A 72,089-nucleotide genomic window follows, 5' to 3' on the forward strand; every position below is an offset into this window, starting at 1 on the left:
CAAGCACCGCAGAGGTGGTCCTTGAGGAATTTGACTGATTCGATGCCAATGACATGCTTCTTCTTCGCCAGCCTGTGAAAATTTCTCATGCCTGCATGACCAAGTCTTCGATGCCATAGCCAGCCTTGTGAGGTTTTTGCTAGTAAGCATGTGGCTGGTTGAGGACTTGTGGAAAAATCAACAATTTACAAATCTGTTAGAAATATGCCCTAGAGGCAATAATAAAATGGTTATTATCATATTTCCTTGTTCATGATAATCGTCTATTGTTCATGCTATAATTGTATTAACAGGAAACAGTAATACATGTGTGAATAAATAGATCACAATGTGTCCCTAGCAAGCCTCTAGTTGGCTAGCTCGTTAGTCAATAGATGATCATGGTTTCCTGGTCATGGGCATTAGATGTCACTGATAACGGGATCACATCACTGGGAGAATGATGTGATGGACAAGACCCAATCCTAAGCATAGCACTAGATCGTATTGTTCGTATGCTAAAGCTTTTCTAATGTCAAGTGTCTTTTCCTTCGACCGTGAGATTGTGCAACTCCCGGATACCATAGGAGTGCTTTGGGTGTATCAAACGTCACAACGTAACTGGGTGACTATAAAGGTGCACTACGGGTACCTCCGAAAGTGTGTGTTGGGTTGGTACGAATCGAGATCGGGATTTGTCACTCCGCGTGACGGAGAGGTATCTCTGGGCCCACTCGGTAGAACATCATCATGAGATCAATGTGACTAAGGAGTTAGTCACACGATGACGTGCTACAGAACGAGTAAAGAGACTTACCGGTAACGAGATTGAACAAGGTATAGGTATACCAACGATCGAATCTCGGGCAAGTTCTATACCGACAGACAAAGGGAATTGTATACGGGATTGATTGAATCCTTGACATCGTGGTTCATCCGATGAGATCATCGTGGAGCAAGTGGGAGCCACCATGGGTATCCAGACCCCGATGATGGTTATTGTCCGGAGAGGTGTCTCGGTCATGTCTGCCTGTCTCCCGAACCCGTAGGGTCTACACACTTAAGGTTCGATAACGCTAGAGTTATAGGGAATAGTTATACGAGGTTACCGAAAGTTGTTCGGAGTCCCGGATGAGATTCCGTACGTCACGGGGAGCTACGGAATGGTCCGGAGGTAAAGATTGATATATAGGATGGATGGTTTTGGACACCGGAAATGTTTCGGGCGTCACCGGTAATGTACCGGGACCACCGGAAATGGTCCCAGGGGTCCACCGGGAGGGGCCACCAGCCCCAAGAGGTAACATGGGCCAAAAGAGGGAGGGCAACCAGCCCAAAGTGGGCTGCTGCACCTCCCACAAGGAGGCCCAAGGCGCACGAGGTGGAGAGGGGGGAAACCCTAGGCGCTGGTGGGCCTAAGGCCCACCTAGGGGTGCGCCAACCCCTCCCCCTGCCCTGGCCGCCGCACCTCCCATCTGGGGGGGCTGCCGCACCACCTAGGGTGGGAACCCTAGGGGTGGCACCCCCCCTCCCCTCCTCCTATATGGGCTGTTTTACACACAGTTTTCCCTCTTCCTCGGCGCAGCCCTGCCCCCCTCCTTCCTCCTCTCCCACGGTGCTTGGCGAAGCCCTGTCGGGAGACCTCGTCTCTCCATCGACACCACGCCGTCGTGCTGCTGGAGATCTTCCCCAACCTCTCCCTCCTCCTTGCTGGATCAAGGTGCGGGAGACGTCACCGGGCTGCACGTGTGTTGAACGCGGAGGTGCCGTGGTTCGGCACTAGATCGGAATCACACCGCGATCGGAATCGCCGCGAGTACGACTCCATCAACCGCGTTCTAGCAACGCTTCTACTTAGCGATCTTCAAAGGTATGAAGATGCACTCACCCTTCTCTCGTTGCTGGTCTCTCCATAGGAAGATCTGAATATGCATAGGAAATTTTTTGAATTTATGCTACGTTACCCAACAGTGGCATCCGAGCCAGGTTTTCTATGCGTAGATTCTATGCACGAGTAGAACACAAAAGGTTGTGGGCGATGATTTGTCAATTGCTTGCCGCTACTAGTCTTATTCTTTTCCGGCGGCACTGTGGTATGAAGCGGCCCAGACCGACCTTACACGTACGCTTACGTGAGACTGGTTCCACCGACAGACATGCACACCGTGCATAAAGGTGGCTAGCGGGTGTCTGTCTCTCCTACTCTAGTCGGATTGGATTTTATGAAAAGGGTCCTTGTGAAGGGTAAATAGCTTTGGCATATCATCGTTGTGGCTGTCACGTAGGTAAGAAAGCGTTCTTGCTAGAAACCCAAATCATCCACGTAAAACTTGCAACAACAACTAGAGGACGTCTAACTTGTTTTTGCAGGGTTTGACATGTGATGTGATATGGCCAAAGTCGTGATGTTGCATGTATGATGTATGAGATGATCATGTTATTGTAATAGGTTTCACGACTTGCATGTCGATGAGTATGACAACCGGCAGGAGCCATAGGAGTTGTCTTAATTTATTGTATGAGATGCAACGCCATGTGCTTACTACTTTTACTTCATTGCTAACGGTTAGCTATAGTAGTAGTGATAGTAGTAGTTTGCGTGACCACTTCACGGAGACACGATGATGGAGATCATGATGATGTAGATTGGTGTCATGCCGGTGACAATGATGATCATGCGATCCCTGAAGATGGAGATCAAAAGAGAAAGATGATAATGGCCATATCATGTCACTATATGATTGCATTGTGATGTTTATCATGTTTTTCATCTTATTGCTTAGAACGACGGGAGCATAATAAGATGATCCCTCTTAAAATTTCGAGAATGTATTCCCCTAAGAGTGCACCATTGCGAAGGATCGTTTTCTCGAAGCACCACATGATGATCGGGTGTGATAGATTCTAACGTTCGCATACAACGGGTGTAAGCCAGATTTACACACGCGAAACACCTAGGTTGACTCGACGAGCTTAGCATGTATAGACATGACCTCGAATACAAGAGACCGAAAGGTCGAACATGAGTCGTATGATTGAACACGATCAGCATGAAGTTGCTCACCATGATGACTAGTCCGTCTCACGTGATGATCGGACACGGGTTAGTCAACATGGATCATGTATCACTTAGATGACTGGAGGGATGTCGATTTAAGTGGGAGTTCATACTTAATTTGATTAAATGAACTTAATTGTCATGAACTTAGTCTAAAAGTTGTCTTTATAAATATTGTAGATGGCCAACGTCAACCTCAATTTCAACGCATTCCTAGAGAAAAACAAGCTGAAAGATGATGGTAGCAACTATGCAGACTGGGTTCGCAACTTGAAGCTCATCCTTGAAGCAGCTAAAAAGGCTTATGTCCTTGATGCGCCGCTAGTGACCCTCTCGCTCCCGCAGCAGCCCAGGACATTCTAAACGTCTGGCAAACGCGGAGTGATGACTACTCTCTGGTTAGGTGTGGCATGTTATACAGTTTGGAAACGGGGCTCCAAAGGCGTTTTGAGCAACACGGTGCATATGAGATGTTCCAAGAGTTGAAACTAGTTTTTCAAGCTCATGCCCGTTTCGAGAGATATGAAGTCTCCGACAAGTTCTTTAGCTGTAAGATGGAGGAGAACAGTTCTGTCAGTGAGCACATACTCAAAATGTCTGGGTTACACGGTCGTCTGACTTCACTTGGAGTCGAACTTCCGGATGATGCTATAATTGACAGAATCCTCCAGTCTCTCCCACCAAGCTACAAAGGTTTTGTGCTGAACTACAACATGCAAGGGATGGAGAAGACCATTCCCGAGTTGTACTCGATGCTCAAGTCTGCAGAAGTAGAAATCAAGAAAGAGCATCAAGTGTTGATGGTCAACAAGACCACTAGTTTCAAGAAGGGCAAGGGTAAGAAGAACTTCAAGAAAGACGACAAAGCCGTTGCCGCGCCCGGTAAGCCAGATGCCGGGAAGAAGAAAAAGAATGGACCCAAGCCTGAGACTAAGTGCTTCTATTGCAAGGGAAAGGGTCACTGGAAGAGGAACTGCCCCAAATACTTAGCGGACAAGAAGGCCGACAACGTTAAAGGTATATGTGATATACATGTTATTGATGTGTACCTTACCAGCGCTTGTAGTAGCTCCTGGGTATTTGATACCGGTGTTGTTGCTCACATTTGCAACTCAAAGCAGGAACTCCGAAATAAGCGGAGACTGGCAAAGGACGAGGTGACGATGCGCGTAGGGAATGGCTCCAAGGTCGATGTGATCGCCGTCGGCACGCTGCCTCCACATCTACCGCCGGAATTAGTTTTAAACCTTAATAATTGTTATTTAGTACCATCTTTGAGCATGAATATTGTATCAGGGTCTTGCTTAATGCGAGACGGCTACTCATTTAAGTCAGAGAATAATGGTTGTTCTATTTATATGAGTGATATGTTTTATGGTCATGCTCCGCTGGTGAATGGATTATTCTTGATGAATCTTGATCGCGATGTTACACATATTCATAGTGTCAATACCAAAATATGCAAAGTTGACAATGATAGTCCCACATACTTGTGGCACTGCCGCCTTGGTCATATCGGTGTTAAGCGCATGAAGAAGCTCCATACTGATGGACTATTAGAGTCTCTTGACTTTGAATCATTTGACACATGCAAACCGTGCCTCGTGGGCAAGATGCTAAGACTCCATTCTCAGGAATAATGGAGAGAGCGACCGACTTATTGGAAATAATACATACTGATGTGTGTGGTTCAATGAACGTTGAAGCTCGCGGTGGCTATCGTTATGTTCTCACTCTCACCGATGATTTGACTAGGTATGGGTATATCTACTTAATGAAGCACAAATCTGAGACGTTTGAAAAGTTCAAGGAATTTCAGAGTGAGGTCGAGAATCAACGTGACAGAAAAATTAAGTGTCTACGATCTGATCGTGGAGGAGAATATTTGAGTCACGAGTTTGGCACACACCTAAGGAAGTGTGGAATCGTTTCACAACTGACGCTGCCTGGGACACCACAACGCAATGGAGTGTCTGAACGTCGTAATCGCACTTTATTAGATATGGTGCGATCTATGATGTCTCTTACCGACTTACCGCTATCATTTTGGGGATACGCATTAGAAACTGCAGCATTCACTTTAAAAGGGGCACCGTCTAAATCCGTTGAGATGACACCGTATGAACTATGGTTTGGCAAGAAACCTAAGTTGTCGTTTCTTAAAGTTTGGGGCTGTGATGCTTATGTGAAGAAACTTCAACCAGAAAAGCTCGAACCCAAAGCGGAGAAATGTGTATTCATAGGATACTCTAAGGAAACTATTGGGTATACCTTCTATCTTAGATCCCAAGGTAAAACCTTTGTTGCCAAGAACGGATCCTTTCTAGAGAAAGAGTTTCTCTCGGAAGAAGTGGGAGGAAGGTAGAACTTGATGAGGTAATTACACCCCCTCTCGAACAGGAAAGTAGCGCAGCGCGGGAAATTGTTCTTGTGGCGCCTGCACCAACTGAAGAGGAAGTTAATGATAATGATCATGAAGCTTCAGATCAAGTTACTACTTAACCATGAAGGTCCACAAGGGCACACTCTGCACCAGAGTGGTACGGCAACCCTGTGATGGAAATCATGTTGTTAGACAACGGTGGACCTTCGAACTATGAAGAAGCGATGGCGGGCCTGGATTCCAACAAATGGCTTGAAGCTATGAAATCCGAGATAGGATCCATGTATGAAAACAAAGTATGGACTTTGGTGGACTTGCCCGATGACCGGCGAGCCATAGAAAATAAATGGATCTTCAAGAAAAAGACTGATGCAAACGGTAATGTAACCGTTTATAAAGCTCGACTTGTCGCAAAGGGTTCTCAACAAATTCAAGGAATTGACTACGAAGAGACTTTCTCTCCCGTAGCGAAGCTGAAATCAGTCCGAATCATGTTAGCAATTGCCACCTTTTATGATTATGAAATTTGGCAAATGTACGTCAAAACAACGTTCCTTAATGGGAACCTCAAGGAAGAGTTGTATATGATGCAACCAGAAGGTTTTGTCGATCCTAAGGGTGCTAACAAAGTGTGCAAGCTCCAGCGCTCCATCTATGGGCTGGTGCAAGCATCTCGGAGTTGGAACATTCACTTTAATGAGGTGATTAAAGCGTTTGGGTTCATACAGGTTTACGGAGAAGCATGTCTGTACAAGAAAGTGAGTGGGAGCTCTGTAGCTTTTCTCATACTGTATGTGGATGGCATATTATTGATGGGGAATAATATAGATATGTTGGAGAACATAAAGGCCTATTTGAACAAGAGTTTTTCAATGAAGGACCTTGGATAAGCTGTATACATATTAGGCATCAAGATCTATAGAGATAGATCGAGACGCCTCATAGGTCTTTCGCAAAGTACATACCTTTACAAGATATTGAAGAAGTTCAATATGGAAAACTCAAAGAAAGGGTTCTTGCCAGTTTTGCAAGGTATGAGATTGAGTAAGACTCAGTCGCCGACCACGACAGCAGATAGAGAGAAGATGAGTATTGTCCCCTACGCTTCAGCCGTAGGCTCTCTTATGTATGCCATGCTGTGTACCAGACCTGATATAAACCTTGCCATAAGTTTGGTAGGGAGATACCAAAGTGATCCTGGTATGGAACACTGGACAGTGGTCAAGAATATCCTGAAGTACCTGAAGAGGACTAAGGAAATGTTTCTCGTTTATGGAGGTGACGAAGAGCTCGTCGTAAATGGTTACGTCGACGCTAGCTTCGACACAGATCCGGATGACTCTAAGTCACAGACCGGATACGTATATGTTTTGAATGGTGGGGCAGTGAGCTGGTGCAGCAGCAAGCAAGAAGTCGTGGCAGCATCTACATGTGAAGCGGAGTACATAGCTTCTTCAGAAGCAACTCATGAAGGAATTTGGATGAAGGAGCTCATCACCGACCTTGGAGTGGTTCCAAGCGCGTCGGGTCCAATGACACTCTTCTGTGATAACACTGGGGCCATTGCCATAGCCAAGGAGCCCAGGTTTCACCGGAAGACGAAGCACATCAAACGCCGCTACAACTCCATCCAGGACCATGTCCAGAGTGGAGTAATAGAGATTTGTAAAGTACATATGGATTTGAATGTTGCAGACCCGTTGACTAAACCTCTTCCACGAGCAAAACATGATCAACACCATAATGCTATGGGTGTTCGATACATCACAATGTAACTAGATTATTGACTCTAGTGCAAGTGGGAGACTGTTGGAAATATGCCCTAGAGGCAATAATAAACTGGTTATTATCATATTTCCTTGTTCATGATAATCATCTATTGTTCATGTTATAATTGTATTAACAGGAAACAGTAATACATGTGTGAATAAATAGATCACAATGTGTCCCTAGCAAGTCTCTAGTTGGCTTGCTCGTTAGTCAATAGATGATCATGGTTTCCTAGTCATGGGCATTAGATGTCATTGATAACGGGATCACATCATTGGGAGAATGATGTGATGGACAATACCCAATCCTAAGCATAGCACTAGATCGTATTGTTCGTATGCTAAAGCTTTTCTAATGTCAAGTGTCTTTTCCTTCGACCGTGAGATTGTGCAACTCCCGGATACCGTAGGAGTGCTTTGGGTGTATCAAATGTCACAACGTAACTGGGTGACTATAAAGGTGCACTACGGGTACCTCCTAAAGTGTCTGTTGGGTTGGTACGAAACGAGATCGGGATTTGTCACTCCGCGTGACGGAGAGGTATCTCTAGGCCCACTCGGTAGAACATCATCATGAGCTCAATGTGACTAAGGAGTTAGTCACACAATGACGTGCTATGGAACGAGTAAAGAGACTTACCGATAACGAGATTGAACAAGGTATAGGTATACCGACGATCGAATCTCGGGCAAGTTCTATACAGACAGACAAAGGGAATTGTATACGGGATTGATTGAATCCTTGACATCGTGGTTCATCCGATGAGATCATCGTGGAGCAAGTGGGATCCACCATGGGTATCCAGACCCCGCTGATGGTTATTGGCCGGAGAGGTGTCTCGGTCATGTCTGCCTGTCTCCCGAACCCGTAGGGTCTATACACTTAAGGTTCAATGACACTAGGGTTATAGGGAATAGTTATACGAGGTTACCGAAAGTTGTTAGGAGTCCCGGATGAGATCCCGGACATCACGAGGAGCTCCAGAATGGTCCGGAGGTAAAGATTGATATATAGGATGGATGGTTTTGGACACCGGAAATGTTTCGGGCGTCACCGGTAATGTACCGAGACCACCGGAAATGGTCCCGTGGGTCCACCGGGAGGGGCCACCAGCCCCAAGAGGTAGCATGGGCCAAAAGAGGGAGGGCAACCAGCCCAAAGTGGGCTGGTGTGCCTCCCACAAGGAGGCCCAAGGTGCAGGAGGTGGAGAGGGGGGAAACCCTAGGCGCTGGTGGGCCTAAGGCCCACCTAGGGGTGCGCCAACCCCTCCCCCTACCCTGGCCGCCACACTTCCCATCTGGGGGGCTGCCGCACCACCTAGGGTGGGAACCCTAGGGGTGGCACCCCCTCCCCTCCTCCTATATATAGTGGGGGTTTTGGGGCTGTTTTACACACATTTTTCCCTCTCCCTCGGCGCAGCCCTGCCCCCCTCCTTCCTCCTCTCCCACGGTGCTTGGCGAAGCCCTGCCGGGAAACCTCGTCTCTCCATCGACACCACGCCGTTGTGCTGCCGGAGATCTTCCCCAACCTCTCCCTCCGCCTTGCTGGATCAAGATGCGGGAGACGTCACCGGGCTGCACGTGTGTTGAACGCGGAGGTGCCATGGTTCGACACTAGATCGGAATCACACCGTGATCTAAATCGCCGCGAGTACGACTCCATCAACCGCATTCTAGCAACGCTTCCGCTTAGCGATCTTCAAATGTATGAAGATGCACTCACCCCTCTCTCGTTGTTGGTCGTTCCATAGGAAGATCTGGATATGCGTAGGAATTTTTTTGAATTTATGCTACGTTACCCAACAAAATATTCTCTCCTAACACCTTCGAAGACTTTGGATCTGTCAGTTTCCATGATGACTACACATCTATTTTTTCCAAAGATAACAACCGTATCAAGATCACAAAGCATTGAGACTGACATGAGGTTAAAACCAAGGGATTCGACAAGCATCACTTTGTCCATGTGCATGTCCTTGGAAATAGCCACTTTGCCAAGTCCCAATACCTTGCTTTTAGCTTTGTCACCATAAGTGATTTGCTTCAATGGTGATGGAGTTAGTGGCATATTCATCAGCAAGCTTTTGTCACCAGTCATGTGGTGTGTGCAGTCACTATCAAGAACCCACTCAGTACTCTTGGGTTTGTCATCCTGCAGATGAATTAGTACAACTTACCATCTCATATGCTTCAGACTTGAAGAATATGATATCAATTTCATCAGATAGGAATTTCATCATAACCAGTAAATTTGAGGACGTGTGAAATGTTATCATTTCATCAATTTTAGCTTGCGTCCAATCAAGCATTTTCCTTAGGTCTCCAGCAAATTCTTCAGATGATGATTTTCATCTGAAGACCAGACTTGCAGAAGTGATTAGTTCAATTTCTTCACCACCCACATCTGAAGGGTGGCAAAGAGTTCATCATCCTGCGAGCACCATATGAGAAAGGGGGCATTGAAGCTAATGCATTTCTCTTCATAGTAGGGGGGGTCAGAGTACTCAAATGAATAGGCAGATAAGTTATTTGAGGGTTTATGAACACAATGATTTGAGGTATAATGCTCATATTCATATCCCTTGTAATTTCCCTGCATATCAGAAGCATTAGCACGAGTACGAGCATAGTTTTGACCAGTTGAGGATTTTGATCCTCTTGAAGACTTTGATACACCTGAGGAATTTGATCTGGGGTTCTGGTTCTTCACCCGTGGTGTCATGAGGACATTCACCTGAAGATTTTCCAAGCAACTTTTGGGGACCCAGATTTTCCTCAGGGGTGGTCCGTTCCTGCAGTTAGTTCCAACATATCGAGGAAATACTTAACCAGATTGATTTTTGAACAATTTATAGTTGGAGTCAAATGACTCATGTGAGGAATAAGATAATTCACATGCAAAACCTGTTAGATTGGATGGATCAACATGAGGTCCTTTAGCAGCAACCCATGAGGTTTTGGGATACTGCTCAGGTTTCTAGTACAATCCATCAACATTCAGTTTCCTCTGAAAGGCAATTCCTTCTTTCCTAGGGTTCCTGTTTAAAATCTGCTTTTTGAGCACATCGCAAAGGGTTTGATGCCCTTTGAGACTTTTGTACATGCCTGTCACATACAATTCCTTCAGACCTGCATTTTCGTCAGCGACATTTGTGGTTTCCTCAAGTGAGGAATTTGTTACCAGAGGAGCAGTTGAAGAATTTGTAGCAATAGAAGCATGATGATTCTGGTGAAGAATTCACAGTTTCACGTTTGATGCATTTGAGACATGGTGGAGTGAATTCAACCTGAGCGACATTAATCTGTTGAGCAAGTAATGAATCATTTTCCATTTGAAGATCATCATGAGACATCCTCAACTTCTCAAGATCAAGTTTCCTTTGAAGAAATTCATAATCTCACATGAAATAATACCTTGCATTCTTTATACGTGATACTCACAATATAACAATGGTGAAACATGATGATGGCATGTGCTAGTTATGAGAGGTCGTGGAATAACCTAGTCACGCGGAACGTGATAGGTTATGGCCTGGTCATGACATGTGCACGATGATGCAGGTAAAACTTGGTTAACTCCAGTATCGACCTAGATCGAGTCTTGTCCGTGTCATGCTTCTATAACGTGCTACCACAGTTGTTGGGGAACGTCGCATGGGAAACAAAAATTTTCCTGCGCGCACGAAGACCTATCATGGTGATGTCCATCTACGAGGGGGGATGAGTGATCTACGTACCCTTGTAGATCGTACAGCAGAAGCGTTAGAGAACGCGGTTGATGTAGTGGAACGTCCTCACGTCCCTCGATCCGCCCCGCGAACAATCCCGCGATCAGTCCCACGATCTAGTACCGAACGGACGGCACCTCCGCGTTCAGCACACGTACAGCTCGACGATGATCTCGGCCTTCTTGATCCAGCAAGAGAGACGGAGAGGTAGAAGAGTTCTCCGGCAGCGTGACGGCGCTCCGGAGGTTGGTGATGATCTCGTCTCAGCAGGGCTCCGCCCGAGCTCCGCAGAAACGCGATCTAGAGGAAAAACTATGGAGGTATGTGGTCGGGCTGCCGTGGCAAAAAGTTGTCTCAAATCAGCCCTAATACCTTAGTATATATAGGATGGAGGGGGAGGGAAGAGGCAGCCTCAAACCCTCAAGGGTTGGCCGAAATTGGAGGTGGAGGAGTCCTACTCCAATCCTACTTGGAGTAGGATTCCACCTTCCCACTTGGAAACTCTTTCCACCTTGTGTTTTTTCCTTCTCAAACCTTATGGGCCTTAGTGGGAACTTATTCCAGCCCACTAGGGGCTGGTTTATCTCTTCCCATAGCCCATGAGACCCCTTGGGGCGTGACACCCCTCCCGATGGTCCCCGGCACCCCTCCCGGCACTCCCGGTACACTACCGATGAGCCCGAAACTTTTCCGGTAATGCACGAAAACCTTCCGGTAACCAAATGAGGTCATCCTATATATCAATCTTCGTTTTCGGACCATTCCGGAAACCCTCGTGACGTCCGTGATCTCATCCGGGACTCCAAACAACATTCGGTAACCAACCATATAACTCAAATACGCATAAAACAACGTCGAACCTTAAGTGTGCAGACCCTGCGGGTTCGAGAACTATGTAGACATGACCCGAGAGACTCCTCGGTCAATATCCAATAGCGGGACCTGGATGCCCATATTGGATCCTACATATTCTACGAAGATCTTATCGTTTGAACCTCAGTGCCAAGGATTCATATAATCCCGTATGTCATTCCCTTTGTCCTTCGGTATGTTACTTGCCCGAGATTCGATCGTCAGTATCCGCATACCTATTTCAATCTCGTTTACCGGCAAGTCTCTTTACTCGTTCCGTAATACAAGATCCCGCAACTTACACTAAGTTACATTGCTTGCAAGGCTTGTGTATGATGTTGTATTACCGAGTGGGCCCCGAGATACCTCTCCGTTCACACGGAGTGACAAATCCCAGTCTTGATCCATACTAACTCAACTAACACCTTCGGAGATACCTGTAGAGCATCTTTATAGTCACCCAGTTACGTTGCGACGTTTGATACACACAAAGCATTCCTCCGGTGTCAGTGAGTTATATGATCTCATGGTCATAGGAATAAATACTTGACACGCAGAAAACAGTAGCAACAAAATGACACGATCAACATGCTACGTCTATTAGTTTGGGTCTAGTCCATCACATGATTCTCCTAATGATGTGATCCCGTTATCAAGTGACAACACTTGCCTATGGCCAGGAAACCTTGACCATCTTTGATTAACGAGCTAGTCAACTAGAGGCTTACTAGGGACAGTGTTTTGTCTATGTATCCACACAAGTATTGTGTTTCCAATCAATACAATTATAGCATGGATAATAAACGATTATCATGAACTAAGAAATATAATAATAACTAATTTATTATTGCCTCTAGGGCATATTTCCAACAGTATCCCACTTGCACTAGAGTCAATAATCTAGTTCACATCACCATGTGATTCCAACGAATCCAACACCCATATAGTTATGGGGTCTGATCATGTCTTGCTTGTGAGAGAGGTTTTAGTCAACGGTTCTGAAACTTTCAGATCCGTGCGTTCTTTACAAATCTTTATGTCATCTTATAGATGCTGCTACTACGTGCTATTCGGAAATGCTCCAAATATCCACTCTACTATATGAATCCGTTTCACTACTCATAGTTATTCAGATTAGTGTCAAAGCTTGCATCGACGTTACCCTTTACGACGAACTCTTTAACCACCTCCATAATCGAGAAAAATTCCTTAGTCCATTTGTTACTAAGGATAAATTTTGACCGCTGCTAGTGATTCAAACATGGATCACTCTCTGTACCTCTCAACATACTTTGAGTCAAGGCACACTTCAGGTGCGGTACACAGCATGGCATACTTTAGATTCTACGGCTAAGGCATAGAAGACGACCTTCATCTATTCTCTTTATTCTGCTGTGGTCGGGTTTTGAGTCTTACTCAAATTCACACCTCACAACGCAACCAAGAACTCCTTCTTTGCTGGTCTATTTTGAACTCTTTCAAAAACTTGTCAAGGCATGCATCTTGTTGAAACTTCTATTAAGCGCTTTCGATCTATCTCCATAGATCTTTGATGCTCAACCTTCAAGTAGCATAATCCAGGTACTCCTTTGAAAACTTCTTTCAAACAACCTTGTATGCTTTACAGAAATTCTACATTACTTCTGATCCACAATATGTCAACCACATATACCTATCAGAAATTCTATAGTGCTCCCACTCACTTCTTTGGAAATACAAGTTTCTCATAAACCTTGTACACACCCAAAATCTTTGATCATCTCATCAAAGTGCTTATTCCAACTCCGAGATGCTTGCACCAGTCCATTGAAGGATCACTGGAGCTTGCATACTTGCTAGTATCTTTAGGATCGACAAAACCTTCTGGTTGTATCACATACAATGTTTGCTCAAGGAAACCGTCGAGGAAACAATGTTTTGACATCCTACGTGCAATATTTCATAAATAATGCAGCAACTACTAACATAATTCTAACAGACCTTTAGCATCGCTACGAGTGAGAAAGACTCATCATAGTCAACTGTTTGATCTTGTCGAAAACATCTTTGCGACAAGTCGAGCTTTTCTTAATAGTGACTTATCACCATCATCGTCTGTCTTCTTTTAAAGATCCATTTTACCCAATAGTCCCATGACCATCAAGTAGTTCTACCAAAGTCTACACTTTGTTTTCACACATGGATCCTCTCTCGGATTTTATGGCTTCCAGCCATTTGTCGGAATCTGGGCCCACCATCGCTTTCTCCATAACTCGTAGGTTCACTGTTGCTCAACAACATGACCTCCAAGACAGGGTTACCGTACTACTCTGCAGCAGTACGCGACCTTGTCGACCTACGAGGTTTGTAGTAACTTGATTCGAAGCTTAATGATCACCATCATCAGCTTCCACTTCAATTGGTGTAGGCGCCACAGGAACCACTTCCTACGCCCTGCTACACACTGGTTGAAGTGATGGTTCAATAACCTCATCAAGTTCTACTACCCTCCCACTCAATTCTTTCGAGAGAAACCTTTTCTCGAGAAAGGATCCGTTTCTAGAAACAAACACTTTGCTTTCGGATCTGAGATAGGAGATGTACCCAACTGTTTTGGATATCCTGTGAAGATGCATTTATCCGCTTTGGGTTCGAGCTTATCAGACTGAAACTTTTTCACATAAGTTTCGAAGCCCCAAACTTTCAAGAAACGACAGTTTAGATTTCTCTAAACCTCAGTCTATACTGTGTCATCTCAACAGAAATACGCGGTGCCCCATTTAAAGTGAATGTGGTTGTCTCTAATGCATAACCCATAAACGATAGTGGTAATTCGATAAGAGACATCCCAGCATGCACCATACTAAATAGTGCGTGGCTATGACGTTCAGACACATCATCACACCATGATGTTCCAGGTGGCATGAACTGTGAAACAATTTCCACATTGTCTTAACTGTGTACCAAAAATTCGTAACTCAGATATTCATTTCTATGATCATATCGTAGACAGTTCATCCTCTTGTTACGACGAACTTCACTCTGAAACAGAATTGAACTTTTCAATATTTCAGACTTGTGATTCATTAAGTAAATACTCCTGTATCTACTCAAGTCGTCAGTGAAGTAAGAACATAATGATATCCACTGCGTGCCTCAACACTCACTGGACTGCATACATCAAAATGTATCACTTCCAACAAGTTACTATCTTGTTTCATCTCAATGAAAACAAGGCCTTGCTCATGTGGTACGATTTGCATGTCACTAGTGATTCGAAATCAGGTGAGTAAAGATCCATCAGCATGGAGCCTCTTCATGCAATTTATACTAACATGACTCAAGCGGCAGTGCCACAAGTAAGTGGTACTATCATCATTTAACTCGTATCTTTTGGCACCAATGTGTAACACTACAATCGAGATTCAATAAACCATTGAAGGTGATTATTCAAGCAAATAGAGTAACCATTATTCCTTTTGAATGAATAATCGTATTGCAATAAACACGATCCAATCATGTTCATGCTTAACGCAAGCACCAAATAACAATTATTTAGGTTCAACACCAATCCCGATGGTAAAGGGGGCGTGTGACGTTTGATCATATCAACCTTGGAAACACTTCCAACACGTATCGTCACCTCGCCTTTAGCTAGTCTCCGTTTATGCCGTAGCTTTCATTTCGCGTTACTAATCACTTAGCAACCGAACCAGTATCCAATACCCTCGTGCTACTAGGAGTACTAGTAAAGTACACATCAACATTATGTATATCAAATATACTTCTCTCGACTTTTGCCAGCCTTCTTATCTACCAAGTATCTAGAGTTGCTCTGCCTCAGTGACTGTTCCCCTTATTACAGAAGCACTTAGTCTCGGGTTTGGGTTTAATCTTGGGTCTCTTCATTAGTGCAGCAACTGTTTTGCCGTTTCACGAAGTATCCCTTGTAGCCCTCGCCTTTCTTGAAACTTAGTGGTTTTTCAAACCATCAACTATTGATGCTCCTTCTTGATTTCTACTTTCGCAGTGTCAAACGTCGCGAATCTCTCAAAGATCATTGTATCTATCCTTGATATGTTATAGTTCATCACGAAGCTCTCAAAGCTTGGTGGCAGTGACTTTTGAAGAACCATCACTATCTCATCTGGAAGATTAGCTCCCACTTGATTCAAGTGATTGTCGTACTCAGACAATCTGAGCACACGCTCAACGATTGAGCTTTTCTCCTTTACTTTGTGGTCAAAGAATTTTGTTGGAGGTCTCGTACCTCTTAACAAGGGCACAAGCATGAAATCATAATTTCATCTCTTTAGAACATCACTTATGTTCCGTGACGTTTAAAACGTTTTCGGTGCCTTGCTTCTAAGCCATTAAGTACTTTGCACTGAACTATCGTGTAGTCATCAGAAACGTGTATGTCGGATGTTCACAGCATCCACAGACGACGCTCGAGGTGCAGCACACCGAGTGGTGCATTAAGGACATAAGCCTTCTGCGCAGCAACGAGGACAATCCTCGGTTTTACAGACTCAGTCTGCAAAGTTTGCTACTATCAATTTTCAACTAAATTTTCTCTAGGAACATAAAAAAACAGTAGAGCTATAGCGCAAGCTACATCGTAATTCGCAAAGACCATTAGACTATGTTCATGACAATTAGTTCAATTAATCATATTACTTAAGAACTCCCACTCAAAAAGTACATCTCTCTAGTCATTTGAGTGGTACATGATCCAAATCCACTATCTCAAGTCCGATCATCACGTGAGTCGAGAATAGTTTCAGTGGTAAGCATCCCTATGCTAATCATATCAACTATACGATTCATGCTCGACCTTTCGGTCTCATGTGTTCCGAGGCCATGTCTGCACATGCTAGGCTCGTCAAGCTTAACCCGAGTGTTCTGCGTGTGCAACTGTTTTGCACCCGTTGTATGTGAACGTTGAGTCTATCACACCCGATCATCACGTGGTGTCTCGAAACGAAGAACTGTCGCAACGGTGCACAGTCGGGGAGAACACAACTTCGTCTTGAAATTTTAGTGAGAGATCACCTCATAATGCTACCGTCGTTCTAAGCAAAATAAGGTGCATAAAAGGATTAACATCACATGCAATTCATAAGTGACATGATATGGCCATCATCACGTGCTTCTTGATCTCCATCACCAAAGCACCGGCATGATCTTCTTGTCACCGGCGCCACACCATGATCATCCATCAACGTGTTGCCATCGGGGTTGTCGTGCTACTTATGCTATTACTACTAAAGCTACATCCTAGCAAAATAGTAAACGCATCTGCAAGCACAAACGTTAGTATAAAGACAACCCTATGGCTCCTGCCGGTTGCCGTACCATCGACGTGCAAGTCGATATTTCTATTACAACATGATCATCTCATACATCCAATATATCACATCACATCGTTGGCCATATCAGATCACAATCATACCCTGCAAAAACAAGTTAGACGTCCTCTAATTTTGTTGTTGCATGTTTTACGTGGTGACCGAGGGTATCTAGTAGGATCGCATCTTACTTACGCAAACACCACAACGGAGATATATGAGTTGCTATTTAACCTCATCCAAGGACCTCCTCGGTCAAATCCGATTCAACTAAAGTTGGAGAAACAGTCACTTGCCAGTCATCTTTGAGCAAAGGGGGTTACTCGTAACGATGAAACCAGTCTCTCGTAAGTGTACGAGTAATGTCGGTCCAAGCCGCTTCAATCCAACAATACCGCGGAATCAAGAAAAGACTAAGGAGGGCAGCAAAACGCACATCACCGCCCACAAAAACTTTTGTGTTCTACTCGAGAAGACATCTACGCATGAACCTAGCTCATGATGCCACTGTTGGGGAACGTCGCATGGGAAACAAAAAATTTCCTGCGCGCACGAAGACCTATCATGGTGATGTCCATCTACGAGGGGGGATGAGTGATCTACGTACCCTTGTAGATCGTACAGCAGAAGCTTTAGAGAACGCGGTTGATGTAGTGGAACGTCCTCACGTCCCTCGATCCGCCCCGCGAACAATCCCGCGATCAGTCCCACGATCTAGTACCGAACGGACGGCACCTCCGCGTTCAGCACACGTACAGCTCGACGATGATCTCGGCCTTCTTGATCCAGCAAGAGAGACGGAGAGGTAGAAGAGTTCTCCGGCAGCGTGACGGCGCTCCGGAGGTTGGTGATGATCTCGTCTCAGCAGGGCTCCGCCCGAGCTCCGCAGAAACGCGATCTAGAGGAAAAACTATGGAGGTATGTGGTCGGGCTGCCGTGGCAAAAAGTTGTCTCAAATCAGCCCTAATACCTTAGTATATATAGGATGGAGGGGGAGGGAAGAGGCAGCCTCAAACCCTCAAGGGTTGGCCGAAATTGGAGGTGGAGGAGTCCTACTCCAATCCTACTTGGAGTAGGATTCCACCTTCCCACTTGGAAACTCTTTCCACCTTGTGTTTTTTCCTTCTCAAACCTTATGGGCCTTAGTGGGAACTTATTCCAGCCCACTAGGGGCTGGTTTATCTCTTCCCATAGCCCATGAGACCCCTTGGGGCGTGACACCCCTCCCGATGGTCCCCGGCACCCCTCCCGGCACTCCCGGTACACTACCGATGAGCCCGAAACTTTTCCGGTAATGCACGAAAACCTTCCGGTAACCAAATGAGGTCATCCTATATATCAATCTTCGTTTCCGGACCATTCCGGAAACCCTCGTGACGTCCGTGATCTCATCCGGGACTCCGAACAACATTCGGTAACCAACCATATAACTCAAATACGCATAAAACAACGTCGAACCTTAAGTGTGCAGACCCTGCGGGTTCGAGAACTATGTAGACATGACCCGAGAGACTCCTCGGTCAATATCCAATAGCGGGACCTGGATGCCCATATTGGATCCTACATATTCTACGAAGATCTTATCGTTTGAACCTCAGTGCCAAGGATTCATATAATCCCGTATGTCATTCCCTTTGTCCTTCGGTATGTTACTTGCCCGAGATTCGATCGTCAGTATCCGCATACCTATTTCAATCTCGTTTACCGGCAAGTCTCTTTACTCGTTCCGTAATACAAGATCCCGCAACTTACACTAAGTTACATTGCTTGCAAGGCTTGTGTATGATGTTGTATTACCGAGTGGGCCCCGAGATACCTCTCCGTTCACACGGAGTGACAAATCCCAGTCTTGATCCATACTAACTCAACTAACACCTTCGGAGATACCTGTAGAGCATCTTTATAGTCACCCAGTTACGTTGCGACGTTTGATACACACAAAGCATTCCTCCGGTGTCAGTGAGTTATATGATCTCATGGTCATAGGAATAAATACTTGACACGCAGAAAACAGTAGCAACAAAATGACACGATCAACATGCTACGTCTATTAGTTTGGGTCTAGTCCATCACATGATTCTCCTAATGATGTGATCCCGTTATCAAGTGACAACACTTGCCTATGGCCAGGAAACCTTGACCATCTTTGATTAACGAGCTAGTCAACTAGAGGCTTACTAGGGACAGTGTTTTGTCTATGTATCCACACAAGTATTGTGTTTCCAATCAATACAATTATAGCATGGATAATAAACGATTATCATGAACTAAGAAATATAATAATAACTAATTTATTATTGCCTCTAGGGCATATTTCCAACAACAGTTTCCTGGATAATGGATTCGGTAAAGTCAGTTGTAGACCTATTATCAGTCACACACCAAGTAGAGGGGCCGGTATGAAGGTATCCATGGCCCTGGAATAAATCCAGTCATCTGGTCAGGGGGGCTTGGGTGTTCCCGGTCTGGGACCGGGAGGGAATGGCCCTTCCCAGTGAGTGCGCGGTATAAATTTTTGATCCCATGCAAGTCGAGGTCGGAGCCTCCCCGTCTTATGGTTTTGCCTTGGCAGCGTAGTCCGGGTGAAGCCGGGCTTCGCGAAGGAAAACCGGTGTGTGCTGATTGTGAGTGTCCGCTTCTAAAATGTCGTACGTGGGATTAGTCTTGTCGACTATCAGAAACCGTGAGCTGTGGGTAAAGAGTACACCCTCTGCAGAGCCAAAACTATTCGAGTAGCCATGTCCCCGGTCAAGGACGTTGTTTGACGAGTCAAGTGTCGGTCGTAGAGTCGGTCTTTGGAGTATAAACGACGATAATAATAATGGATGAGGAAAATCATATGATGATGTGGGACATGATCATATTATGATTAATACTCTGGACTAACCCCTATGATTATGTTGTTGGATATCCCTGGGACGGTTCTACCTCCTGGATATTCAATATTTACTATTATTTCTTATAAGCCCTTTATATGGTGTCGCTTAGACGCCCGATTGTGGCATGTTTATTGTTTCATATAAGTCCTTTATGTGGTGTCGCTCAAACGCCCGACTGTGACATGCTTATTATTTCTTATAAGCCCTTTATGTGGTGTCACTCAGACGCCCGACTGTGGCATGCTTATTATTTCTTATAAGCGCTTTATGTGATGTCGCTCAGACGCCCGACTGCGGCACGCATATTATTACTTATTTCGTATTACCATCCTTGCTGGTTTATAAGACATTGGTGGAAACATTGCATATCTTGATGAATGCATCCATGAATTAAACTCTAATGGCATGATATAATTTTTAGTGGAATTTGCATGCATCTCACCTGCTTAACGTGTTTGTTTTCTTGATGTTTGCGAGTACATTCAAAGTACTCACTGGCTTGTCCCTGGCTATTGTCTTGGCCAGATTGCGTTTGGAAAGGAGCATGATGCCGTCAACCCCGGAACCTAGGAGTCAAGGATAGCAGCCTTGTGAGATAGGAGTTTATCTAGGTCAGCTGTTCCTGTGGGAATGGAGTCCCATGGGCACTGGAGATTCCTCGAGTCGCTTCACCGTCAACCTCAGACTTTTGTTCAACCTAGTAGACGTTCATGGTCTTGTAACCCAGATTTTGTAATTTGCTTGGATATCCTGTATCAAGTAAGAGTCTACCAGCTAACAACACTGGTAAACACAAAGACATGTTTTCTAGAAATTATTTTTTGAAAAACACGTCGCTACACTGACCCACTCGTGGAGGTAGCCGGTCCACTGGTAGACCTCACGCTGCGGCTCCATGAGCTTGGTCTTCGGCGGAGGGGGCACGATGCAGTCACCGGCGGCGGATAGCGCGATGGCCTTCGCAAGCTGCGCCTCGGATGTCGCGTCCTCCTCCTCGGCCTTGTGCTGCTCTTCCTCCTTGTTCTCGCGGAGTGCGGCTGCCAGCGCCGCCTGGTAGGCGGCCTCTGCCTCCTGGTCCTCGTCGCTAACGACAAGCGGGGGCGACGGAGGGCCTCCTGGCTGCATGTTGCGCACACCGCGCCGACGCTGCTCCTCGTTCTCGACCGCGAACCAGACCTCCCAGTGGGGAGAGTCGGCCGTGTACACAGGGTTGAGCCGCTGCTTCGGCGTCAGCAGCCGCCAGCCGCGACTCACCTCCTCCGCGTGCATCCGCGTCGACCGCGACACGGCCGGCACTGGGATCCTCTCCGGATCCACATGCCAGTGGTGCCGGAGGGTGACATCCGGGTACGACAGCGGGACGCGATGCTCCCAGTGCCACCACGCTTGGTGCACGGGGACGGTGACACGCTCGCGAGGCCGGCGGGAAGATGTCGGCGGGGAGATCATGCAGGGGTAGATAGGGGACTTGCCCTTGTTTTGGAAGGAGCCGGCCATGGCTGCTGGCTAGGGTTTGGTCGCCGACGAGGTGGTGAGATGAGGATATGGGGTTCTGGAAGCAGATGAGGCCGAACCCCACCGCACAATCAGATTAAAAAAGACCGACCGCGGTCGCTGACGCGTGAACCCGTAGAAGGTGGCAGTCATAAATTAAGTTGACCGCCGGTGGTTGGGACGGACAGCGAGAAGGCGCGCGCGTCCGTGCTGACGTATTTCAGTCCCAAATTTGGGCCGGAAATGGGTCGGCACAAACGCGTTTTGGCAATGGGTCGACGTATTGGACCATCACTTTTGTTCGCACGGACCCAAACAGACGGCGGATGATGAAATGGACGGCTCGTTGAAGTTGTTCTAAACACGCTTTAAAATTGTATATTATTAAATTTGTCATAAAAATGTTTGGAGTTGGCATGTGTACATGGTAGTGATCAGGCAAAAATGCTAGACCTACAAAAACTTACAAAGGTTTACTTAACCTTTCAAACTAACTCTTCTCTCCCCCTTGATTTTCAGTGGGGATGGGGCCCCTCATCCCTACTAATCACAATCTTACACATCAGTTTGTACGTAAAATGTTTACGTAAGGCTTTGTAGGTGTAGCATTTTTCAAAAAACCGGGAAGGAAGAAACCCATCGCATCTTCCCCCCGTGTCTGCCACCTATCCTGTCCTCTCTCCCCTCTCCGCAGCCCGAGCAGAGCAAAGCCATGGCGGCTCTCTCCCTGTCCCTCGCCCCTCCCACCGCCGTGCTCCCCTGCCTGCCACGCAGGCCCGCCGCCTCCCGCCTCAGCCCGCGGGGCCCCTCCCGTTCCACCCTCGTCGTCTGCCTCGGCGCGAACCCCAAGGTGCCCCTCCCCATCGCCTCGCCGTCCCCGCTTGGGGACGACCCCGCTAAGTGGGACCCAACAGAGTGCGACGCCCTCCTCCGCGGCGGCGAGCAGGTTGCCTCCGTGCTCCAGGAGATGCTCACGCTGGTACAATATTCCGTCACCTCTCTGCTTATCTTCCTAGCTTTTGTTTAGTTTAGTTTCAGTCTTCGTCTTTTAGAACACTTCCATGAAATGGCAACTTCTGTCGTGGTTTGTGGATGCTGTCACGAAGGACTATGGAAACGGCAGTTACTATGATTGTCGAGCTATTGGGTGATTAGTTTGTTTTATTTTATCTGACCTATTATCTACTGTTGAAATGTGCTCAGCTCTTGTTGGGTGGTAAACTGTAGTCTTTCCATTTTGAAATATACAAGTTTTTAGACATTGAGATGGCGCGCTCTCCAGGTGTCTTTAACAATTACTTCCTCCGTCTCAAAATAAGTGCCTTAACTTTATACCAGCTCTAATACAAAATTATAGTACTAACCTCAAGACACTTATTTTGGGACGGAAGGAGTACTTTTTGTGCGCATATATTATTTAAAAGATTATGGAATTCTATAATATTATATAAACTACTGTCCATGACAAATTTAATGATATTATTATATTAACCTTACCAGTATTTACGAGCTGAAGAATTACGAATAACGATCTGAAGAGATTTTTTATGTTAGTATTCAAAGTTTGAATTCTTTTTACTGCATGTTTTCTAGTAAGTCATGTACTCCCTCCGTCCCAAAATTCTTGTCTTAAATTTATCTAAAAATGGATGTATCTTGATACTAAAACGTGACTAGATACATTCATATATAGACAAATTTAAGACAAGAATATTGGGACAGAGGGAGTACTATTTATGAACAACTAGCAAAAAAACCCGTGCGTTGCAGCGGAAGAGAAAATAACACACGCTTTGAACGCAATATATTTTCATATGGCATCACATTTGTGTTGCCGACGATGGCCTCAGTGCTCACACAACGAAAACGCGTTTGAATGTACAATCACTCGGAATAAGATGAGAAATATGTTGTTTCTCCCCACAAGATTTTCCAAAGGTGTGCATGTGTGGTTAACGATGTTTTCTTTCCTCTCAATTTAGTTTTAATTTAATGGATATTTATTGCAATTCGTATGGTCGCCGGAAAGAGAGAAAAAAAAGGACCATGCACTACAGATTAAGTTTGCACCAAAAATAATATTTAAGAAGTATTCAACAGCTAAAAATAACATCCTATTTAGATTCTACACATTTTTTCAATCAAATTTCATATATAACATGTTAAAATCGGAGTTACGGTTTAAAAGATATGGATAATTTTGTTTTAGATAAAATATGGATTGATTAACTGAAAAGTGAGGTTTTTTTTTGTTAAAACAAAAAAACGTTTCGGCTGACTTAAATAAGGACGGCGGGTTGATTACCTGAAACATCAGGGAGTTTTTTGAAAAATGAAAAAAACGGTTCGGCTGTGACTACAAGATGGACCGTGGGTTGATTATCTAAAACTGTGAGGGCTTTTGTGCAAAATGACAGAAAACGGTTCGTTCTGACTTAAAATTGGACTGCGGGTTAATTACCTGAAACTGCGAGGGTTTTTCTGCAAAATGACCGACGACGGACGACAGAAGCGCTGCGCGCTTTATTATTAGGGGAGATACCATCTCTTGGTTTTCTTTTAGATGAATTGGCACATTTTAACCGTTCGGTCAGCTCATTTCAATGTTAATTTTGTCATCAAATGTGTTATGTTACATTTGGTTAATAGGACTCAGTTATATGTTGTGTTAAAATTTAAATTGTTGAACCATGATGAATGGATGAATCTTGAATGGTGACTCGTATTTATCTCAGTATGCTTCATGCCGTGGCCCAATTGTTGAATTTGCTGCCTGTCATGGTTCTACAGTTGCAACACTGTATTTTTGTTGCCCTTTATGTATACTAGTGGTGTTGTAGATGGAAGACATGGAGATGGATGGTGCGTTTGCACCGGTGGCTGTGGAGCTGGTGGCTCAGGGAGTCATTGGGAATAGGGTTGATGAGATGGAGTCTGGTTTTCTAATGGCACTCGATTACATGATACAGCTCGCGCAGAAGGATGGTGATGATGAGGTAGCTTGGGACTTCCCTCACCCAACTCAGCATTCTACATCATTGACCTGCATCTATCTTCTCTGAATGAACATTCCGTCAGAGATCATTTAGCATCACAAATGAAAAATTGGCCGTGTTGGCTTTGCCATATTGTGGTACCAAAATGATGCACTATTGATTTATCCGTCTCCAATTATGATTGTGCAACGGATGATAAAGCATTAAGCTGTATGTATGTACCCATGTTAAATCGCTAATTAGCATCATTTAACAGTTATCTAGTTATTCTGGGAGATATCACTGAGAATGCTTTGTGGAAATTGGCCAGCAGGGTAATTCTGAAGTGCACAAGAACTGTTACGAGACATGCTTGCTGGTCTAGCACCTTAATTTTACAATGATACTCATTTCCAATTGACCATGGGCCTTATCTGGCTATGTGTTAAGTTCTTGAAGATATCCCTGAAAATGCTTTACTGCAATTTGATGTAGATGGGGTCCATGAAAGATATTTGTGGCACTGTTATGAGCTGGAGCACTATCCTGTTACATGTATATTGCTTTTCTCCGTCTTTACAAGCTTTCTCCACTTCCCTTACATACCAGTTTTACAATGGCAGCGTAACTCTCTTCTTGAAGTAGTCAAGCAGACGGTGCTAGACCATCTGACGAAAAAATGCCCTCCGCATGTGAGTGTTACTTCTACTGTAGTAATACTTACATGAGTACACGATTATTTATTTATTTCTGTGTGCATATTTACACAGTTTGACGAGTCTGCGCGTTTTATAAACCAGGTTCAAGTAGTTGGACTTCTTTGTCAGACTGAAAAGAAAGAGAGCAGACATGAACTACTACGTCGTGTAGCTGCCGGTGGTGGTGTTTTTGAAAATGATAAAGGCCTGAAGTGTCAAATTCCAGGAGCAAATCTCAATGACATTGCAAATCAGGCGGATGATCTGCTGGAGGTAGGTTGAAGAGCATGTGTTCATTCGTGATGAATATGCGATCTTGACACTTCTGTACTTAGATTCTCACTCATTTTTAGTTCATATATAATTGTAAGGAGCACAAGTGGTGTAGGCTTGCAGAACATCAGCTCCTGTTGCTACATACTCCCTCCGTTCCTAAATATAAGTCTTTTAAGAGGTTTCATTAGGGGACAATATACGGATGTATATAGACATACTTTAGAGTATAGATTCGTTCATTTTGCTTTGTATGTAGCCCCCTAGTGAAATCTCTAAAAAGACTTATATTTAGGAACGGAGGGAGTAGTTATTTACTTTATTACTATGATCGTTAGTTATATGGCTTAAATGAACATACAATGTAACTAAAACAGTATGTACTCTTCAAGACAGAATATTTACAGCCTTACGTAACTGCATTACAAATTGGTGCAGATCACACCTATCAGTTGCCTCATGACCGTTCTTAAACGTGTGTAGTTTTCTTTCTGAATGTATACAACTGCTTCCCTGGTTAATAGCTATGAGACCATGGCTGCCAAAAGTTATGATGAACAAATGACTAAACTAAGCCTGTGAACTAGTGTGTATTCTGCATGGGATACACACTGTGCATGGTGCATTATGTGCAATTATCAACACTAGCATTGTGAACTACACATTTTCTGGTACTTCATTAATTTCTTTTAAGAAATACTATGAATGACTGGTATTTTAGTTTACATTGATGGTGAACAAGAAAAGCCTCATCCAAATGCCATTTAGAATTCCAGTTCTAAATGAGATCATTTTTCCCTATCTAAACATGAAATACAATTTCTATTTTTTTTTTAAATACATGTCATCTGAATTGATACTACAATAGGTGATGATGGATTGATGGCAAACTGAATCTGTAATTAATATTTGAAATTTTGTAACATTAACAGACATAATTTACTAGACACATTAACGGACATGGTTCACTAGAAACATTAACTTCTTGTTTATGATTAGAACATTAGGAAGGGTGCTTCTTGAAGTAGTTAATTTATTTGGATATCCATGTCAACAAATAGCTTCCCAATCTTTTGAGCTAATTTTGCTGCAGTCAATGGAAACCAGACCCACAATTCCGGATCGAAAACTTCTGGCCAGACTAGTTATAGTAAGAGAGGAAGCTCGAAATATGATGGGAGGTGGCATTTTAGATGAAAGAAATGATCGTGGTCTCAACACCCTTCCTCAAGCAGAGGTATATTTTAGATATGTACTCCTGAAATAACATTGTTGCAATCTTTAATACCATGTGTAGTGATAGACTTGGAATAAACTTTATTACTTTGGTGTGGTGTAAGAGCTGATCTATTTTGTTTGTAACCCTCATGAACAATACTGGCGAACAGGTGAACTTCTTGAGCAAACTGGTCGCTCTCAAACCAGGGAAAGCAGTGGAGAAGATGATCAGCGATGTTATGCATGGCAAAGAGGAAGGTGCTGATAACACTGAAAGCACAAATACTGGACCAAATTCTGACCTGGAACCTTCAGCTGGGACATCTGGAAGGGTAAGGCTTGGATACAACTTGGATAGTTGCTATCATCACAAATTCACACATAATGTACATTGAACCAGACTGTTGTTGACTCCACATGTTCACATGAAAATTAGGAAAACGCAATGGGCCGCAAGGCACACCCTGTCCGGCCTGGAATGTTCCTCGAGACAGTTTCTAAGGTATCATGCTAATTTATGAAACATATATTTTCTTTGAAATGGGCACATTAGTTTCCATTAAGTATTTACGAGTGTACATTGTCGTAATTCAACTTCTTCAACTTGTGGTAAGGTCTTAGGCGGCATATATGCAAAGAACACATCTGGCATTACAGCACAACATCTAGAATGGGTGAGCTACCTTCATTCCGTCGAACAATAAATTTCCCTGAATGCCACCCTTGTCTGGAAAAATAATTTCTTTTCCATATCTGACTGTTATAGGTACATCAAACAACACTGAAAATTCTTCAGGAAATGGCCTTCTAATGTTGCATGTGATCAGTCATATATGCAATACAAAAATGAAACGTTTTGCACAAAAGAACAGTGTTATAGTACAAGCTGTCGGGATATGTTCTCCATAGGCGTTTTTGAGTTACTTGGCTGCAAAATGGAGTGGAAGAAATGGTGATGGGAGCACCTGAAACTGAAAGCCAACGATTACTTCCAGTCTTCTGTTAGAGTACTGTTGTATCATCACGTGTTGCAGTCCAGAAGTAAATTGGAAACTTGGAAGGAGCACAATCGAATAGTTAGATTGATGATAGTTATAGCTTTCTTCAGGTAGTGCTTTTTGAATACATTTACTACTATACCAGAAAGGGTTTTGGAAGGTTCTTAGATATAGTTTAGTTTGATGGTGCTCCTTTGTATAGCCTGTGTAACTTTGATTTGCATAGATGATTTCATCCATCTATGTTGTTAGAATGAATGCCAGTTGTAGCGACAATACATATGTTCCCCTGTAACTTCCGTGCCCAGACACTTTCTAAGTGTCGTTTCCTAGTCAAGGCATTATATGTTGCGCCCTAGGTCCAACTCCGGGTGGCTTGTTTGATTTGACAATCAGTCTTCACCGTTTCCTTCTAAATTTGGCAAGGCCATCTCCTGGTGGCACGGAGAACCATCCATGCCTGCAACTGAAGGCTGACCTTGGCAACCTGCAGAGCCCAGACACCAAACCGTGCGCACGCGCGTGCAACCCAGAAATGTTAGAGAAAAGAAGCACCCAACGCCCCCGCCATGCAGCGCGAGCCCGCAATTGGCTAGTGCCCCGCGGCCGGCTCTTCTCTCCGGCCGCGGCTCCTCCCCGCAATCCCTCCCTCCCTCCCTGATCCGGCGAGGTTACTGTTACCAAGGAGGCCGACGACGACGTCCGTTTCTCGCCGGTGCAACAGAGCTGATCGAGCGGTCCAGCGGCTGCAATTGTATTTGGTGCGCATTGGCCTGAGATATACTGTATATATATATATATATATATTGATTCGTGCGTGCGTGTGGGCGGCGACGGATGGCGTCGTCCTCCCTGTCGTCGGCGCTGAGCTCGATGGAGGTGATGCTGGACGCGCTCATGCAGAGAGGGATCGGCAAGCCCGACGACAAGCCCAAGGAGGAGCCGCCGCCGGCGCTGCCCACGCGCCCCACCATCCGTGTCCGGCCTCCTTCCAGGCCCGGCTCCAACGCGCCGTGGAGTCAACGCCCACCGCTCGCCCCGCTCCCCCCACCGCCGGTACGTACGCCTTGTGCTCTCCACTCCACCACCTCTATTTCAGCATCGTGCCGCGCGGATGCCATGCATGCATGCATGCCATCGGCTAACTAATGGTTTGGCCTGTCGCCTGTGGATGGACGTACGGCAGGGAGAAGAAGAAGAAGCGAAGGAGGCGGCGAGGCGCGAGGTGGAGCTGGAGCTGGAGAGAAGGGCTGTGCGGGCGGAGGAAGAGGCGAAGCAGAAGGACGACGACGTGCGGGTCAAGGAGGAGGAGATCGCCGGGCTGAGGCAGCAGGTGGAGCTCTACGAGGCCCGGCTCTTGGAATGGGAGGCCAAGATGAAGTCCGTGGAGGAGGAGCTGCAGAGTCAGATCAGCGTGCTGCACATGTCCCAGGCTGCTGCCGCCGCCAGAGCATCCGTCGGTTCCACCAGCCACCGCCGGGAGCCGACCTTGTCCGACGGCGTTGCTCAGGCCGAGCAAGCTCCGGCGCCCACGACGGCGGAGGAGGCGTCCGTGAAGCCCCAGCAGCAGCAGCCCGCCGTCGTCGCCGCCGTCCTTGGCTCGAGCTCAAAGAAGAGCCACGCGGACCACCACCTCGCGACCGAGTTCGCGCGGGAGAGCCAGGCGTTCGAGCACGCGGCGAAGGCGGTGGCCGAGGTGAAGCCGGGCACCATGTCCGTCGACGAGCTCAAGATGCTGAGGCGGCAGTTCGCCGCCTGGAAGAAGGAGTACGAGGCGCGGCTGCGCAAGACCAAGGCGGAGCTCAAGAAGCGCGTCCACTCGGAGAAGAGCCACGACCAGCAGCAGGCCGGCCACGGCGGCCGGCGCCGGTGGTGCGGCTGGTGGAGGACCATCAAGGCGCCGAAATTCAGGGTCCCCAAGAGGTGCTGCACTTGCGCCTGCGCCATAAAGTTGCCTAACCTTCCATCGTGCAAGCTCCCTAGCCTCCCCTCCTGTTCCTTCTCTTGCTGCTGCTTTCGCCGCCGCCGATAGCCACGCAGATCGATGCTACTGGACCGCCGCTCGTGTTGTACGTACATGAATGAAAGCAAAAATTACAGTGACCAACGTACACGTACGGCAAGACGAAGATGAAACGGAAGAGTTTTCCCGGCTTATAATGTGTGGTATGTTAGATGACCTGCTGCGAAATTTCTGAATCTTTGACGTTCACGGGTCATTTCGAAAAAGGGAAATGTAAAAGAAAATGACGCCATATTTTTCAGCCTCCTTCGTGCGCCCTTCGTTGAGTTCGTCTGGGGGCGTGTGCGCCGTCACGACGTGTCCATACGTGCGATGTCTTGCCGCGGAAGTATATCGTCGACTCGGACGGTGCTGGATGCCCCGTCTGCGTGGACGCACTCGAGACGGCGGATCATATGATCTTTGGATAAGGGGAGAAGCCCGGTTCGAAAAATAATAATATATCTGATCTTCGGGTGTTCCTTTGCCCACATCTTTTGAAGAAAGGTGGGGGTTGATGTTACCAGTGCCAGCTGCCACGTGGGGCCCCTGCATGCCCTTGATGTCAGTGCAATTGTGGGGGGCTCCTCGTATGCCACCTTCACGCTCCTGTGCTATTGGCAATTGTGAAAACATGGGAATGCGGTGGTGTTTCGGGAGGCTGCGCCGTTCCTTGCGAGGGTACTCTACTGCTGCAGGGAAGATGTGGTCCTCTGCCGTGGATCAGGTGCTGGCATGGCATATTTTTCGCAAAAAACCTGTAATCATATAAATACCCATTATTTTGTGGAAAAAAGACTTCACTAAGCAATTTTTTTATTCACGAATTTCCAATATCGAAACAGACTTGTTTGTAATTTTTCATGGAATTTAAGAAAGAAATAAAGAAAAGGATAATCCAGTGTCGGCAGGACTCAAACCGCAACCTCCGGCACGCAATGGCTGCGCCCTGACCACCAGGCAACACCATCAACTGTATGAGAAGGGGCTGGAAATCTGTTATACTAGAGCGCTCACGCTGGGCCGGTTGGCTGGTTGAGCCCGACAAGGTTGAGCACGTATGCTGATTGTATCTCTATTATTAAAGAAGGATCTGCCGTTTGTTGTGATGGTTCGATCATGACAGATCCCCTCGCTAGCATTGCCATCGCTAGCACTTCCACCGATTTTTTTCATCCCTTCATAAACCGATCGATTAGATACAGAAAAAAAACCGTCCCTCTCTTCTCCTCCCCCTATCTCTCTGCCTCGCCCACGTCTCGCCTCTCCCGTATCGGCGGACCGGATTTGAAACCCGCGTCAGGTCGACGAGGGCCAGGTTTCCGCCGCCGCCGCTCCCCTCGATCCATCGGCCACGCCTGATCCCGCGGGATCCGCCCCCCACCGGCGAGGTAGAGACCCACCATAGTGCCCGAGATGTTCTATCTTGTCAGCCTAGACAACCGCTCCAGGAAGCTGGTCACGAGAATCCTGCCTGGCATGCGATCCCTACGGGTGCACATGCTGTGCGAATTCCGAAGGGAGATGCATGTGGTGGAGGATCAGATCGGGTGCGATCTGATCCAGGTGGACAACCAAGCGGTGCAGTCCCTGCTGCCCTACATGAGCAAGTTAATGAAGCTCCTGACGTTTGCCCTGAAGATTGGCGCGCATTTCATCGTCGGGAACTCGGGATGGGGGAGATGATCCCTGACCTGAGCAGGGAGGTGGTGCACCTATTCGACTCCTCAGCCATGTACGACGCCGCGTCGATGCGGGCTCTAGGCGCGACAACGATGTATGGAAGGGCGAGAAACAATGGCACCAATGTCATGGGGAAGGACATGAAAGCGGCCAGGCAGTGGCTCGTGGATTTCTTGAGAGGGCAAGGGCTTCTGACAGGGATGTACATTGTGCAGAGGTTTGGCCTGTGGCGCGTTCGGTACAGAGACGCCATCCACATTGGGTGGGTCTGCAGGAATCTCTACTATTAAAGGAGGATTTGCCGTCTGTTGTGATGGTTCGACCACGACCCATCCCCTCGCTAGCACTGCCATCGCTAGCAGTTCCACCGATTTTTTCATCCCTTCATAAACCGATCGATTAGATACAGAAAAAAAACCGTCCCTCTCTTCTCCTCCCCCTATCTCTCTGCCTCGCCCACGTCTCGCCTCTCCCGTATCGGCGGACCGGATTTCAAACCCGCGCCGGGTCGACGAGGGCCAGGTTTCCGCCGCCGCCGCTCCCCTCGATCCATCGGCCGCGCATGATCCCGCGGGATCCGCTCCCCGCCGGCGAGGTAGAGACCCACCATAGTGCCCGAGATGTTCTATCTTGTCAGCCTAGACAACCGCTCCAGGAAGCTGGTCACGAGAATCCTGCCTGGCATGCGATCCCTACGGGTGCACATGTTGTGCGAATTCCGAAGGGAGATGCATGTGGTGGAGGATCAGATCTGGTGCGATCTGATCCAGGTGGACAACCAAGCGGTGCAGTCCCTGTTGCCCTACATGAGCAAGTTCGTGAAGCTCCTGACGTTTGCCCTGAAGATTGGCGCGCATTTCATCATCGGGAACTCGGGATGGGGGAGATGATCCCTGACCTGAGCAGGGAGGTGGTGCACCTATTCGACTCCTCGGCCATGTACGACGCCGCGTCGATGCGGGCTCTAGGCGCGGTAGCGATGTATGGAAGGGCGAGAAACAATGGCACCAATGTCATGGGGGAGGACATGAAAGCGGCCAGGCAGTGGCTCGTGGATTTCTTGAGAGGGCAAGGGCTTCTGACAGGGATGTACATTGTGCAGAGGTTTGGCCTGTGGCGCGTTCGGTACAGAGACGCCATCCACATTGGGTGGGTCTGCAGGAATCTCTACTATTAAAGGAGGATTTGCCGTCTGTTGTGATGGTTCGACCACGACACATCCCCTCGCTAGCACTGCCATCGCTAGCAGTTCCATCGTTTTTTTCCATTCCTTCATAAACCGATTGATTAAATACAGAAAAAAACCGCCCCTCTCTTCTCCTCCCCCTATCTCTCTGCCCCGCCCACGTCTCGCCTCTCCCGTATCGGCGGACCGTATTTCAAACCCGCGTCAGTTCGACGAGGGCCAGGTCTCTGCCGCCGCCGCTCCCCTCGATCCATCGGCCGCCCCTGATCCCGCGGGATCCGCCCCCCGCTGGCGAGGTAGAGACCCACCATAGTGCCCCAGATGTTCTATCTTGTCAGCCTAGACAACTACTCCAGGAAGCTGGTCACGAGAATCCTGCCCGGCATGCGATCCCTACGGGTGCACATGCTGTGCGAATTCCGAAGGGAGATGCGTGTGGTGGAGGATCAGATCGGGTGCGACCTGATCCAGGTGGACAACCAAGCGGTGCAGTCCCTGCTGCCCTACATGAGCAAGTTCATGAAGCTCCTGACGTTTGCCCTAAAGATCGGCGCACATTTCATCGTCAGGAACTCGGGATGGGGGAGATGATCCCTGACCTGAGCAGGGAGGTGGTGCACCTGCTCGAGTCCTCAGCCATGTACGGCGCCGCGTCGGTGGGGGCTCTAGGCGCGACAGCGATGTATGGAAGGGCGAGGAACAACGACACCAATGACATGGGGGAGGACATGAAAGCGGCCATGCAGTGGCTCGTGGATTTCTTGAGAGGGTAAGGGGTTCTGACATGGATGGACATTGCGCATAGGTTTGGCCTGTGGCGCGTTCGGTACAGAGACGACTACCACATTGGGTGGGTCTGTAGGAAGCACATCGCCGCAAGAGGGGACGAGGTGTTCGAGCTGCCGCTCTGAACCATCCACTCCGACGTGCCCAACGACAGACGACCACATGTGCCTCCTTCTCATGTCACTCTCCTGCTGATAGCATGATAGGTGACAGTTGAGAATAGTGCAATTGTGTGGTGCATAAGTATGCTCTCTTCTGTTCTTATCATTCTGTTGTGTCAAATTATGCGTATTCCCGTGTCCTTGTGGATTGATTTATTTGCTGCATTGCATTGATCATATCTTTGTGGATTCATCATCACGATAATAGTGATGGGTGTGATTTTCCTATGAGTATATTCAGAGCGACATGATTTTATATAGGCCAGGCATTTGATTTCCTTGGAGAAAACACACACACACACACACACAATGTTTACAATGGGATTCAGGACGAGCGGTTGCGTCGCTTAATGGACACAAGAGAGGCCGAATTCATGGCTTCCTCTACCAATCCAGACGATGATCGCTACTAGCTACATACATGGCGGGCACTGTCCGATGCTCCGGCGAGCTCAGTGCTCAGAAGACCGGGCAGCCCTTGACGACGATGCCGGGCGCGGTGGGCCAGGTGGCGAGCGGGCAGTGGTCGACCTCGGTGCCCCACGACTTGAGGTCGTGGTGCGCGTTCTGGAGCGCGAAGAAGATGAGGCGTCGAGCGCCGCCGACAACACGTAGTTGTACTTCTGCCACCACCCCTTGCGGTACCTGAAGAAAAGAAGTTGAAGACGGTGCCACTGCCGAGCCAGCTGGCGATGTTGGTGGGCGTGGCCGGCGGCATCCCGACGAAGCCGTAGGAGATGACGGGCACGTTGACAAGCGCGATCCACTTCTTCTCCGGGAAGGCCCGGCTCAGCAGCCACACCGACACCGGCAGCAACAACCACACCAGGTTCCGGTACAGCCCGTGCTGACAGTGTTAGGTTGATCTCTAACCGTGTGGGCCCAACGACCCACCGGGCCTTGATCTATGCGCCCTGATCGGGGGCGTCCAACCCATTATGGTTGGTGGGCCCCTATGACCCACGCTATAAAAAGGACGGTGGGGGTGCCGGGGTACAAACTACGATATTCGTCGCCGTCACACCTCTACCTACAGACCTATCCGATCTAGGTTTAGCGCGATGCTCATGGAAAGCTCCACCCACGCTAGACCCTTCTTCTCCGTCACCGCCGTCGCTATCGCACTGATGGAGATCGGCGGGAGCTCGGGCAGGTTGGGACAAGGTAAACCTACGGCAACTACCTTGACTCATCTACCCTAGTCGATCCAGGGGATCCATCAATGGTATCAAAGCCACTAGGATAAGATGTGTTTCGGTTGAAAGAAACAAAAAAGAAAGATTTTCCCCTCCCTGAAAGCAGTGAAGATGGCCTCGGGCCTCGTCGGCAAAGAAGCGCCGCCGCAAGGCCGCGCTAGTTCCTCTCGATCCCCACACGCATCGGCAAGCCGAGGTGTGGGGAAGAAGAACCTACCTCCTCGGAGGCAAAGAACGGATCTAGATCCAAAAGGAAAACAAAGAAAGAAATCGGATCCGATCCGAAAAAGACAAACAAAAGAAGGAGGGGAACATGCAAAGATACGACAAAGGCAAACAAAAAGAAAATCAAAAGTACCCCACGGGGGCTAAGGACTCCATCACCAAATCCCTCGATGGCGACGCGCTCACCGCACGGCGGACGCGCAGCCGGCGAGGGGGATGGCAACGGAGCTGCTTTCCAGGTCGCACACATGTAAGCCCCCTCTCGACAGGGACAAAAGGCACCCCAACACACCACTTGACAGCGGCGCGCTCTCCCTCAGGAGATCGCGCGCATCGGCAAGGGGAGTGAAGGGGGCCACCGCTGCACGCCATGGAAAGAAACTCCAGTGGCTGTAACGCGGGGGAAGAAAGTGGCGAGACGCGCCAAAGGCCGCCGCCGCGGGACTCTCCGACGGGGCAGAACGCCACCGTGCGAGAGACCGTCGTCGGCCCGCCCGCGAGAGCCAGGAGGGGAGAGGAGAGCCGGCGCGCGGGGCGTGGGACCTTCGGTCACCACGGCCGATGGCCATCCCTAGCACCCTCCGGCGGGGCTGCAAGCCTCCGCGCGAGAGAGCGCCGGTGGCGGCGTCGAGAGAAGCGAGCGGCAGCAGGAGCTGCCCCACGAGATAAGAGAGCGGCGGGCTGGGGGGGGGGGGGGGAAATGAGGATTAGGGTTGCCCCCCAACCTATCGGCTCCCCTTTTGTCCAAGCGTAAGTCACGCCCGGCCATAGAATTAGATCCAATGGTCCGGGGCAAAAACCTACCGTCGGCGCGGGCCAGTTGGGCCAAAGTGGAGGCGAGGCCTCAGGCCGAAGCACAGAGGCTGGTGCGGGCCACAGGGCGCCAGGCCGAAGGAAGCCAGAGGCTGGCGGGAGTCAGGCCACGGGCACAGGAATTTCGCCCCATAGGCCCAGGCTGGCCTTTTCTTTTTAAAGGACTTTTAAGTTTCTGTCTATTTTAGGCACATTCAAAGATTGTTCTATGCGTTTTTCCTATAAAAAATGCATAGAAAATAGAAAAATAAAATGTTCAAAGTTTCTGTAAATTTAGATACAATTGTAATATTATTTTTCTGAAAATAAAAATAAAAGTTTCTGGAAATAAAATAGTTTTTTGAGAAAAAGAAAAGTTCGTGATCTTTATAAAAGTATTAATGAAGCTCACGAATTTTTTATTAAGTGATAGAACTATTTTTTCTGTAAAGATAAAAGTATATGAATTTTAAAAATTCACGTTTTCTGCTGCTAACTGAAATATGAAATATGGTCATGCTATTATTCCGACCAACGTTGTTTATAACATGATCATGTTGCATATTGCAAAAGATGCATTTATTTCTAACATTTGCCCAACGGTAATGTAGATTAATTTGCATAGGCAATTGTATAATTATATTAACCAACGTTATTTAATGCATATAATTGTTGTACTGATCTCACTTCAATTGTGATTTCAGGAGGTTTTCACCTAATGAGTTGCCTCAAGGACGTTCCTACACTCAGAGGTGATAATTACCGTGAGTGGAGGAAGAAGGTTGACATGGCTCTCTGCATTGCTGAGGTGGATTAGGTTCTGGAGGAACCACAAACAGTTTCACCTCCAGAGCCAGTCAGAGATGCTGATGATGATGAGAGTTGGGAGAAAAAGAAATGGGATTGTGGCAAAGAGGAGATGTCATACTCCATAAATAACAGGAAGTGGATAAATGCCAACAAGAAATGTTTGGCATTTGTAAAGAACACAATTGACACCACCATTGTGGGCTCAATTGCAGAGTGCCCTACCGCAAAGGAGATGCTAAACAAGATAAAGAGTCAGTTTACTGGCTCTTCTAAGACCTATGCCACCCAGTTGATAAAACAACTGGTGACAGAGAGCTACACTGGAGGTGGCCATGGCATAAGGGAGGACATCCTGCGGATGAGCAATACGGCAGCCAAGCTCAAGCCCATGGATGCGGATCTAGAGATCAAACCAGCTCTCCTCGTCCACCTGGTCATGGCTTCGCTGCCTAAGGAATTTGAGACCTTTGTTGTGAACTACAACATGCAGCCCGAGACATGGGACATAGAAAAGGTCATAGCCATGTGTTCACAAGAAGAGGAGAGAATCAAAGATTCACATGGTGGCTCCCTGAACTATGTGAAGGAAAAGAAAGGTTTTCCAACCCAACAAAGGTTCTCCCTCAAAGCCACATGGCAAAGATTATGGCAAAGCTCCCGCTCATTATCACCAAAAGCCTATCCCAGTAGACAAGGACACTTGTATGTACTGCAAGGAGAAATGGCACTACAAGAAGAATTGTGTTGCCTGGCTAAAGGCCTTCATGGCAAAGAGAGGTAACGATATTGTTTCCTTTGTAAATGAATCTTTGTATTTAAAGTTTTCAAAATCTACTTGGTGGATTGACTCAGGAGCAACTGTTCATGTTGCAAACTCTTTACAGGGGTTCAGTTCGACGAGGACCATGTGCCGAAAACAAAGAAGTATTGAAGTCACAAATGGTGTCCAAGCAGAAGTTGAAGCTGTAGGTGACGTCTCCTTGGAGCTAACCGAAGGATTCAAGATTTTGCTTAGAGATGTACTATTCATGCCTTCATGTAATAGGAACTTAATAAGTGTTTCATGCTTAGACAAAGACAATTATCAATGCTTTTTTGGACATGGTAAATGTACCATTTGGTACAATAATGATTATGTAGGCGATGCCTTCCTCCATAATGAGCTTTATCTGTTATCACTTCGTGAAAAAGTGAATTATGCAAATAATGTGAACGTGCAAAGTTCCTCGTCGAACAACGAAAAAAAGAAAAGAAAGAGAACTCACGACTCCTCGAAATTATGGCACTGTCGATTGGGCCATATTTCCAGGGGGAGAATAGAAAGATTAATCAAAAGAGAAATTCTTCCCAAGTTGGAGTGCTCTGACTTAGAACAATGCATAGATTGCATTAAAGGAAAATATGTAAAACATATAAAGGAAGGTGCAAACCGAAGCACAGGAACACTAGAAATTACCCACACTGATATTTGTGGACCGTTTCCGGTGAAAAGTGTGGATGGTTATGATTTTTTCATAACATTCACAGACGATTACTCCCGCTTTGGGTACATTTATCCAATCAAAGAAAGAAATGAAGCATTGGATAAATTCAAGATATTCAAAGCTGAAGTTCAAAATCAGCTTGACAAAAAGATTAAGATCGTGAGGTCAGACCGTGGGGGGAGTACTACGGTCGACACACGCCATATGGCCAAGTCCCCGGACCTTTTGCAAAGTTCTAGCAGGAGACTGGCATTATTGCTGAGTATTCAATGTCGGGCGAGCCTCAGCAAAATGGAGTAGCTGAAAGGCGTAACCGTACCCTCATGGATATGGTGCGCAACATGATGAGTTACACCGACATGCCATTGGGATTGTGGATGGAGGCGCTTAAAACCGCCATTCACATTCTCAACAGAGTACCAAGCAAGTCAGTGCCCAAAACACCGCACGAGCTATGGACAGGAAGAGTGTCATCCCTTGTAACTTCCCAAATTTTCCTAATTTGGAATGTTTTACAATTGTAGCTAAGCATCTATGCATGTTGGTTGAAATAAAATTTGGCATTTGATTTCTTTCAAATTTTCCTCTTTGCATTTCTATTTTTCTTCGTGCAAGAAGTGTCGGGAAACAATTTCTTGCAAGCAAGAAAGAGAGGAGGAATATGACCCTCCAAAACCAGGGGCACTTTTGATATATTTTGAGCCTAGAAAACCAAAACCTTGTTGAGAAAATATTTGCAAAAGAAAATAAAGCTTTTAGGGTTTTTCTGAAAAAAAACATTTTTTTTAAGTTTTTATTTTGGCCTTGGAAAAATGTCAAACGTGTAGAGATTTTTTTCTGAAAATTTTGATATATAATATCACTATTTTTAGATTTTATTTATTTACCTTTTTCTTTGATTTACTTTCTGTTTTTAAGTAAATAGAAAATAGGAAACCTTCTCTGTTTTTTTTGGAAAACGCCCGAGCGACATTTAAGGCCACGTGGGCCGAATCCCCCACCCGGATCCGAGTTGGATCCGGATCGGCCACCGATCCTCTCAGCCTCGCCCCTCCTCTCTCTGGCAGTGGGCCCCCTCACCGATCCAATCTCCCAGCGCCCCTTCTTCCACCTCGGGCCGATGCCCTTCCTTACAACGCCGGCCACCTGATCCCCTTCCCTCCCCACCTCAGCCGATCCCCTTCCCCCTCTGCCCCCGATTCCTTTCCCTCCCGAGAGCCCCCCTCTCCCCTATATAAATAGCCCCCTCCGCACCTCGCCCCCCCCGTAGCCACCCATCGCCGCCCCTGCCCTGCCGCTCGTCGGAGCAAAGCCCCAGGGAAACGACTCCACCCCGCCCCGGCCACCACCTCGCCTCCCCGCACCAATCAACCCCACCAGAGAGTTCGCCGCCTCCACCACACCCCATTTCCCCCCTAGACCGCCCCTCGCCGCCCCACACACCCCACTCCTCGCCGGAGTTCGGCCTGCAAACCGAAGCCAGGAGCCTCCCTGCTGCTCGCCCCCGACGCTCCCTCGACTCCCCGACGCCGTCACTCAACGCCGGAGCCCCGCCGCAACCTCCCCGACACCTCGGACGCCGCTGGAGCTCGCCGGAGGCCCATCCCCGTCGACCACCACTTCCTGCCTCGCCGGAGTCAACCCAAACCCCCTGCAACCCACGGTGAGCACCCCCACCTCCTGTAGCCGTTAGATCAAAGATCAACGCCTGAGATTATAACCCGCGTACCCCTTCGATTTTTAGTTAAAAACCGACTGGTTTTCTTCCCCACTTAACACTAGCCGACGCGGTTTGTTTAGTTATCGGCCGTTTGCTAGTTATCCCCGCAGCACACACCACCTGAGCCAATTAGGAGCTGCCACCTACCCCCTGTTTACTAGATCTAATTTTTTCCTTTTTCCTGTTTTAGTTAGAAAACAGAGAGAGTTTCAATTTTGTTTTCCCTATAACTTTTGATCTAGAGGTCCAATGAGGTTGATTCGTTTTCCAGTAGATCACAATGTTCTTGTAGTTTTCGAAAATATATTATTTGCCTATGTTTGAATTTTGAAAATTTGAATTAGATCAGATTTAGTTTAAATCTTGTCTTGCTTATTCCAGGAGTTTAAAAATATATTTTAATTTGATTCTTTTTGCTGCTGCTTCCTAGTGATCATATCTTTCAGTAGTTTAAGTTTCATTATTTTTTAAATATTTTAGTTGGGGTTTTATCAAAAACAGATTCTGTTTTGATTAGGTGAAGTGAATTTCTTGACTTTATGCAATAGTAGTTTATGCTAGTGATGTTATTCTACTTGCTAATGATTGTAGTGCTTATGGTGTGTATTTGTTTGTATCGATAGATCACCCGGAGTGCGAAGCGTGCTACTTAGAAGCGCTTGATAATGACAACTATCAGCAAGGCATGTCATTTGATCATGTATTACCTATGTTTTATGCATTGTAGTTCTACCCTTCAACACCCTATTGCATGCTGAGTAGGTACTTGGAAATTTTGGTTACTTGTTGTAGTATCATGTGCTAGGCACCCAACAACCCCGTTACTTGGCCCGGGACGACAAATTCTATATTGCTATGCTTGTGTAGACGGGGTTCTGGTTGAGAGTTTATCACGAGTGATGCGAGAATAATTTAATAACCAAGACCGGTTAAGACAAGACTTTTCAAGACCTCGTGATGCAATGCAACTCTGGGTGAAGGACGGTTTAGATGGGCTCCCTGGAGAAACCAGTGGACGACCCGAGATGCATGGGGAAGTGCCATGACATCTTGCGGAAAGCTTCACCCAGGCTCGAAGAGATGGACGGAGGCTTCAAGACCCAAGGCTTACCTGCACAGCCACAAGTCATTATGGGCTCTGGCTTGGTTGGACAACGCGGCGACTCTTGATAGGCGGTGCTAGCAGATGTAGAAGAACGGTAGGATTGGATGGGCACCGACAGGGGATCAGAGGGACCCGTTGAAAGATCATGTTTTGATCATCCGGTCTTCAAAAACCCTGAAGTGCGAGGATATACCCGGAGGCGATCAAATCTTGTGGGGAACGTGTGCAAAAATCTGCAGAGTACCCAAACCTAATCGATTAGCCGTGTCCACGGTCATGGACAACTTGAGCCGAAGGCATTGAAATTTTCCTGAACTCTCAACACAATTTAAAAATGATGTGGGAATTATCAACAACTCGGGTACGAGAATTGGTTGGCGGAACCATCTCGTTAACAACCAACAATGTAGTAACATTTAGCTTTTAGCCCTCTCTTGATGTAGGAGAAAACTTGCTTTTCGCTGAAAACTTATAGCCCCACCTTCCATATATGCATGTAGAATAGATGATTATTATTTCAGCCCCTCTCTTTGATGACTTGCCGGCATATTCCATATGCTGACCTACACGGCTGCAATGTATCATGTTGCAGAGTACTTTTCCGACCAGGAGTGAGGCTACGATCTACGCTCGATGATATGCCCTGGAGTCGGATGGACTCGTTTACCTTTGAAGCTTCCGCTAGTCTTCGTTAGTTATCTCATGAGATGGCCTTCAGCCACTTTATTGTAATCTATTATTGTAATAAAGTACTCGATATGAGATTTTGATTAATAAAGCTGTGTGATTGAACTCTCGATATATACATTGATGTATTGTGTGTGTACCAGCATGACCTTGGGATGGTACGGAAACACCAGAGACTTGGCCGTTTTAGGTCGGGTCGCTACATCCCTGCAACACCTCAGGGTGTGGGGATGTCCATCTGAGGCCAAAATGTTTAATCCAAACATTGGAAAGTTAGATCCAAAGACAATGAGTTTCCATTTCATTGGATACCCTGACAAATCAAATGGTTTTTGTTTCTACTGTCCAGAAATATACACAAAGTTTGTAGAAACGAGACATGCTGTCTTCTTAGAGGACGAAATGATGAGGGGGAGCTTGGTAGCTCGGAAAATAGAACTTGAGGAGAAAAGGGTGCATGCACCCAATCCGATGATTCAAGAGCCATTTTTATCGCTACCTGGTGTGACTCCAACGATGACAACTATGGGAGAAGACCCGGAACCTGTCCTTCAGGAGCCGACTGAACCTGTTGTGAAAGGGAAGTGAAGCAAGAAATAGTAGAAAGTGTGCCACACAATGAGGCACTTAGAAGGTCTAATAGAACAAGAAGACCTGCTATTTCTACTGATTATAAAGTCGATAACATGGAAATGGTTCATATGGAAGGTGATCCTGCCACATATGAAGAAGCCATTAAAAGCCCTCACTCATCAAAATGGCTAGAGGCAATGGAAGATGAGATGAAACTGATGAGTTCCAATGATGTTTGGGACTTAGAGATTATTCCTAAAGGAGCAAAGACAGTAGGCTGCAAATGGGTCTACAAAACAAAGTATGATTGTAATGGAAATATAGATAAGTATAAAGCCCGACTTGTGGCAAAAGGATTTACACAAAGAGAACGGATAGACTACAATGAGACTTTTTCTCCAGTCTCTTGTAAGGATTCCTTCAGAATCATAATGGCACTAGTTGCTCATTTTGATTTAGAGCTGCATCAAATGGATGTAAAGACGTCATTCTAAACGGAGATTTAGAAGAAGATGTCTACATGAAACAACCCAAGGGTTTTATCATGGAAGGCAAGGAAGATATGGGATGCCGCCTAAAGAAATCCATTTATGGGCTAAGGCAAGCCTCTAGACAGTGGTATATAAAGTTTAATGATACTATTAAAAGGTTTGGATTTCAAGAAAATGTTGAGGATAACTGCATTTATGCAAAGTTTAAACATGGGATATATATTTTCCTAATATTGTATGTGGATGATATCTTGCTTGCAAGCAATGGTGTTGTTCTACTACAACAAACAAAGAAGTTTTTATCCTCGAACTTCAACATGAAAGACCTCGGTGATGCATCATACGTTTTGGGCATTGAAATTCACCGAGACAGGAAAAATGGAGTCTTAGGACTATCACAGAAAGCATATTTAGAGAAAGTTCTCAAAAAGTATAATATGCATAAATGTAAAGCCACACCTGCTCCAATAGTCAAGGGCGATAGTTTTGGGAATTACCAATGTCCCAAGAATAAGTACGAGCTCGATGAAATGAAAACAGTACCATAAAGTTCGGCTGTTGGAAGTTTACAGTATGCACAAGTGTGCACACGCCCTGACTTAGCTTTTATCACCGGGGTACTTGGTAGATATCAAGAAAATCCAGGCCAAGAGCACTGGAATATGGCAAAGAAACTTTGCGTTATGTGCAAGGCACAAAGGAAATCATGCTAACATATAGGAGATCTGATTCCGTTGAGATAAACGGGTACTCAGACGCAGATTTTGCGGGAGATAGAGATGATAGAAAATCCACGTGTGGGTACGTGTTCACTCTCGTTGGGGGAGCTATTTCACTGAAAAGCTCCAAACAGACCATAGTTGCATCGTCCACGATGCAAGCAGAGTTCATAGCATGTTTTGAAGCCACCGGGAGGTGATATGGCTAAAGAAATTTATACCTGACTTGAAAGTGGTAGATTGTATTCACAAACCACTAAAGATATACTGTGACAACCAGCCCACGACATTTTATGCTCACAACAACAAGTCGAGTAATGCTCCCAAGACAATAGATATAAAGTATTATGTTGTGAAAGATAAAGTCCAGGATCAAACTATAAGTCTCGAGCATATAAGTACGAAGTATATGCTTGCAGATCCGCTAACGAAAGGCTTACCACCCAGTGTGTTCAAGGAACACTTAGCCGACATGGGTTTGATGGAAAGCCTATGATTCCTGGATCATAAGAGGCCCAAACGCAAATGAATTTGTTTCAAAAAAAACGTGTGTTGTAGGTGTATGACTCTATCGGCAATTAAGCTGTGACAATGAGACATGCTCTACATGCCTATATGTGATGGAACATATTAAATAGAAAGTATAAAGTCAAAAGTAAAAGTTGAGATCAAGGGGGAGAATGTTAGGTTGATCTCTGATGACCCACAAGTATAGGGTATCTAGCGTAGTCTTTTCGATAAGTAAGAGTGTCGAACCCAACGAGGAGCAGAAGGATCTGACAAGTGGTTTTCAGCAAGGTAATCTGTGCAAGCACTGAAATTATCGATAACAAGTAGTTGTGTGATAAGATGATTCGCAACAAGTAGCAAGTAGCAAAAGTAACAACGGTGCAGCAAAGTGGACCAATCCCTTTTGTAGAAAGGGACAAGCCTGGACAAACTCTTATAGGAGGTAAAGCGCTCCCGAGGACACATGGGAATTTCTGTCAAGCTAGTTTTCATCATGTTCATATGATTCGCGTTCGCTACTTTGATAGTTTGATATGTGGGTGAACCGGTGCTTGGGTACTGCCCTTACTTGGACAAACATCCCACTTATGATTAACCCCTCTCGCAAGCATCCACAACTACGAAGGAAGAATTAAGACAAAGTCTAACCATAGCATTAAACTAGTGGATCCAAATCAGCCCCTTACGAAGCAACGCATAAACTAGGGTTTAAGCTTCTGTTACTCTAGCAACCCATCATCCACTTACTACTTCCCAATAACTTCCTATAGGCCCAAATAATGGTGAAGTGTTATGCAGTCGACGTTCACATAACACCACTAGAGGAGAGACAACATACAACACATCAAAATATCGAACGAATACCAAATTCACATGACTATTTATAGCATGACTTATCCCATGTCCTGAGGAACAAAAGTAACTACTCACAAAGCATAATAATATTCATGACCAGAGAGGTATTGAATAGCATCAAGGGTCTGAACATATAGTCTTCCACCAAGTAATCCAACTAGCATCAACTACAAAGAGTAATTAACACTACCAACAACCTTACAAGTACCAATCGGAGTCGTGAGACGGAGATTGTTACAAGAGATGAACTAGGGTTTGGAGATGAGATGGTGCTGATGAAGATGTTGATGGTGATAAGTCCCCTCCGATGAGAGGAGTGTTGGTGATGACGATGACGACGATTTCCCCCTCCGGGAGGGAAGTTTTCTCGGCAGGACGTCCCTGCCGGAGCTCTAGATTGGTTCTGCTCAAGTTCCGCCTCGTGGCGGCATCGATTCCTCCCGAAAGCCTCCTCGTGATTTTTTCTGGAACGAAACCCTCCTTATAGCAAAAGAGGGGGGCCAGAGGGCCAACAGGGAGCCCACAAGCCCCCTAGGCGCGGCCAGGGGGTAGGCCGCGCCTAGCAGGCTTGTGGCCTCCTGCTGGCTCCCCTCTGGTACTTCTTCGACCCTGTATTTTTTATAAATTCCAAAATAAATCGTCGTTGATTTTCACGGCTTTTGGAGTTGCGCGGAATAGGTATCTCAAACTTGCTCCTTTTTCAGGACAAAATTCCAGCTGCCGGCATTCTCCCTCTTCATGTAAACCTTGCAAAATAAGAGAGAAAAGCCATAAGTATTGTACCGTGAAGTGTAATAACAGCCCATAAAGCGATAAATATCAACATGAAAGCATGATGCAAAATGGATGTATCAACTCCCACAAGCTTAGACCTCGCTTGTCCTCAAGCGAAAGCCGAGATCAATAAATATGCCCACATGTTTAGAGAGAGAGGTGTCGACAAAACAAGATACGGACATGCATGCATCATGATCCTAGTTGGAACGGCAATATCATCATATCATCTCTTATGCTAAAGTGATAATTCCTTCACAAAGTAAAGTATGGATCAAGAACCTTACTGAGAATTAACAACCAATAGCCTTTAGTCATTGAAGCAATTGCAATTTATCATAACATCAGAAAGAGTCAAATAAGAGCTTGTGAAGCAAATCCACATACTCAATCATCCTTTCGTCTTCTACAATTGCTACAACTCACGTGGTACTCATGAGATCAAAGTTTCAGTCGGACACAGAGAAAGATAGGGGCTTATAGTTTTGCCTCCGAACTGCTTACGTCAAGGGTAATGCCAACAATAATAATTCATGAATACTTACTTCCAATTTGACATATGACTATAGATCTTTCCCTAGCATATGACGTTAGCCAAGATAAAGGCGAAGTAAGGAATTGGTGTAGATCACCATGACTCTTTCAAGGGAAAAAAGTAAAGGTCCAAGATAGGCCCTTCGCAGAGGGAAGCAGAGGTTGTCATGCGCTTTTGAGGTTGGATGTGTGTCCTCTTAGTGTGAAGGAACGTCACTTTATATTGCCTCCTGTGATAAAGAACTTTATTATGCAGTCCGTCGCTTTTATGTCTTCCTCATCACAGGTTCATACAAAGCTTATTTTCCACACACTAATAGATCATACATAATTAGGGAGAAATTTTTATTGCCTGCACCAATGACAACTTACTTGAGGGATCTTATTAATCCATAGGTAGGTATGGTGGACTCTCATGGCAAAACCGGGGTTGAAGGTTTGTGGATGCACAAATAGTATCTCTACTTAGTGCGGAAGTTTTGGCTGATATGAGGTGGAAGCGATCGTCACATGCTAAGGGATCTCTAGTCATATAACATTGTTTGGAACCAAGCAAACATAATTCATTATGTTGTCTTGCTTGTACAACATCTACTTCTAAGCATGCAATAGTTTAGTGAGTGTTCACAATCATAGATGGTGTCAAAGATGATATATTTATATGTGGTCCTCTCCTTCTTTATCACTTCCTATTAATTGCAACAATGACCAAGGTCTATGTTTGTCCACCCTCAACAAGTTTCTATCATCATTCTTTTTATATGTGAAGCCATCACTTCCCATAAGATCATTACATGATCTTTCATGCTTTTGTTCTTTTATCATTCTTTTCTTCCAGATCATGGCATGAAGCAAGACCCTTAACTAAGACACTCTTTATTATAAGGCTCACGAGCTCGAATACATCGGGGTGACACAAAGCAAAACTCAAGCCTAAAACACTAAGAACTTTATCCTACTAGAGGAAGATAAAACCAAAAAGGAACGAACTAAGAAAAGGTAAAGGCAAAAGATGTGATGGTGATACGATACCGGAGCAACTCCCCCAAGCTTGGCACAAGCCAAGGGGATTGCCCATACCCATGCTTAGTTGTCTTCCTTCGATGGTGATGGTGGTGGAGTTGTTGCAATATGGGTTTTATCCTCCGTCTTCCAACGCATAGGTGCTCCATCATGGAAAGATGACCGAGTCTCCGGAATCCTCAAATCTGCAGCCAACCGTATTGATTTAAATCTATACTCATACTCACAGTTTTGGTTCTGTAGGTCATAGATCTGGCCTTGGAGGTGATCAATTCTGTCATAGAGCCTGGAGAGGTGCTTCCCGATGTCATTGGCATCGATCTTGTGCTTGTTGGTGAACTCCGTGATCATCATGTGGTTAGCGTTGAGTCCACACTTCACCATCCCTTGGCACTTGAAGACTTGTTGCTCCATTGCTTCGAGCCTTGCCTCCACGTTGCCGGGCTTCTTGGCCCCCTCAACATCACGGATGTGCGGCATCCCCTCACGCATCTCGATAGATTGAGGGTGTTGCAGCACTCCCGCGGGGTAGGGATTGATGACCTTCTCGAAGATCTTGTCCTTCAGAGCTTTTGGGGACGTCATAGCGATCTAGATCTGCAGCAGAAACAAGCTCGAAACGAAAACAGAGGAAATTTCTGTGATACGAGGGTCAGACCTTTCGGGAGAATATATAATGATTTTTTTCCGACCAGAAGGAGTACTTCGCAAGAAAACGGAGTCTGGGAGGCACACGAGGTGGTCACAAGCCCCCCAGTCGTGACCAGGGGGGTAGCCCGCGCCTGGCAGGCTTGTCGCCTCCTCGTGCACTTTAAATTTTTCTATTTTTTCAAACATTCCAAAATGGAGAAAAATTCCTACTGGAAAAGTTTTGGAGTCGGTTTACTAACCGAATCACACACCTCTTCATTTTCGGAGTCTAAAACAGGCTGATAAATATCCCTTATGTACTCCTGCGGAGTTATGGTATTGATAATATTGCTTTCAACATTTATGGGAGTACCTGAGATATAATGCTTGATTCTTTGCCCATTTACCACTCTTGGAAAATTACCTTCCGTGTTGTTGATCTTGATGGCACCGGAACGATATACTTCCTCAACAATTTAAGGACCTTCCCATTTAAAGAGAAGCTTGCCTGCAAAAAATCTTAAATGAGAATTATATAGCAAGACATAATCACCTACATTGAACTCACGTTTTTGTATCCTTTTATCATGCCACCTCTTAACTTTTTCTTTGAACAACTTGGCATTTTCATATGCCTGAGTTCTCCATTCATCAAGCGAGCTAATATCAAACAATCTCTTCTCACCAGCAAGTTTGAAATCAAAGTTGAGCTCTTTGATTGCCCAATAAGCCTTATGCTCTAGCTCAAGAGGTAAATGACATGGTTTACTGTAAACCATTTTGTACGGAGACATGCCCATGGGATTCTTATAAGCAGTTCTATAAGCCCACAGTGCATCATCAAGCTTCTTAGACCAATTCTTTCTAGACCTATTAACAGTCTTTTGCAGAATTAGTTTAATCTCTCTATTACTTAGCTCTACTTGACCACTGGACTGAGGGTGATATGCAGATGCAATTCTATGGTTGACATCATACTTAGCAAGTGTTTTACGGAAAGCACCATGAATAAAATGTTGAAAGGACGTGGATGTCACCTAGAGGGGGGTGGGTGAATAGGCGCTTTAAAATAATTACGGTTTAGGCTTGAACAAATGCGGAATAAAACTAACGTTTAATTTGTCAAGCACAAAACCTACAACAACTAGGCTCACGTATGTGCACCCACAACTTATGCTAAGCAAGATAAACAACTAAGTGATAGCAAGATATATGACAATAAACAATATGGCTATCACAAAGTAAAGTGCATAGGTAAAGGGTTCGGGTAAGAGATAACCGAGGCACGCGGATACGATGATTGATACGTCTCCAACGTATCTATAATTTTTGATGGTTCCATGCTATTATCTTGTCAACTTTGGATGTTTTATATGCATGAATATGCTATTTTATATACTTTTTGGGAATAACCTATTAACTCAGTGCCAAGTGCCAGTTTCTGTTTTTTCCGTGTTTTTGGCCCATTTTCAGACGGAGTCCAAATGGAATGAAACTTTACGATGATTTTTTTGACCAAAAGAGACCCCCGAAGCTTCGGAAGAAGGCCAGAAGAGCCAAGAGGGAGTCACAAGCCCTGACGCCACCACCACCCCCTAGGTGGCACAGGGCAGGCTTGTGACCTCCTCGTGGGCCCAACCGACGTAATTCCACTGCCATAAATTCCTATAAATTCAGAAACCTCCAAAAATAAACCTAGATCGGGAGTTTTGCCGCCGCAAGCCTCTGTAGCCACCAAAAACCAATCTGAAGCCCGTTCCGCCACCCTGCCGGAGGGGGAATCCATCTCCGGTGGCCATCTTCATCATCCCGGCGATCTCCATGACGAGGAGGGAGTAGTTCTCCCTCGGGGCTGAGGGTATATACCAGTAGCTATGTGTTTGATCTCTCTCTCTCGTGTTCTTGAGATGTTTTGATCTCGATGTACCATGGGCTTTGCTACTATAGTTGGATCTTATGATGTTCTTCCCCCTCTCCCTCTTGTAATGAATTGAGTTTCCCCTTTGGAGTTATCTTATTGGATTGAGTCTTTGAGAACACTTGATGTATGTCTTGCACGTGTCTATCTGTTGTGATCAACTTGCGGGTTTGTGACATTGGGAACCTATGCATATGGGTTGGCACACGTGGATTCATGTGAGTACTTGATGTATGTTTTGGTGATCAACTTACGGGTTCGTGACATTGGGAACCTATGCACAGGGGTTGGCACACGTTTTGACTCTCTGGTAGAAACTTTGGGGCACTCTTTGAAGTTCTATGTGCTGGTTGAATAGATGATTCTGAGATTATGTGATGCATATCGTATAATAATGCCCACGGATACTTGAGGTGACAATGGAGTATCTAGGTGACATTAGGGTCTTGGTTGATATGTAGCTTAAGGTCTTATTCTAGTACGAACTCTATGATAGATCAATCAGAAAGAATAACTTTGTGGTGGTTTCGTACCCGACAATAATCTCTTCGTTTGCTCCCCTCTATTAGTGACTTCAGAGTGACTCTTTGTTACATGTTGAGGGCTAGTTATATGATCCAATTATTTTATAATTGTTCAGAGAACTTCGCTAGTGAAAGTATGAACCCTAGGCCTTATTTCCACGCATTGCAATACCGTTCGTGCTCACTTTTACCATTTGTTACCATGCTGTTTTTGTAATTTCAGATTACAAAAACCTATATCTACCATCCATATTGCACTTGTATCACCATCTCTTCGCCAAACTAGTGCACCTATACAACTTACCATTGTATTGGGTGTGTTGGGGACACAAGAGACTCTTTGTTATTTGGTTGCAGGGTTGCTTGAGAGAGACCATCTTCATCCTACGCCTCCCGCGGATTGATAAACCTTAGGTCACCCACTTGAGGGAAAATTGCTACTGTCCTACAAACCTCTGCACTTGGAGGCCCAACAACGTCTACAAGGAGAAGGTTGAGTAGTAGACATCAATGATGTATCCCGAAGTTCACGCCCTTGCGGATGCTAATCTCCGTTGGAGCGGTGTGGAGGCACAATGCCCCCCAAGATTCCAGTAAGGCCACCGTAATCTCCTCACGCTCTCGCACAATGCAAGATGCCATGATTCCACTAAGGGACCCTTGAGGGCGGTCACCGAACCCGTACAAATGGCAAACCTTGGGGGCGGTCACCGATACCCATACAAATTGCTCGGGGCAATCTCCACAACCTAATTGGAGACCCCGACGCTTGCCCGGAGCTTTACACCACAATGATTGAGCTCCGAGACACCACCAAGCTTCTAGGACGCCAAAGCATCCACGAAGAAAAATATCTAGGGTACTAAGTACAAAAGGTAATAAGCTTCTCAAACTTCACTTCCACGTATCACCGTGGAGAACTCAAACGATGCAACTAATGCAATGGCAAGGGCACACGGAGTGCCCAAGTCCTTCTCTCCCAAATCCCACCAAAGAAACTAATGCTAGGGAGGAAAATGAGATGAAGAATGAAGAAGAACACGAAGAACTCCAAGAACTATACCCAAGGGGTTCCCCTCACTTAGAGGAGAAAGTGATTGGTGGAAATGTGGATCTAGATCTCCTCTCTCTTTTCCCTCAAGAACTAGCAAGAATCATTGGAGGGATTGAGAGTTAGCAAGCTCGAATAAGGTCAACAATGGGGGAAGAACACGAGCTAAAGAGATAAGGTTCAATGGGGAAGAAGACCCCCTTTTATAGGTGGGGAAAAATCCAAGTGTTAAGCCTCACAACCCGCACAGAGCGATACTACCGCTCATGGAGTGGTACTACCACTCGGTAGGTTCACCAACCATGCCGAGGACAAAAAGTATGAAAAAAACAATCCGACGGAGCGGTACTACCGCTCCTGGAGCGGTACTACCGCTAGGGAGTGGTAGTAAGAAATTACTACCGCTCCGGGGGCGGTACTACCGCTACACGAGCGGTACTACCGCTGGCACCAGGAGCGGTACTACCGCTGGATACTGAAACTGCTGTACCTTTCCTATACGGACTCCGAATTCAACGAAACCAAGTTTGTTGGAAAGCTAACGACATGGTCTAACACAATCTTGATAGAAATATCAATAATAATCAAGTGAGAAAAGTCCCATAAGAAAATGTTGAGAACCCTTCTTCGAATAAGACCGGTAAAAACTCCCACCATCGAAAACATCATAGAAGATGCATATGGACTCCGTTTTCGATGAACTCGAGCTTGTCATGAAGATGAAAATAAGATCTAAAACTCACAAATAGAAACACCAAACAAGAACCAAGAAGTATGATGCAAGGATGCAAATGGTTTGAGCTCTCAACGAACGATACGATCAAGCTACTCACTTGAGAGCCCCCCTTGACAGTACGACAATCTATCGTAAAACAGAAAACCTATCAAGGGAAAACCTATACCTTGCACCTCGTCCTCTTGAGCTAGATGACGATGATCTTGGCTTCCTCAAGATGGACCACCTTTATTGATTGCGTTGGCTTGATGAAGACTAGTTGATTGCTCCCCCATACACACTATGGGTGAGCCGCTCTTGAGCATATCTTCACAAGTCCATTGCCACCACAATGGACGGAAAGCATCAAGCATGATATATCCGTGCTGATCCACTTGAACTTGCACACCGCAATCTTGATGACGATCACCACTTGACGTCATCCTTCATGGGTTGTATGAGATCTTCCTTTTGACGCAAGCCCATGGAAGCACACCTAACCCCCACATAGAACTCTCACAAAGACCATGGGTTAGTACACAAACACGTAATGGACAATGCTTACCATACCATGGGATCACTTGATCCCTCTCGGTACATCTTCTATGCTTTGTGTGTTGATCATCTTGATTTACTCTTCGTGTGAGATCTTGATCAACCTTGTGTCTCTATGACCATTCTTTGGATAATACCTTGAATACCATCTTGGTCTTCATATAAACTCCTTGAACCCAACAGATGGACTTCAAGAAGTGCCTATGGACAAATCCTATAAATATAACTTAAGGAAACCATTAGTCCATAGGAATTGTCATCAATTACCAAAACCACATATGGAGATATATGCTCTAACAATCTCCCCCATTTTGGTAATTGATGACAACCACTTCAAGAGAGTTTATATAAGGAAATAAGCATAACCAAGCACACACATACAAAGCAATAATGCATGCGTGCAAGATATAAATGCTTACGCAATAAAAGTAAAACCCTCTAAACATATCCAAAGTAAACTCTCTAAACTTCTCCCCCATTGGCATGGATTGCCAAAATGGACGAAAAGGTTAGAAAGCCAATATAGTAGGTGGTCCTCCAAAAAGTGTGTACTTCTCAGCAAATGAGTGCAAAGAAATACACAAATACAATGATAAGTAGTTGGAGGAAAGCAAACTATATTGAGGACCCAAAGATTGTAAATAAAAGGATCGTATGCCACAAAGACATACAAAAAATAGAGGCAAGCAATCAAAAGATACCAGATGGAACAAACAATTATATGGTCCTTGGAACAACATGAATAAAAGATATTATGATAAAGCAACAGAGTGTTTTATCAAAACTAGAGAAGCTCCCCATGATTTGTGCACTAATACAAGATTTTTGTATTTGATACAAGTGCACAAAATAGCATCGTTGCTCCCCCAAAATTAATAAAGACACACAACGAGTGCAAGAAGATAGATGAGACAATAAGCATATCAATTGCACAAAACAAGTGGTTGAGCAACATGTAAAAGAAGCAACTTAAGAATAGGCTCAACCAAAATAATGTGTGTGAGTCATGGCAAAGCACTTGAGAAGACTAAGATAAGGATGAACATTACTCATCAACATAGTCTTGATGAAATGTGACACAAAGTGCAAGACATATCATTCCCACACACACATACTAGAAAATGGGTTCACAAGCTTACTAATAAGCAAAATAAGAACCAACGCTTGTGACAACCCATGGTGAAGATAGGAAATAAGAACCTTGTCAAGAGGAGGGATACCAATCGAAATGGCAAAACCCTCATCAAGACAAGCATGAGGAAAAATAATCTTCACGACCAAAGAGTGCATCAAGATGTAGGAAAATAAGATACGCACTCAAGACAAATCCTTTCAAGAAGCCACCAAAAACTAAAAAAGGAAATGCAATGGTGGACGTGAAAGAAAATAGGATATCAATTAGAGATGTAACTTCTCTCATATGTAAAAGATTCTAAGTAGAAGACAATCATGATGATATATATCCACAAAGAAGGATGTACACACGAAATGGTTACAAGAAGGAACAAACAAGATATCCAAAAGGAAGTCATAAATATATCAATAAGATCTTTGCTTGGAAGCATAGCACATGGCCTAATAATTTCTTATTGTACAATATGAACTTCCAACATACGAACATAAAAGACATCCCAACTAGCAATAAGACATCATTGTTCGGATGCTTTGAGAAAGGCAACAAGTACTACAAGAACGAATCAAGAGATTCATGCCATGATGCAACCTCGAAAAGAAAAGACAGGTTTGGGCCTTTGCAAGAAATGACTGCATGAAGTAGATACTTGTTACCGAGACAACATTGGATTGATGTAGTAGATAGTTGTTCGTTGATCATCCTAACTTGGCTCCAATAACCACATCGTCTCAACACCTTCCTTATAGGTGAGCCGAGAATCCAACGCATCTCCAATTGTTCCTGGAACAACAAAACAAACAAAATGGTGCCCAAGCTCATTGGGACCAAAGGGTTAGAAAACCAACAATACATAGGACAAACTCTACATAAATATGTGCACATATATATCAATTTGAATTTCATGCACACTTTAGCCAATTTATGACAAGGTGGAGTTTCCCCTATATATTGGGTCAAAGAAAGAAAGCAAGCAAAATAAGCTATATATAGTAAATATGCATGCTCAAGGCTTTCAATAATCAACTCAACACAAAGTTGATAATATACCAAAAGACAAGGTATCAAGTGATAATAAGATACCAAACAAAAAACTATCACTTGAAGGATATCAATTAAAATATACCTCAAGGAATGAGATATCCATTTACACATGCCAAATAAAAGGAAACAAGATACCAATTGAAGGAAAACAAACACGAGGTATCTAGTTTCCAAAAGAGAGCTAGGTTCCAACAAACCAAACCCTCGACAAATTTTCATGATGGCACAAAGCATCATAAAGAGCAAGACTTGCCTCCCATCAACACACACTTGATGGGGATCAAAAGATTTTATGATGGGCGAATAAAGAGAGTGTTCTAAAGAAAATAGGATAGCTCCCCCAAGGGATGTGTATTATATAGAATTTGCATTTAAATACAAAATGCACAAGATGGGATCATCACTTTCTCTATCTATATAAAAACACTAGACATGTTAAAATAGATCCACAAGAGGCAAGGAAGACAAACGAAACACAAAATCCAATGTAAAGACGATTAGCAATTCCTACCATATGATGGGAATACCAATTGTCAAGGACAAGAAGTATTTTGGAAATGATACTCATTGGTAGATCGCAAATATATCCAAGATCATCTTTACCCATAAAACGCAAGCAAATGACACTTGTAGAGCAAACATGCCACCTAGGAAGAAGATAATTTACAATATCAACACTAAGTGGCAATACCTGAAATGTACACATTCTCTAGGCTTGTAATATGCACATAGCATATTACTCCCCCATAATGTGATAACCCAACAATATTAACAAGTGGCAAATTAAAACCAACAAGAGATAATTAATGGACCATATAGAATTTGAATTTCTCATGAGTAAGATACCACATAGAAACTAGATAATCTTGAAATATCAATCCTAAGTGGTATTCCCCATGTATACACATTTATAGGATTGTGAGGTGTGCAAAGCACATCACTCCCCCACAATGGGGTAATCCATTAATCTCTCACAAGAGCCAACAAAGATACAAACAAGATGCAAAAAGGCTCAATACAAGACGCACATGTACATGATATGCAAACCAACATACACATACTCGTTTACTCAACATAAGCAAGTTGGAAGCACAACATGTACAAACACATGCAAGGTACGAAACCACAACATGCAAAGGGGCAATCAACTAACAATGTAAACAGTTTAAGTACAAGTTACCGTAAGGAGGCACATTGGATATAAGATAGAAACTCGATAATCCAAATGACTTGGCTTGAGAAAATATGAATGATGAAGACCCCTTAATTCTTCATTATGTATCCAAGTCTCTAATGTCTTCCATAAACACCTATTGATCAAGTTTGAGCTTGTTGGTCCCCAACCACGTTGGGTCCTAAGAGGTTAGTCACAATAGGCTTGGCAACCCAAATGGTACTTTCCTTGACACCACTTTGAGTACCAACAAACTTGGAAAACACATTGCCAACCTTATCCTTACCAAGTGAATAGATATCATCAATAATGATTGGGTTGGATAAATTACCTCTCGTGCAAGAAGAAGCGAAGTGACCCTTCTCACGACATAAGTAGCAACATCTACCCTTTAATTTCTTCCCTATTGATTTCTCAACATGAGGACCGTTAGCTTGGGTCTTCTTGGGAAGGGGCCTTTCTTCAACTTGTAGTTGAGTATGTGAGTGCACTTGTGGCCTCTTCCCTTGTTGCTTGTGACTTTGGGGGCTTCTTCTTTAGTGGGCAAGATCTAACATGGTGCCCTTCAATTTTGCACTTGAAGCAAATAATCTTGGCCGAATTCTTGACTTGTTCTTGGCCCTTCTTCTTGAAGCTTTTGGACTTATTCTTCTTGTTGGAGTTGAATCCAAGTCCATATTTGTCATTTGGGGATTTTTTCCCACACAAGACATTGTTGAGTGTGGACATTCTTTCATGACTCTTTTCCAAGTCTTTCTTCAAGGAAGTGACTTGGGCCTTGAGCGCTTTGATTTCTTCTACATGGTTAGTATCAACACAGGTACTAGAGGAAGTATAAGCTAAATTGTTAGAGCAACAAGGCATGGAAAGTAATTTATCACAAGATGTAGCAACATTGTGAGTAGATGAATTACGAGGACTAGCACATGGTAATATAGCTTTTTGACAAGAAGTAGTGCTAATGTCCACATGAGGCACACTCGATGTTACCTTGGTAGTAATAGCCTCATGAGCTAATTTTAGCACATTATGTGATACTAGAAGATCATCATGAGATCTTGTGAGCATTACATGACTTTCTTCCATTTTCCCATAATTGCTAGATAGCAACTCGAGTTGAGCCCTTAGATCAACATTCTCCTTTAAAATGGATGCTTCACAAGAAGTAGAATTAGTAGCACAAGCATCATTATTAACAATAATAGGAGAAGGAAACTTGGCAAGCTCTTTAGCATATGAAGCTTCAAGTTGCGCATGAGACTCGGTGAGTTCGATGAGCGAACTCTTAATAGCCTTTGAGCCATTTTCGAGGTGCTCATAGTCCTCAACGAGTTTAGCATGTGCAACTTCAAGCTTATCGTTTTTAGTTCTAAAATCATTAGCCACCTCGAGAGCTCTATCATGGGATTCCTTTAATCTAGATAATTCTATAGCAAAGGATTCCTCAAGAGATTCCTTGGTGGTTTGTTCATTTTCAAGAGCTTGAGATAGCTCCGCGATCTCGTTAGCGTATTGATGCTCATGACCTTCTATTGTCTCAATGGTGGCCTCATGCTCCTAGAGATGAGCTTCCAACTCCTTAATGCATTTCTTGCCCTCAGTGGCAATAGACATGATTTCCAAGAAGTTGGAGCAAGCAAGTTTATTCTTATAAAGAGATTTAAAAATCATTTCACCCTTAATTTTGAAGGATGCAATATTATCACTCTCTTCATCATTATTCTCATCCCCATTATCATCAACATCATCATCATGAGATATATTGGGATTCAAAGTAGGAGATACCTTTGAAGCCTTAGCCATAAGGCAAAAGTGAGTCACAATAGATGATGATGTAGGATCCCTTGAAGCATCATTCAAGGCCACATCTTGTTCCATGGAGTGATGAATTTACTCTACATTGTAAGCACAACAACTCAAGGAAATATATACATTTTTATCATGGCAACAAGATATAGGAAGCATATCATCATGAGATTTAGTCAAGCAGTTTTTACATGATATGCAAGGACTATCAACACAAGCATGTAAAACATTTAGAGTGCTCGAAGTGTTAATGCCCAAAGATGAAGCATTGCAATAATATAGTGATGAAGGATCACCAACAATAAACCCACTATCATCGTTGCAATAATCACCACTACTCCCCATATCATTACCTTGTGGCAATCCACATGTAGGTGAAGTAGATGAAGTTGAGAAGAACACACGACCGGAGGTGGAAGGAGAACAATCATTCCCACAAATCTTGGACATAACATATTTATCTTGAAGCTTTGTCCACAACTCATGAGCATCCCAGAATGGCATGAGTTGAAATATAACTACATTGCTCAAAGCATCAAAAAGCACATTAGAAGCTTGAGCATTGAGATAAGAGTTTTTCTCATCCTCTAAAGATATATTTTGAGAATCCTTTGGAGGAGAAAAACCCATATCTACAATTCGTTCTAAATTTGGGTCCAAGACCCAAAAGTGATTAAGCATGCGAATTAACCAAACATCAAAATTTGTGCCATCGAAACTAAGAGTGTTAGTGAATCCTAAACCCCTAGTCGACATCCTTACTCTCTGGGTGGTTAAACCTAATAAAGAGAGACCTAGCTCTGATACCAATTGAAAGGACGTGGATGTCGCCTAGAGGGGGGGGTGAATAGGCGCTTTAAAATCATTATGGTTTAGGCTTGAACAAATGCGGAATAAAACTAACGTTTAATTTGTCAAGCACAAAACCTACAACAACTAGGCTCACTTATGTGCACCAACAACTTATGCTAAGCAAGATAAACAACTAAGCGATAGCAAGATATATGAAAATAAACAATATGGCTATCACAAAGTAAAGTGCATAAGTAAAGGGTTTGGGTAAGAGATAACCGAGGCACGCGGAGACGATGATGTATCCCGAAGTTCACACCCCTGCGAATGCTAATCTTCGTTGGAGCGGTGTGGAGGCACAATGCTCCCCAAGATGCCACTAAGGCCACCGTAATCTCCTCACGCTCTCGCAATGCAAGATGTCGTGATTCCACTAAGGGACCCTTGAGGGCGGTCACCGAACCCGTACAAATACCAAACCTTGGGGGCGGTCACCGATACCCATACAAATTGCTCGGGGCAATCTCCACAACCTAATTGGAGACCCCCACGCTTGCCCAGAGCTTTACACCACAATGATTGAGCTCCGAGACACCACCAAGCTTCTAGGATGCCAAAGCATCCACGAATAAAAATATCTAGGGTACTAAGTACAAAAGGTAATAAGCTTCTCAAACTTCACTTCCACGTATCACCGTGGAGAACTCAAACGATGCAACTAATGCAATGGCAAGGGCACACGGAGTGCCCAAGTCCTTCTCTCCCAAATCGCACCAAAGCAACTAATGCTAGGGAGGAAAATGAGAGGAAGAACGAAGAAGAACACGAAGAACTCCAAGAACTAGACCCAAGGGGTTCCCCTCACTTAGAGGAGAAAATGATTGGTGGAAATGTGGATCTATATATCCTCTCTCTTTTCCCTCAAGAACTAGCAAGAATCATTGGAGGGATTGAGAGTTAGCAAGCTCGAAGAAGGTCAACAATGGGGGAAGAACACGAGCTAAGGAGATAAGGTTCAATGGGGAAGAAGACCCTCTTTTATAGGTGGGGAAAAAAATCCAACCATTAAGCCTCACAGCGCGCACAGAGCGGTACTACCGCTCATGGAGCGGTACTAGTGCTCGGTAGGTTCACCAACCATGCTGAGGCCAAAAAGTATGCAAAAAACAGTCCGACGGAGCGGTACTACCGCTCTTGGAGCGGTAGTAAAAAATTACTACATCTCCGGGGTGGTACTACCTCTCCGGTGGCGGTACTACCGCTACAGGAGCGGTACTACCGGTGGCACGAGGAGCGGTACTACCGCTGGATAATGAAACTGCTGTAACTTTCGCATACGGACTCAAAATTCAACGAAATCAAGTTTGTTGGAAAGCTAACGACATGGGATAACAAAATCTTGATAGAAATATCAATAAGAAGCAAGTGAGAAAATTCCCATAAGAAAATGGTGAGAACCCTTCTTCGAATAAGATCGGTAAAAACTCCCAACATCGAAAACATCATAGAAGATGCATATGGACTCCGTTTTCGATGAACTCGAGCTTGTCATGAAGATGAACATAAGCTCTAAAACTCGCAAATAGAAACATGAAAAAAGAACCAATAAGTATGATGCAAGGATGCAAATGGTTTGAGCTCTCAATGAACGATATGATCAAGCTACTCACTTGAGAGCCCCCTTGATAGTACGACAATCTATCCTAAAACAGAAAACCTATCAAGGGCAAACCTATACCTTGCACCTCGTCCTCTTGAGCTAGATGACGATGATCTTAGCTTCCTCAAGATGGACCACATTCTTGATTGCGTTGGCTTGATGAAGACTAGTTGATTGCTCCCCCATACACACTATGGATGAGCCGCTCTTCAACATATTTTCACAAGTCCATTGCCACCACAATGGACGGCAAGCATCAAGCATGATATATTCGTGTTGATCCACTTGAACTTTCACACCGCAATCATGATGATGATCACCACTTGACGTCATCCTTCATGGGTTGTATGAGATCTTCCTTTTTTCGCAAGCCCATGGAAGCACACCTAACCCCCACATAGAACTCTCACAAAGACCATGGGTTAGTACACAAACACGTAATGTACAATGCTTACCATACCATGGGATCACTTGATCCCTCTTGGTACATCTTGTATGCTTTGTGTGTTTATCATCTTGATTTACTCTTTGTCTGAGATCTTGATCAACCTTGTGTCTCTATGACCATTCTTTGGGTAATACCTTGAATACCATCTTGGTCATCATATAAACTCCTTCAACCCAACAGATGGACTTCAAGAAGTGCCTATGGACAAATCCTATAAATATAACTTAAGGCAACCATTAGTCCATAGGAATTGTCATCAATTACCAAAACCACATATGGATATATATGCTCTAACAAATGTGAACCACCACCAGTCATTAGATATCTAGGGACTCCAAATCTAGTGAAAATAACTTCTTTAAGCATCCTGATAGAGGTGTTGTGATCAGCACTACTAGTTGGGATAGCTTCTACCCACTTAGTAACGTAATCAACAACAACTAGGATATGAGTATAACCGTAGGATTTTGGAAAAGGTCCCATATAATCAAAACCCCAAACATCAAATGGTTCAATGACAAGTGAATAATTCATAGGCATTTCCTGACGTTTACTGATATTACCTATTCTTTGACATTCGTCACAAGACAAGACAAACTTACGGGCATCCTTGAAGAGAGTGGGCCAATAGAAACCTCATTGCAATACCTTGTGTGCAGTTCTATCTCCCTCATGGTGTCCTCCGTAGGCCTCGGAGTGACACTTCTATAGGATCAGTCCCTATTAATGTTCAGGTACACAACGTCTAATAACACCACCTACTCCTTCCTTATAAAGGTGAGGATCGTCCCAAAAGTAATGTCTCAAATCAAAGAAGAATTTCTTCTTTTGTTGGTATGTGAAACTAGGTGGTATATATTTGGCAACGATATAATTTGCATAATCAGCATACCATGATGCACTACGGGAAGTATTGATGACACTCAGTTGCTCATCAGGAAAGCTATCATCAATAGGTTGTGGGTCATCAAGAACATTCTCCAACCTAGACAAGTTACCTGCTACGGGGTTATCAACACCCTTCCTGTCAACAACATGCAAATCAAACTCTTGTAGCAAGAGAACCCATCTGATAAGTCTAGGTTTAGTGTCTTTCTTTTCCATGAGGTACTTAATAGCAGCGTGATCAGTGTGAATAGTGACTTCGGAATCAACAATGTAAGACCTGAACTTTTCACATGCAAACACGACTGCTAAAAATTCCTTTTCAGTAGTAGCATAGTTTCTTTGGGCACTGTCTAGAGTTTTACTAGCATAGTGAATAACATTCAACTTCTTATCAACTCTTTGTCCTACAACAGCGCCAACAACATAATCACTAGCATCACACATGATTTCAAAAGGTAGGTTCCAATCAGGTGGTTAAACAATAGGCGCAGTTATCAAGGCCTTCTTAAGTATTTCGAAGGCTTCCTCACAATCATCATAAAAAACAAAAGGAATACCCTTTTGCAAGAGATTGGTAAGAGGCCTAGAAATCTTAGAGAAGTCCTTAATGAACCTTCTATGGAAACCAGCATGACCAATGAAACTTCTTATACCTTTGATATCTGTGGGGCATGGCATTTTCTCGATCGCATCAACCTTAGCCTTATCGACTTGAATACCTCTTTCAGAAATTTTATGTCCTAAGACGTTGCCTTCATTAACCATAAAGTGGCACTTCTCCCAATTCAAGACAAGGTTGGTGTCTTTACATCTCTGCAAGACTCGATCAAGGTTGCTGAGGCAATCATCAAAAGAAGACCCGTAAACGGAGAAGTCATCCATGAAAACCTCAACAATCTTTTTACAAAATTAAGAGAATATAGCCATCATACATCTTTGAAAGGTGGCAGGCGCATTACATAAGCCAAAAGGCATACGTCTGTAAGCAAAGGTACCAAAAGGGCAGGTGAAAGTGGTTTTCTCCTGATGAGATTATGCAACAGGTATTTGGGAGAAACCAGAATAACCATCTAGAAAGCAAAAGTGTGTGTGTATAGACAGTCTTTCTAGCATGTGGTCGATAAAAGGCAAAGGGTAATGATCTTTCCTAATGATTTTATTCAATTTCCTAAAATCGATCACCATCCTATAGCCAGTAATAATCCTCCGTGGGATCAATTCATCCTTATCATTAGGGACAACGGTAATACATCCCTTCTTAGGGACGCAATGCACTGCACTCACCCAATCACTATGAGCGACATGATAGATAATACCTGCTTCCAAGAGATTTAGTATTTCTTTTCTTACTACCTCTTTCATCTTAGGATTTAATCTCCTTTGATGATCGGCAACTAGTTTGGAATCAGGATCGGTTTTAATCTTGTGCTGGCATAGAGTGGGACTAATGCCCTTAAGATCATCAAGAGTATATCCAATAGCAGCACGGTGCTTCCTCAGAGTTTTTAGTAACTTCTTTTCTTCATGCTCTGAGAGGCTAGCACTAATAATAACATGATATATCTCTTTTTCATCAAGATAAGCATACTTAAGAGTATCAGGCAACTGTTTAAGCTCGAACACAGGATCACCCTTTGGTGGGGGTGGATCTCCAAGCAGTTCAACATGCAAATTATTCTTAAGGATAGGATATTGTTCAAAGATAACTCTATTTATCCCATCCCTTTCATCGATATGCATATCGTTTTCATGCTCAAGCAAGTATTGCTCTAAAGGATCAGTAGGAGGCACATCAATAGAAGCTAGGGAAACAATTTCATCCTTACTAGGCAACTCTTTTTCATGAGGTTGTCTACCAAACTTGGAGAAATTGAACTCATCTGACACACCTTCAAAGCCAACAGTGACAGTTTGCTTCTCACACTCAATATGAGCATTGACAGTATTGAGGAAAGGTCTGCCAAATATGATGGGACAAAAGCTATCTTGTGTGGTAGCAAGAATGAGGAAATCAACATGATACTTATTTTTACCACACAAGACATCAACATCTCTAACAATTCCCACATGGCAGATAGTATCTCTATTGGCAAGCTGAATAGTGACATCAATAGGTTCCATCTCAACTTGTGCAATCTCGTCTTTAATTTCATCATATAAGGATTGAGGTATTGCACTAACACTAGCACCCACATCACATAAACCATGATAACAATGATCTCCTATCTTAACAGAAACAACAGGCGTGCCAACAACAAGCCTATGTTTGTCTCTAGCATGTGGTTTAGCAATTCTAGCAGCATCTTCACAGAAGTGAATATCATGGCCATCAACATTGTCGGACAGGAGATCTTTGATAATAGCAATGCTAGGTTCAACTCTAATTTTCTCACGGGGTGTAGGTGTTCTAATGTAGCCCCTACGTATCACAGTTGAAACTTTAGAATGATCCTTTATCCTAACAGGGAAAGGTGGTTTCTCAATGTAAGCACTAGGAACAATAGGATCATTATAGGCAATGACTTTCTCTTCAACTGGATTGGGTTTAACTACATTGACTTCTAAGGGAGGATGATATTTAAACCACTTCTCTTTAGGGAGATCAATATGAGCAGCAAATGATTCACACAATGAAGCTACTATCTCAGAGTCAAGTCCATATTTAGCGCTAAAATCACAAAAAGTATTTGTTTCGACAGAGGTTTAACGCAATCAAACTTGAAATTCATACCTGACTCCTTACCTTCATCAAACTCCCCATCTTCAGAGTTGCGTTTAATTATTTCCAATAAATTCCATTTGAAGTCAATATCTCTCTTCATAAATGAACCAGAACAAGAAGTGTCAAGCATGGTGCAATCATCATGAGAAAGCCGAGCACAGAAGTTCTGAATGATAATTTCTCTCGAGAGCTCATGGTTGGGGCATGAATATAACATTGATTTAAGCCTCCCGCAAGCTTGAGCGATGCTTTCTCTGTCACGAGGCCAAAAATTATAAATATAATTCCGATCACGATGTACTAGATGCATAGGATAAAAACTTTTGATGAAATTCCAATTTCAACCGGTTGTAGTTCCATGATCCAGTATCATCACATAGCCTATACCATGTCAATGTTTATCCCTCAAAGATAAGGGAAAGACCTTCTTCTTGAACTCATCCTCGGGCAAACCTGCAAGCTTCAATAAACCACAAACTTCATCTACATAGATTAGATGCAAGTCGGGATGTGATGTTCCATCTCCTGTAAAAGGATTAGCCAGCAGTTTATCAAGCATACTGATAACCCACAAGTGTAGGGGATCGCAAAAGTTTTCGAGGGTAGAGTATTCAACCCAAATTTATTGATTCGACTCAAGGGGAAGCGAAAGAATATTCTCAAGTATTAGCAGCTGAGTTTGTCAGATTCAACCACACCTGAAAGATTAGTGTCTGCAAGCAAAGTATCAGTAGCAAAGTGGTATGATAGCAACGGTGTCAGAAAAATATCTGTTGATGGCAGACTATTCCTAACTGTTGTATCAATGGCGCCAGTAAATAGCACGTGGACGGGGAACTATTCTTCCCCGACAAAGGTGTAGGAAAAGGGGCTTGCAACAAGTAGCAGCAAAGTGCAAGTAACAGCAGTAGCGACAGCAGTAGCAAGGAACAACAGTAGTGACAACAGTAGCAAGTAACATCAGTAGCAATAGTAGTAGCAACAAAGTAACGTAGCAAGGACTAGTAGTAAAAGACTCGTAGGCAGTGGATCGGTGATGGATGAGTGTGATGGATGTGATTTATCATGTAACAACTATAACACGGAGAGATAATTAACTAGCTCTCGTTCGTCAATCTAATGTAGGCATGTATTCCGTATGTAGTGATACGTGCTTAGGGAAAAGAACTTGCATGACAACTATTGTCCATCCCTCCCGTGGCAGCGGGGTCCTAATGGAAACTACGGGATATTAAGGGTAACCTTTTAATGAAGAACCGGACCAACGCATTAACACTTGGTGAATACATGAACTCCTCATACTATGATCATCTCCGAGAGTGGTTCCGGCTATTGTCACTCCGGGGTTGCCGGGTCATAACACATAGTAGGTGACTACAACTTGCAAGATATGATCTAAAACACACATATATTAGCGACAACATAATAGGTTCAGATCTGAAATCATGGCACTCGGGCCCTAGTGACAAGCATTAAGCATGGCAAAGTAGTAGCAACATCAATCTCAGAACATAGTGGATACTAGGGATCAATCCCCGTCAAAACTAACTCGATTACATAATGGATCTCATCCAACTCATCACCGTCCAGCAAGCCTACGATGAGATTTCTCACGAACGGTGAAGAGCATCATGGAATTGGCGATGGAGGAAGGTTGATGATGACGATGACGACGATTTTCCCTCTTCGGAGCCCAAAACGGACTCCAGATCTGCCCTCCAGATGAAGAATTGGGGGTGGCGGCGCCTCCGTATCGTAAAACGCGATGAATCCTTCTCTCTTATTTTTTTACGGGCAAGAAGAAAGATATAGAGCTGAGTTTGGAGGCGGTGGCGCCACGTGGGCCCCACAAGCCCTCACGGTGCGGCCAGGGGGGTGGCCGCGGCCCAGGGGCTTGTGGCCCACTGGCACACCTCCTCCGGTGGATCTTTGCGCAAGTATTTTTCATTAATTCCAGAAAAATTCTCCGTAAATTTTTAGGACATTCCGAGAACTTTTATTTCTGCACAAAAACAACACCATGGCAATTCTGCTGAAAACAACGTTAGTACGGGTTAGTTCCATTCAAATCATGCAAATTAGAGTCCAAAACAAGGGCAAAAGAGTTCGGAAAAGTAGATACGACGGAGACGTATCAACTCCCCCAATCTTAAAGCCTTGCTTGTCCTCAAGCAATTCAGTTGACAAACTGAAAGAGACAAAAGAAAAACTTTGACGAACTCTATTTGATCTTGTTGTTGCAACTATGTCTAACTCATATCCAGAGTTTCAGCAAGATCACAAGCAAACCACATAAGCAAATGACATCTAGGTCTCATGGTAAACTCATATCAAAGGCATAATCAACTAGCGAGCAAATAATAATAGGCCTCAAATGTCAACACTTCAATCAAAAGAACATGAAGCAGTATGAATAGATGGTATCTCGCTAGCTCTTTCTGAGACCGCAAAACATAAATGCAGAGCACCTTCAAAGACCAAGGGCTGACTAAACATTGTAATTCATGGCAATTAAGATCCATTCACAGTCATACTCAACACAGTTAAAAGCAAAGCATAAAAATGACAGAGGTGCTCTCTAATTGATGCTTTTATAAGAGGAGGATGACTCAACGGGAACATAAATAGACAGGCCCTTCGTAGAGGGAAGCATTGATTTGCAGAGGTGCCAGAGCTCAAGCTTTGAAAACAGAGATAATAATTTTGGGTGGCATTTGCCAACCGGGACTACGAACCGCACTAGTAGAAAAAGGTTCATTTGTCCCGGTTCCAGAGGCCCATTAGCCCTGGTTCTGGAACCGGGACTAAAGGGTCGGGACGAAAGGCCCAAACCTTTAGTCCCGGTTGGCTTACGAACCGGGCCCAAAGGAGCTCCACGTGGTCGCTGCAGGGAGCCCAAGCAGGAGGAACTTTAGTCCCGGTTGGTCACACCAACCGGGACCAAATGGCATCCACGCGTCAGCATCTGGCCGGAGCTTGTTTTCTTTGAATTGGGGAGGGGGGTTTGGAGGGTTAATTTAGTGGTTTCATATTGTGTTAGTTAGCTAATAGAGAGAAGTGGCCTCTCTTTCTCCGTGCTTGGTCGACGCTAGCTACTATACATATAGAAAGAACTTGACGCTAGCTAATAAGAAAATGAAGGAAATCATTTACAATCCCTAACATATATATATACAATATAACATATTCTACAATCCCGAACATCATCTAATTAAGATCCAAACACAAATCCACATGGTATTCTCCGTCTTTAGGTATGACGTGGTCAAGAAAGAATCCCGCCAATTCCTCTTGAATTGCTCGTATGCGATCATGTGGTAGGAGTTCATCCCGCATCTCGCAGATCTAATTTAAAGAATAGGGTCAATACATGCATATATATGAATAAAACTCAACACAATTGTGAATATATTTACGTACTTGAAATTGTTTCTCAGAGAATACCCGCTCAGAGGTCGAATGGCGAATGAACTCGCATACGTAGTATGCACATAAAACAATGCATTCTTTATGATACATACACTTCATGAGAATAGAGTTCACTCAGACTGATAAGAAAGCATGGTAATGATATATTGATGAAAATCTAAATCAATTAGAGATGCGCGGAATGTTGGGTAATGATACGTCTTCGTCGTATCTATAATTTTTGATTGTTTCATGCCAATATTCTACAACTTTCATTTACTTTTGGCAACTTTTTATACTATTTTTAGGAATAACATATTGATCCAGTGCCCAGTTCCAGTTCCTGTTTGTTGCATGTTTTTTGTTTCGCATAATATCCATACCAAACGAAGTCCAAACGTAATAAAAACTTACGGGGATTTTTTTTGGAATATTTATGATTTTTGGGAAGAAGAATCAACGCGAGGCGATGCACGGAGGGCCCACAAGCCCTGTAGCCGCCACCAGGAGGTACGACGGCGGCTGGCAGGCTTGTGGGCACTGCTTAAGGCGGTTGGAGCCCTTCTTTCGCCGCAAGAAACATAATATCCGGAAGAAAATCGTGTTAAACTTTCAGCCCAATCGGAGTTACGGATCTCCGGGAATTTAAGAAACGGTGAAATGCAGAATCTGGGAGCGCAGAAACAGAAGGACACAGAGAGAGAGAGAGAGAGATCCAATCTCGGAGGGGCTCTCGCCCCTCCGCCGCCATGGATACCATGGACCAGAGGGGAAACCCTTCTCCCATCTAGGGAGGAGGTCAAGGAAGAAGAAGAAGGAGGGGGCTCTCTCCCTGCGGTGCCGGAACGCCGCCCGGGACATCATCGTGTGACGGCGATCTACACCAACACCTCCGTCATCTTCACCAACATCTCAATCGTCTCCCCCCATCTATATTCAGCGGTTCACTCTCCCGCAACCCGCTGTACCCTCTACTTGAACATGGTGCTTTATGCTACATATTATTATCCAATGATGTGTTGCTATCCTATGATGTCTGAGTAGATTATCGTTGTCCTATTGGTGATTGATGAATTGCTATGATTGGTTTAATTTGCTTGTGGTTATGTTGCTGTCTTTTGGTGCCCATCATATGATCGCATGCGTGGATCACACCATAGGGTTAGTTGTATGTTGATAGGACTATGGATTGGCAGGCTAGAGTGACAGAAGCTTCAAACCTAGCATAGAAATTGATGCATATGGGATTGAAGGGGGACCAATATATCTTATTGCTATGGTTGGGTTTTACCTTAATGAACGTTAGTAGTTGCGGCCGCTTGCTAATAGTTCCAATCATAAGTGCATAGAATTCCAAGTAAGGGATGACATGCTAGCAGAGGCCTCTCCCACATGTTACTTGCTATCGATCTAGTAACGTAGTCAATTGCTTAGGGACAATTCCGCAACTCCTACCACCACTTTTCCACACTCGTTAGACACTCGTAGTTGTTTATTTATCTAACCAGACCCTAGTTTTATTTACGTGTTCTTTACTTTCTTGCAAGCCTATCCTTTCACTCCTACAAAGTACTTCTAGTTTCTTTCTTGTTCTAGGTAAAGCGAACGTAAAGTGTGCGTACAGTTGTATCGGTGGTTGATAGAACTTGAGGGTATATTTGTCCTACCTTTAGCTCCTCGTTGGGTTCGACACTCTTACTTATCGAGAAAGGCTACAATTGATCCCCTATACTTGTGGGTTATCAGGTAACGTAGCATAAAATCAAAATTTTCCTACGCCATATTCAGATCTTCCTATGAAGAGACCAGCAACGAGAGAGGGGTGAGTGCATCTTCATACCTTTGAAGATCGCTAAGGGGAAGCGTTGCTAGAACGCAGTTGATGGAGTCGTACTCGCGGCGATTCAGATCGCGGTGTGATTCCGATCTAGTGCCGAACCACGACACCTCTACGTTCAACACACGTGCAGCCTGGTGACGTCTCCCGCACCTTGATCCACCAAGGAGGAGGGAGAGGTTGGGAAGATCTCGGGCAGCACGACGGCGTGGTGTCGATGGAGAGACGAGGTCTCCTGACACGGCTTCGCCAAGCACCGTGGGAGAGGAGGAAGGAGGGAAGCAGGGCTGCGCCAAGAGAGATGCAAAATCGTGTGTCAAACAACCCCAAAACCCTCTCTATATAGAGGAGGAGGGGAGGGGGTGCGACACCCCTAGGGTTCCCACCCTAGGTGGTGCGGCAACCCTCCTAGATGAGAGGTGCGGCGGCCAGGGCAGGGGAGAGGGGGCCGGCGCCCTAGGTGGGCCTTGGGCCTCTCCTGCGCTTAGGGTTTGCCCCCTCTCCTCTTAGGCTGTGCCTTGGGCTGGGTGTGGAGGTGCACCAGCCCACCTAGGGGCTGGTTCCCTCTCACACTTGGCCCATGTAGCCTCCCAGGGCTTGTGGCCCCTCCCGGTGGGCCTCCGGAACCCTTCCGGTGGTCCCGACACTTTGCCGGTGGTGCCCAAAACATTTCCGGCGTCCAAACCCATCCATCCTATATATCAATATTTACCTCCGGACCATTCCGAAGCTCCTCGTGACGTCCAGGATCTCATCCGGGACTCCGAACAACCTTCGGTAACCTCGTATAACAATTCCCTATAACCCTAGCGTCATAGAACCTTAAGTGTGTCGATCCTACGGGTTCGGGAATCATGCAGACATGACCAAGACACTCTTCGGCCAATAACCATCAACGGGATCTGGATACCCATGGTGGCTCCCACATGTTCCACGATGATCTCATTGGATGAACCACGATGTCAAGGATTCAATCAATCCCTTATACAATTCCCTTTGTTTGTCGGTATAGAACTAGCTCGAGATACGATCGTCGGCATACCTATACCTTGTTCAATCTCGTTACCGGTAAGTCTCTTTACTCGTTTCGTAGCACGTCATCCTGTGACTAACTCCTTAGTTACATTGAGCTCATGATGATGTTCTACCGAGTGGGCCCAGAGATACCTCTCCGTCACACGGAGTGACAAATCCTGATCTCGATTCGTACCAACCCAACAGACACTTTCGGAGGTACCCGTAGTGCACCTTTATAGTCACCTAGTTACTTGTGACGTTTGATACACCCAAAGCACTCCTACGGTATCCGGGAGTTGCACAGTCTCACGGTCGAAGGAAAAGACACTTGACATTAGAAAATCTTTAGCATACGAACAAAACGATCTAGTGCTATGCTTTGGATTGGGTCTTGTCCATCACATCAATGTCCCAATAATGTGATCCCGTTATCAATGACATCTAAGATCCATGATCACGAAACCATGATCATCTATTGATTAACGAGCTAGCCAATTAGAGGCTTGCTAGGGACACATTGTGATCTATTTATTCACACATGTATTACTGTTTCCTGTTACTACAATTATAGCATGAACAATAGACGATTATCATGAACAAGGAAATACGATAATAACCATTTTTTTATTGCCTCTAGGGCATATTTCCAATGGTCTCCCACTTGCACTAGAGTCAATAATCTAGTTACATTGTGATGTATCTAACACCCATAGCATTATGGTGTTGATCATGTTTTGCTCGAGGAAGAGGTTTAGTCGATGGGTCTGCAATATTCAGATCCGTGTGCACTGTACAAATATCTACTACTCCACTGTGGATATGGTCCTGGATGGAGTTGTAGCGGCGTTTGATGTGCTTGGTCTTCTCGTGAAACCTGGGCTCCTTGGCTATGGCAATGGCCCCAGTGTTATGACAGAAGAGTGTCATCGGACCCGACGCGCTTGGGACCACTCCAAGGTCGGTGATGAGCTCCTTCATCCAAATACCTTCATGAGCTGTGTCGTGGGTATAAGTCTGACAATAGATGTGTAGGGTACAAAAGGATGGGCAGAGCCTTAGCTATGGCGAGGTTGTATGAGTTGAGGCCCCTCTGCGGTGGAGGTAAAAGCCCTACGTCTCAGTGCTCTTGGGAGCTTAGTGTCGAGTGGAATATAGGATTATAGTGAATGCCAACCCCTGCACCAGTGGGGAAGGACGGCTTATATAGAGTGCGCTGCCCTTCACAACGGCCCGGTGGACAGGGGTGGAGTAGTGGCGAATAAATGCATACGTTACAGGTAACGTATGCCTTAAATGCTAATAATGGTGTATGAAAACGTATGACCGTTGCCCTCCTGGGAGGTTACGATGTACATAGTGGAATTTAGTCGGTACGATAAATATGCTCCGAATGCTCGTCACCGACTGGATGATGGGGGGTCCTTAGTTCAGTCGGAACTGTCTAAGGGCCTTGCCCTCTATGAAGGGTAGTCCTTGGGTAAGACCTACAGGGCAGGCCTATGACCCTACCCTGGGACTATAACCCCATCATTAGTCCCCGAATGGATCGGGGTTGGAACGACGAAGTGGTGCCTGGAGTACGGATCCGACTGGTATGGATGTGACTTTGGCGTTGTTTGCCTCGATCCATTTTATCCTTTCGACCAGTGATCCGAGTGAATATACTAGTGAAACGAACTGTCAGGGACCGAGTGCTTCCGCGGAATCTTTCGATGTGACCGGTCAAACTGACAGCGGCGGATTTTCTGGGATCTTCAAATTTCGGTTGCCGCGCGCTCAGCGGGGATGTCGACATCATCATCGAGTAATTTCTGCCGC

The 72,089-nt window shown here is 44.9% G+C and overlaps 3 protein-coding genes across 3 annotated transcripts; all 3 read left to right on the plus strand.

Annotated features, from left to right (window-relative positions):
- The first annotated feature begins 22,138 nt into the window (after positions 1-22,138).
- On the plus strand, positions 22,139-27,910 carry LOC123398246 (protein PEP-RELATED DEVELOPMENT ARRESTED 1 homolog, chloroplastic). The gene is made up of 9 exons (XM_045092739.1): positions 22,139-22,451; positions 24,313-24,468; positions 25,071-25,139; positions 25,248-25,418; positions 26,512-26,655; positions 26,807-26,968; positions 27,073-27,138; positions 27,251-27,310; positions 27,403-27,910. The coding sequence occupies exons 1-9, from the start codon at positions 22,185-22,187 to the stop codon at positions 27,445-27,447; spliced, it is 1,140 nt and encodes a 379-aa protein (XP_044948674.1). The 5' UTR covers positions 22,139-22,184; the 3' UTR covers positions 27,448-27,910.
- A 201-nt stretch (positions 27,911-28,111) lies between these two features.
- On the plus strand, positions 28,112-29,741 carry LOC123398247 (myosin-2-like). Its single transcript, XM_045092740.1, has 2 exons — positions 28,112-28,690; positions 28,821-29,741. Exons 1-2 carry the CDS (start codon positions 28,472-28,474, stop codon positions 29,664-29,666), a joined length of 1,065 nt encoding a protein of 354 aa, XP_044948675.1. The 5' UTR covers positions 28,112-28,471; the 3' UTR covers positions 29,667-29,741.
- A 6,632-nt stretch (positions 29,742-36,373) lies between these two features.
- On the plus strand, positions 36,374-37,631 carry LOC123398288. Its single transcript, XM_045092768.1, has 2 exons — positions 36,374-37,252; positions 37,360-37,631. The coding sequence occupies exons 1-2, from the start codon at positions 36,585-36,587 to the stop codon at positions 37,442-37,444; spliced, it is 753 nt and encodes a 250-aa protein (XP_044948703.1). The 5' UTR covers positions 36,374-36,584; the 3' UTR covers positions 37,445-37,631.
- The last annotated feature ends 34,458 nt before the right edge of the window (positions 37,632-72,089 follow it).

Source organism: Hordeum vulgare, chromosome 5H, assembly GCF_904849725.1.
Source record: "Hordeum vulgare subsp. vulgare chromosome 5H, MorexV3_pseudomolecules_assembly, whole genome shotgun sequence".
In the NCBI taxonomy this organism is placed as follows: Eukaryota; Viridiplantae; Streptophyta; class Magnoliopsida; order Poales; family Poaceae; genus Hordeum; species Hordeum vulgare.

What these genes read in the sequence shown, in the direction of transcription:
- LOC123398246 (XM_045092739.1), top strand. Translation starts at nt 22,185, where the DNA reads ATGGCGGCTCTCTCCCTGTCCCTCGCCCCTCCCACCGCCGTGCTCCCC. An exon ending in AGAAGGATGGTGATGATGAG is followed by an intron (nt 24,469 to 25,070) that starts GTAGCTTGGGAC and finishes TTACAATGGCAG; the next exon opens with CGTAACTCTCTTCTTGAAGT. An exon ending in CGAAAAAATGCCCTCCGCAT is followed by an intron (nt 25,140 to 25,247) that starts GTGAGTGTTACT and finishes TTTATAAACCAG; the next exon opens with GTTCAAGTAGTTGGACTTCT.
- LOC123398247 (XM_045092740.1), top strand. Translation starts at nt 28,472, where the DNA reads ATGGCGTCGTCCTCCCTGTCGTCGGCGCTGAGCTCGATGGAGGTGATG. An exon ending in CCCCGCTCCCCCCACCGCCG is followed by an intron (nt 28,691 to 28,820) that starts GTACGTACGCCT and finishes GACGTACGGCAG; the next exon opens with GGAGAAGAAGAAGAAGCGAA.
- LOC123398288 (XM_045092768.1), top strand. Translation starts at nt 36,585, where the DNA reads ATGTCATACTCCATAAATAACAGGAAGTGGATAAATGCCAACAAGAAA. An exon ending in GGCCTTCATGGCAAAGAGAG is followed by an intron (nt 37,253 to 37,359) that starts GTAACGATATTG and finishes AACTCTTTACAG; the next exon opens with GGGTTCAGTTCGACGAGGAC.